The 72,089-nt window shown below is 43.8% G+C and overlaps 1 protein-coding gene across 6 annotated transcripts; it reads left to right on the forward strand.

The window, feature by feature from the left end:
• The first annotated feature begins 10,297 nt into the window (after positions 1–10,297).
• On the forward strand, positions 10,298–52,409 carry LOC147462193 (uncharacterized). 6 transcript variants are annotated; one of them, XM_086509601.1, is made up of 9 exons: positions 10,298–10,536; positions 49,114–49,533; positions 49,618–49,841; positions 49,988–50,080; positions 50,193–50,288; positions 50,365–50,430; positions 50,585–50,650; positions 51,546–51,608; positions 51,712–52,409. In XM_086509601.1, exons 2-9 carry the CDS (start codon positions 49,116–49,118, stop codon positions 51,907–51,909), a joined length of 1,224 nt encoding a protein of 407 aa, XP_086365727.1. In that variant the 5' UTR covers positions 10,298–10,536; positions 49,114–49,115; the 3' UTR covers positions 51,910–52,409. The 6 variants fall into 6 exon arrangements, with proteins under 6 accessions (XP_086365727.1, XP_086365728.1, XP_086365723.1 ...); XM_086509602.1 differs by having other exon boundaries at positions 10,299–10,536; positions 49,159–49,533; XM_086509597.1 differs by having other exon boundaries at positions 10,485–10,623.
• The last annotated feature ends 19,680 nt before the right edge of the window (positions 52,410–72,089 follow it).

Genomic DNA, 72,089 nt, shown 5'->3' on the forward strand with positions numbered 1-72,089 from the left:
ACACACACACACACACACACACACACATCGTGGCCCCCGAGGATGCCCACACTACAACTATACATGTTTTGATCCATAAGAGAAATTTCTTGAAGAACATAAAAATTTCAAACGTTTCCTTAAGCGGATATGCCTATGCTTGGAGGCATTGTCAATAAGAGTAAATAACAAATGATTACCAAAAGATGCCGTATGCATTGGACCGCAAATGTCACTATCGACAAGCTACAATATGTGAGTAGCTTGTACAAAAAATCCTTTGAAAAGTTATAACATTGCATTCTTCTAAAAATACATCCTTCACAAGCAAGTTCCAATGGTACCTCAAGAGGGGGCAACAAAGCAACCATATCAGATTTCTACCAACACGGCAAACTAGCAAAATTTAGACGGTCAAAATGTGCATCCCAAAGTTTTGCATCTAAAATAGCCTTTGAATTAAAAATCTCATTTGCTAACTCTTCCACATATTTTTTGTAAGCATGGACCTTATGCAACCTATGAAATAAAGTGCCACATGCCACAATAGCATCACTAAAATTGAGATCATGCACATCACATCTATCATCCACAAATTTCATCATAAGACCAAGTTTTACAAGTGCAGATACAAACAAAAGGTTTTTCTTGAGCCCACTTAAGTACAAAGCATCCAAAAAAGTGAGAAAGAGTTTCCACAAGATGTAATAAGCACAATCTTCCCAATTTCATGAAGTAAATAAGAGGCATTACTGGAACATATGACACTATTCCCGTAAGGAACAAGCAAAGTAATGTGCAAATGTGCTAGCTTGCAACCTATCAAAGTACCACACGTGATCCAAAAATTTGGCATTACATACATCATGAATAGCTGGCTTGTTTTAACACTGCACACTAAAACCCACTCTAGATCCTACACAACGTTTGCCGAATCTACATTGGAATTAGTATCTACAATGGTCTCACTTGCTTCTTTCTTGCTATTCACAGAAGCATTAGTTATGGGGCAAGGCTTGCTACTTGCAAAAGAATTATACCTGGCAAAGGCGACATTCTTATTTTGTTGTGCAAACACAAATGCCTAATCTAAGCACACTTCTAAGTGGTAATTAACTGCTCATTGGGATCTTTAATCCTCGTAAGAAATATATCCATGTCATCCTCCTAGTGCATTATCTTGGACTCTAGCTCCTTACGCACGTACACAACATTTGCCAAATTTATACCGAGATTCACAGAGGGTAGCATATCCCATGCATGTTATGCTATTCATGTTGAGAAAATGTGTGGAGTAATGGAACATGTAACAAAAGTTGCAATCAATTCATGACCTTTCTCATCATCCCAACATGCCTCTGTAGAATGGACAAAACAACTCTAATAGAAAAACTACTAGAACTTGCACCATCATCCACAAAACCTATATCCATAGTGGTTGACCTCTTACATCACAACCCTGCACAATGTTCCAAATGCCCTTTGCAACAAGGACATAGTTGTCCTCATCTAGTTTATTCTCACCAGATAGCATGCAAAAGACACCATTGTTGTTATCCATGGTCGATGATTGAACTTGATGCAAGAACTACCTATCTCAAAGAAAAAAATGCACAAAAATCAATATGTGCTATATAGCACAACCCACAAGAGACTACAGTGTCTGAGTTGCATAAATATTTTCAAAAACCTACACAAAAGGATAGATTTTTCTACACAATACTGTCAATAATGAAAAAACAAAGTCAGTGAGCCCAAATCATAATTTTGACAGGCCTAAAATCAAGGATCTCACATGAAGGTTATTTTGCCCTATGACTACTCAGTAAAAATCACCTTAATGAGACCATGTGGGTCAAAGGGTTGTTGGCAGGCTTGCCCTGGATGTCAAAGCTCACTCTGATACCAATTATGTTAGGAAATAGGACGTAGCTAAATAGATAATTGAGTGACTTACTTAATGGAGAGAGAGAAGTTTTCACATACGAGAGATTATAGAGTAGAGAGAGAGAGAGAGAGAGAGAGAGAGAGAGAGAGAGAGAGAGAGAGAGAGAGAGAGAGAGAGAGAGCACGCGATATACGTGGTTCACCCAATGTGGGCTATGTCTACGAGAAAGCAGCCACTCAATGGCTTTAGTACTTCAAAACAAGAAGTAGGTTACAAAGGGATTATACCCTTAATAGAGCTCTCACCTTGTTGCATCAACTTCACACTATGAAATGTGTGTAGAAATGACCTCCTTTTATAGGCCAAAAGGGCTGCCCTCTCTCATGAGAGGTAGCCATGTGTAGCTTCCCTTGTGTAGATAAGTCCAAATCAGACCCTTCAATCTACCCATGTGTGGCTGCCCTTGAGAAGACAAGTCCGCTTTTGAATTTGGCCACCGGCCATTGACTTCCGACCATCGGCCACCGGCCATTGACTACCGTCCATCGACCAACCGGCCAAACGATCGGTCGTTTTTTGACCACTTTCTGGCCGCCATCCGGCCATAATATTCCGACAAAAAGGAATATTCCGATGAGTGATTTTCTTAACGCACAATGGCTTCTCCTCATACTGGAGGCCTTACAAATGTGCGTTTTTAACACAAAAAATTACAAGCGGTAAATCAAGCTCCATAGTTAACAAATTGTTGGAAATACAGTTGCCGATGTGCACAGAAAGATGGAGAAGATGAAGAATAAGCTCAAGCGCCCACAACACTATGAGTATTATTGTGTGACAATATGAATACTTTCTCTAGAATGATGTCTTTATTGATCGATGTCCCTCTTGATTGATGTTTTCATACCACTGATGCATATCACAATTTTGACTGACAGCACTTTTGTTACTTTGAGATAAAGGCATGTACATATGGTATTGTGATGCCATTTGATGGCATATTTGATGCATTTAAGCATCATTGTGCTTTCTTAAAAACCTCTCATCTGTTTTTTAAGGCCAATTCTCATTTAGGTGGGAGTTCTCATAATTGTACTTGAGTTGTTCCTTCATTGTCATCTATTCGAGCGCATTGTGTTGATGTTGGGGTAAAATCCGGGTGCCTTACCCCAGACCGAACACAACGTCCAACTGCCCACTTACTTTTCCCCTTATTCTTTGTACATGTACAATAATAAGGAGCTCTCTTAGTCTTCGATTTGAGAGGTAGATTCACCCCACTCCCATGTCGCCTCTTCTCTTCCTCTTCCCGAACACAATCTTTGCACACACTCACTGTCCATCAACTTGTATCAGAGCGCAGGTGCAATGATGGCTCCCCGACCCCATTCCCCCTCCCCTCGTGCATGAGACAATTGTGGCAAGATAGCTTGGAAGAGCTTGGTAAAGTAGATTTGAGAGCTGCTTAAGCGATCTTGGAAGGTCAAGGCTTTTAAAGCAACTACTTTTTATCTCAACCTTTGGATTTCACCATGCACATTCCATAAGCAAGGTCACCTTAGAGATTTGGAGTGCAACACTGGAGTGTAACCAAGCAAGGACCTGAAAAGTTTTTCACAATAGAGCACCTATAAAAATAGCACATGGGCAGCAGTGAACGAGTGAGATTTGGGTGGTTTTTTAAGAAAATTAAGGCTCGATACACACCTTCGCCTTCCCTACTCATCATTTTTGGGGGTGAGAAACCATGTGTTATAGATTGAGGTGTTGTTATTTTAATAAAGTGAGATCTCTTTCAACTCGTTTGATTACCTTATTGGTTCAACGTTTCTGCCCCACTCAGCTGTCAGCAATTCAACACCCACCCATCCTTGGGCAGGGGGTTGTGATTGTCTAAAACATTGTTTGTGGTCACTTTTTTGCAACCAATAATTTTTTTCTTGCTTTTCACATTTGCATGCCCAAGGGTGGGCATGCGATGTGTAAGAAACCTAACACAACTACAAAAGAGTAGCGTTTTTAATTCTTTGAAAATCAACACAAAAGGGAGCATCAAACTTGAGCGCAAGTTCATTGTGTGCTTGAGGGAAGCAAGTAGAGGTCATGAGCACCTTTGGGAGCATTGGCATCTCTCTCTTTCTCTCTCTCTCTCTCTCTCTCTCTCTCTCTCTCTCTCTCTCTCTCTCTCTCACACACACACACACACACACACAGCAATCAAGAAGCCTGGAGTCATTCAAAGTGTGTCTATATCACACACAAGATCCACAAAGGGGCTTGGCATAGAAAAGGGTGTGTAGCCTTGAGAGAGTGTGTATCACACACACACACACACACACTCATACAAAGGGGCTTGGCATAGAAGAGGGTGTGTAGCCTTGAGAGTGTGTCTATCACACACACACACACACACACACCATTCAAGAGGGAGATAAAAAAGCAGGGATTGTGCTTTTGACGCACACCACACACAACACTTGGATTTAAGTGGGAGATCATTGGGTAAAGGCGGTGTGCCTTACCTAGGGTCGGACGCAGTGTCTAGCCATCCACTTAGTTTCCTTTTATTCTTTGTATGTATACGAGAATAAAGAGCTCTCTCACTCTTCTACTTGAGAGGTATCTCCATCCCGCTTGTATTTCGTCTCTCCTCTTCCCCTCCCCACATTCACACACACACGCAGCCCTGCTCTCTTGTTTTTTTTATCTCTTGTATTTGTATGACTCTTGTGATCACTACCTTTGTACATTTGTCTAGCCATTTATTAGCGTTTCTAGTCGGTTTAGTATAGGCAATTGGATGAATTTGGTCTTTATATATTTTCAAGCTTTTTGTGGGCCATAGTGAGGTTTTTCAAAGTCAAGCACAACTAGATATCCCCTTGTGTAGCCTTGCCATATGTTATGTATAGTGTGGGAATACATGTGTTCCATTAATTCTAACATTTCTACACTACACACCGCATTAGGAGAAATCTTATGACTACTTCTATTGATTCCCAAAATGGAGTTGCTAAGAGGATGAAGTATACAATTCAAGGGAAAAAAATTCATTATGCTTCAAACGGATTTTGAGCTGAAGCAATGAAAACCATGACTCATGTGGTTAACAAATTTCGTATGAAGGCACTTGATGGTGTTGTTCTAAAAGAAGCTTGGAGTGCACATAAACCTCCGTATGATCATGTGAGAATCCTTGGTTGTGAATCCTTTGTGTATGTGCCAAATAAGATGAGAATGAAGCTTGGACCAAGTTTATAAAAGCATGTTATTGTTAGCTATGCAAAAGAGGTGAGATTGGATATTGGATATTGTTTATGGCATCTTGTGTCTCATAAGATAGGCCATAGTAGTGCTATCATATTCGATGAGAAGAAAATGCATAAAATGCCTCCCAAAGAGGGTGAGATATGAGGAAGGTTACTTTTAGGATGTTATGCCACTTGTTCATGAGTAAAGAAAACAAGCTATCCATGCGCCACAATGTGAAAAAAGTGCACAGAGTGATGCTCTTATTAGCTCCAACCAAGCACAAAGTAGTGAAAGTTCATTGAGTAGTTTGGAAATACCAATGAGGTATCCGATTCCTCATGTGGTGCATTGAGAAGGTCAATGTTAGTTTCTAGGACACCTGAACAATTTGTGCGAAGCCAAGCGTATACATTATGTCAGGAGATTGTGGAATGAAAAGCTTAAGCAGAAGAGTGTTGTGAATTTAAAGATATATTCTATTTAGAAGAATCAAACTTGGGACTTAGTACCCTTGACAAAAGAGAAGGATGCTTTGTTATGTGAATGGGTCTACAAGTTAAAGATCACACCCATTTCAAGTACAAGGCTAGATTGGTTACTAAAGGTTTGAAGCTAAAGCAAATAATAGATTTTGGCAAGGTATTTAACATTTTTCAAAATGACTACTCTTAGTTCTTGCTTTGCTATTGCCATAGCTTTGGTAAAACAATCCATCACTGCATCCCCTTGCTCCATGAAGGTGATAAGAAACTATATATGTGACATGAATAATAAAAAAATCTACAAAATTTGTCAATAGAATAATGCTATAACATGCACACAATACTTACTTTGCAAAATGGACCATTGGAGAGTGCCACAGGACCTACTGCAAGAGCTACAAGATTTACCATAAATTCTCTATGAAAGATAATAATGCAAAAAAATAGTGTGAACTTTATACTTAGGTCTTGGGTTCCATAGCACACTTGACCAAAAATAATAAGAGAGGTACAATCTAGAGGTTGTCGAACACCCCAATGTATGATCATGGCTCAATGTTTACAATAAAACTTGGGAGTAATAATCATTCACAATTCAATCAAGTCTCATATTACAATGGAAAATGATATTAACTTTGAGCTCAATCTTTAATTCTATTGTGAGCACTAGAGACTGCTCACACCCAATTTAATAAGAACTCCAATCTGACTCAAAAATAACTATATTTTTATCCACATTTATCGCTTAAATCAATCTATAAAAATCTCAATTATTTGATAATCTTGCTTACTTGTGTTATCATGGTCAACCAATACAAAGTAATATAGATTGGACAATGGAGATATTATACACACAGACCATCTGTCATTTACTTCTTCTCTCTCTCTCTCATGCCTAATATATAAAACAAAATCATGTGCAAATCAAGTGTAAACATTGATAAAGGAGTGTTGCCAGCTTAAACACTCTAGTCAAGGTAAGGTAATTGCTAGCAAACATTTTTATGCAAGCAACCCAATTAAAATTTACTTAATTTTTTTTTATCAACATTGTGAATTCTCCCTCTCCCTCTCTCTCTAGATTTCTCTTTCAAACAACTAACAGTACGGTTGAACCAAAAAGTGAATGCTTGTTAAAGAGACAAAACTCTTGCAATAATCCACCTTCAGTACTTGAGGCATAATAAAAAAAGATCACAACAATAGGTGATACATTGCATCAAAGTATCCAAGGAAAGCAGCTTGGTTAATCCTATGTAATTGGTCAAATGTAGCTTGATTAATCTAAGGAAATTGTTTAAGTTTCCAAAGCACAAGTAGACAAAATTTGGAATATGTAGACAACTCTATGTGTCATTCCTTGAATGGGATTGATGTCAAAAAGCATTATAAACCTTTGATTTATGTCAATCTTGGAATATACTTTTACTATTTGAGATATAACATATTCAAGCCTTGATTGTGATTGTTGGGATGCATCCATTGGAGTTATGCTTTGAAAAACTAACTCGTGATTCTTCTTCTTGATGACAAAATCTTCAGCTTGTGATGCTTGAGTAACTTACTTGACCTTGACAACTAGGGTTAAAATAAGAAATACATCTTTTCAACTTTGTTGGTCTCTATCTCTCTTTTACTTTTGTCTCATGAATAAAAGTTAGAAGGTTGAAATGTGAATATTCCCTTTAGCTTTGTGTCAAGAAGGATGGAGATTTAGAAGGTTATAAATATTTTGGCATAGTGTTCCTTCACTTTTGCCTAGAATAAACCACCTAGATGCCAATGGCCACACATCTAAAGGAAAGAAGGATGTGCATGACATCCAAGGCAAGGTCAAGAAGAATGATAATTAGGAGGTTGATGTTGTCACATACCTTACAAAATCAATCTCATTGACAATGAACATGAGTCCTGTCACAATGAGCATGCTAAAATCTCATTGACAGTGAACATGAGTCCCAATAAAATGAGTATGTTACAAAATAGTGTAAAATGTTGCTTTGCTTGTTTACTCAAAATTCAAAACTCGTTCTAAATTAAGATGCAAATTCCTCTTTGAAAGCTTTTCTTTTGCCGCCCTTTCGAAGTCATTATCACCATGTTTTCATGCTATTTGATTTTTACTGTTTACTTTAGGATGTGAGCATCTTTGTGCGAGTCTCTAAAAATGTGTGATTTGCTAGTATAGACAATGTAGAGGGGGACTTATAAAAATGGATATCAAGTGCATTCAAGGAATAGTAGAAAAACATTTATTATAGAGTTTGCAGTAGAGAAATAATATTTCACAAAAGAACTTTATATTGTCCAAAATATATCGAGAAAGCTACCTTTTGTAGCTTTGATATTGAAAATTCTCTTCAATTTTTCTAATCTTAAAATTGATCTCAATGAGCTCACAAGTCACACTCATGCTTGCTATCACGTCCCTTAGTAACACGATAAAAGTTTTTTTTGTATATATAGTGGTTTGTTGATATACTAGGCTTTGGAATACAACCACTTTTGTTTCTAACTTTAGAAGGCTAATCATGATGAGTCAGCAATTGCTCGTGCTCTCCTCATGCTTGTTGAAAAAGCAAAGGTGTTTTAATTTCAAGTGAGAATAAAGTGAAAGCCCTGCATGCATGCTCTAATCTCTTAAAGATAGAACTAATGACAATATTATGGTTTTTTTATGGTTTGCTAATTGAAACATGATGCTATTCAATTTTCACAATTTGGTTTCTCCACCAATAACACACACTTTCTTGAAACGCATTGAAATTTTAGAGCTTTAGCTAAGCCAAAAGGCTAAGCAACACTAAGCCTCTTGGGCGGGCCAAAAAAGTAGACTATTGTGATGTTTTAGCAAGACATGAACAATAAGACAATAACCTTCCCAATCTCACTAGAAAAGGTCTAGAAAACTTTTAAGAAGTTCCTATTTCAAACTCAAATGCGTGTTCGTCTGGTTCTTGATGATTCCAAAGAGAAAAATACACATTGACCTCTAGTGTGTGCGTGCACACACATGTATCTATATGTATGCCTTCATATATGCATGTATATGTGTGTGAGTGTGCATTTCTCTCTCTCTCTATATGTCTCTCTGCCCCTCTCTCTCTAGGATAGTTTCCTACGACGTTAAATTCCTCTTCTTCTTCTTCTTCTGCTCCTCTCTCTCTCTCTCTCTCTCTCTCTCTCTCTCTCTCTCTTTGTGTGTGTGTGTGTGTGCACATGTACATGTGCACGCATGCGTGCTAGATTTAATAACCCATTCCTCTCTAGACTACAAGATGTTGAATTTAATTTGACCTGTCGGAAATATCACATTTGGTATCTTAGGACTGTTTCTACGATGTAAAAAGCATCTCTCTCTCTCTCTCTCTCTCTCTCTCTCTATGTAGCCCAAGATTAGAAAAGATTAATAAGAGGGTTCCAAACATTTACCACATCTTTTCCCAAAGGAACTTTATCTCTTCTTTGCACATACTAGCCTTTATAAGTTTTTAAATCTTCTAATGTCGCAAGAGGGTTTCCAAAAGCCAATTGGTCGATAGCAACATTCTTCTCTTTTCAAGCTTCCTCATTCCACCTTTTTTGTACCTACCTATACGTTACATATAAAGGACTTTGCAAAGAATCTATTCACATTCCAAGCAAATGGCATCATTCGAGCTTGTCCCCCCTTCCTCATGTAAGTGCTCTTTCCTCAAGGTGGATTCATGTAGATACGAGCTTTCATGTTAGTGCTCCTCTCCTCAAGATGGATCCATATAGATAGAACTTGGTAGCTAGAGTAATGTCTCTTTCTTTGTGATCTTATTTCGATACATTAGTCAACATTACATTTAAAACATACAATTCCTTCTAACATGCCAAAAATCATACTCCTATTGAGTAAAATTTCTTTTCAACAGTGGTATACTTGCTAAATTGAGTACACATTTGTAGATGGACACATAACATAGAGATTAATATTTTTACGATTATAAGTTAAACAGCTCTTGAAAGGAGAATGAAGCATAATATTTCATATCATTACGTAAATGCATGTACTTTGAGCCCTAGGAACTCCAAATTTGATGTAGTCATCCCTTGAATCAAGAAAACTACTCCTACATGGTGTCCAATGTAGGTTACTATGTTTTCTCTAAGTATAGTATCATGATTATTTTTTACTTCGCGCAACCCTAGTCAACTTAGTCCAAGCTCATTGAACCACAAGACCTACTAATAAATTGGCAAGCTAGAGTATTTGATATCGCAATGGGAACAAATGCTTGATCTTCCTAGTATGGTTCAATCATCATGAGCAAGGCTATTGCCTTTACATTTTCCTTTTGTGGGGGTGTTTCTACTTCTAAGTTAACTCTTTCATATCTATTGAAGCATATGGTGATTTTGGTCGTATGAAAAATGTGGCCTTACTTTATACATAAATAGAGGCATTAATTTGCAAGAAACTATTTCTATATAGATCCATTACAAAATAAGCTATCATACAAATAAAAAACTGGGATAATTTCACCCTTAAGTGAATGGGGAGAGAGAGAGAGAGAGAGAGAGAGCTCTTCAATGACAACACACATGACCCATGTAACTAAAACTAAGCACAAATTATGCCCTTACTATGGCTTGTAATGACCTTTGAAAAGTCATTGCAAAATTGGTCACAGTAGGCTAGGTTAGCTTAGCGTCTCAAAATGTCCACATAAAGCGGCCAGTTTGGGACGGCTTGATGTGGAGATTAAAGAGTGCCAAAAAGACCATAGACCGCTGGAAAGTAGTAGCTCTCAGCCTCTTGCTAATGTTTGTGCACCCAGAGGATCACCTGAATCATGCAATGGGCAATTTTCTACAGTTTCAAAACCTCTTTTGAATGCTAATGAGGCTTAAGCAGCCATGCTTAGCACCTTCTGTACATCAGCTGCGTCTTTGATCAACCTCAAGGTGAGACCTCATGCGCGCGAGCGCGAATGCCCACGCACTTACGCACACACGCACCCACCCACATGCCGTTTTCTCTGGTTATGCAAGGTAAAAGTTCTTTTCTCCCTTTATTCTTTTCGGTGAGAAGGCTTCAACTATCTTAGGTGCATGATTTCTGCTCTTTAATTCCATGGTCGCATGCTAGCATTTGTGCAATTGTTCTGTTCGTACTTATTCTCAATTGTCGCCGGTAGAATTGGGTGACTATGTACGACGAGCAGATTGTGCGGAAACATCTAGATCATCACGTGCAAAATGCCATTCGTTCTAGGGGATGATCATGCAAAATTCACATTTGTCAGCATGCAGTTGTGGTTATGCACACATAATCTTATATTTCTCTGAGCTTTTGGCAGTAAATGAGATTTTGTAGCTAGGTGGGGCATAATTCCAACCGTCATTACGATTGTTCTGACACAAATGACTTCTTTTTGCTGCTTACGAGCACAGACAACTGTGACAGAACAAAATTAGTTGAGAACTCCTTCAGTAAACAGACCGGAATTTCTGCGACTTGACCTTACATGGTTGATTGAATTTGATTGGAGGACATTTTGGATTTTTGATGTTTTTTAGAAAGTGAAAGTGCAGAGAATGAGTTTTTGTGTGAAGGGGATTTCTCGTAGTTGGCATCACGAAAATTGCCTTGTCTCCTGTAAAATTTCATGCATCTATGCATAGGGTCGCGCCCTATACTTGCTATGTTGGTCTGCAGCCTTCTACAGACACCCACAACAGCTGCATGGCATGCTTAGAGTTGCATTGCCAAGTTCATAAGTGACACACCGTCCCATGTGAAGCACATATGCTGCCCACTTGACATCTTATCTTCTTGGCTTAAGCATTCTAATTTATCCTAGTGATTCTAAGCTTTAGAAAATATTGTGTAAGGTTCAGAGAGGTGCTGCAGGGTCTAGATGAGTTTTGATTTGTGATCTGAAAACTCCTTCCCCTGCTAATTCTTGCGAACTTGTGTGCTTGCATGTGCTCAGCTGCTCCCAACTTGATCGCCCATATGTAAATTTTCGCTGGTGTTTTGTAGCTGCTGTCAATTTATTTCGTTACTGTTTCGTAAGCTCCTACCGTACTAATTCTCTGGGCTATACAGACACCAAAATGCCAGCAGCCCATCAGCGTTTTTGGTCAGTTTTCAGCCTTGTCGTCATTGCCAGCAGTTCCCCCATCGCAACAGATTTCAGCCTTCAGCCCATTAGCATCACGAGCGTTTCCAGTTTTCAGCCCATCGCTTTCCGGGGCGATAGCCGATTAGCCCACAGTATCGTCGTCGTCGTCGCAGTACCCCAGCATCTAGCACCCCTTGCGTTTCGGCTCGGCTCCTGCCTAGCTCAACGTAGGGATCATCAAGATCTTCGTGTCCTTAGCACCCAAGTACCTTCAATACCCAAAAGTACCATCAGTACCAAGTACCAAAGTACCCACAATATCAAGCACCAAGTACCCGTAGTACCCAGTCCTTAGCCTTGCAGTATCAAGCATTTACGCAGTACCCTTCAGTATCTCATCGATATCGAGCATCCGTAGCATCAAGTACCCATTAGCATCTCAGCATCTCAGTCATTGTATCAGCATTTGTGCTAGTAATAAAGCAAGTACTCTCGCAACAGAGCACGGGGGCCCTTGAGGGTGGTTGGGACCCAACATGCTCTCTCTCTCTCTCTCTCTCTCTCTCTCTCATCGAGTTCAGTTCAGTTCTTTTTTCAAGTGAAGTTAAAAATTATCTTCTTCTTCTTCTCTCACTCATGCCTCTCTCTTCCATTGAGTTCAGTTCAGTTTCTCTTTTCAAGTGAAGTTAAGTAACCTTGTATTTGTGCGGAGTACTAGATTCGAGCTAAATCCTTAAACACTTCCACTGCACCTGACAATATGATGGAGAAGAGATAGAGACATCCTTGCTCTCGTTCAACAGAGAAAGTTCTTTTTCTTGGCCCTTGCTCTTGGAAGGCCGTTTGTCCTGATCTGGAGATTCCTTGTGCGCGTCGGCACCTCTTTCCGCATCTTCCTACTGCGGGTTGCTACCACCGGCAGGATTTTTCTGACACCCATCGGGAGTTGTTCCTTGCGGCTTCTTGATTTCTTCCAAAACCTTTCGGACAAGCGGTAGTGATCTTTTTTCAAGCACAAGAACCGGAGTAACCCCTCCGTTCTAAAGTCTCGGACTCGATGGTCGATTCCTTCCCATACGGGAAATTCGTGAGAGACGAGCTCTCACTACTGTTTCCGTTTGTACCTAGAGCGTGAAGCTCTACAGACCGTTCTTGATTTCGTTTCCGGAATCTCTAAGCATAGGCCAAGGCCTCTTTGCTCCTTGTCCGTGATGGAGTTTCTGCAAAAGCACAAATACGAAACAACTCCTCGTATTGCGAATTCACAATCGGTACTTGTCACTTCAAGTGTGGCAGCAAAGCGAACTTCGCGTATTGGTTTCGCTCGATCACTTTTGCAGATTCTCGGTGGAGGTGCTCCTTGCTGCTAGCACTGGTGAAAACTGGGTGGTTGAGAGAGAGCGTTGGCTACTTTAATAGGCATCCGCACCCAACATGAATAGCCGGTGCGGTGCCGGCCAGAATAGCTGCAAGAGGTAGTGCTAGAGGAGTGTTGGAGCTGGCGATGCTTAAGAGAGAGATTCAATGCTGATTTTCAGCCAAGAAAGCCAACGCTGATCGTTTATTTTTGTAGCCTTGCTTTAATTTAAGTATGTATTAAGTGGGCAGCCGGTCCGATTTTTAAAATATGTGAACCTGTTTAAAAACTCAATAAATCTCAGTGAGCTGAAAATTGATGCTACGCAGTCACATTCCAGGCGTCCCCAGATGCAATTCTCAGGCACAGATGCAATGCAAACAGAGATTTCTTGTGGGAAAGCATCTGCTTTTCCCGAAAAACACTTAAAAATATTCCGCTTTTTAGAAAAAGCTTCTCAAAACCCATCTTTATTCTTTGCGTCTTTACGCGTAGCCCTTTATCAAGTTTGGATTTCCTGCCAGACCTACGGAATATTCCCTTTTCGATGCTCCGTCACCCATCACGTGACGCATCAGGAATATCCGATTCCCGGTCTCTCCTACCGAACTAAACGATACAACCTTGTCGCGATGCTTAATGTCACCCATCATGACACATCAGTTGTCTGTTCCTGATGAATTTCAATATTTCTAGTAGATCTACACTTCCTAACCTTACGATTGAAGTACCAGGCGAGTTGTCTCCTTCAAGTCTTGAAGATCACATGATTGATTTTCGAGTAGTACACCACCGAACAGCCACTTTAAAGAGTTAGCGAAGGCAAAAATAAAGAAACAATGAACCAGAAGATTTCCATATTACAAGGATCGATGATATACTCGACAAACTTCAGGATTCTACTTGCCGAATTGATCTGAAGAGTGATTATCATCAGATCCGAATTGCTCCTGGAGACGTCTACAAGATAGCTTTCAGGACGACATTTTGGATTTTAAGAGAGTACCGACATCATTTGTGGGTACTTTCTCTTACAACATTGTTGTTCTCCCCAAGAAGGAAGTAGAACTCAGACACCACCTGTCGTAGGTTTTCCAGGCACTATGGAAGCATAAATTGCTTATAAATGTGAGAAAAAAAACCGAGTTTTTTTGCCTGAGATACATTTCTTGGGACACATCGTCTCAACAGAAGGGGTAAAGATGAACCTGGCCAAAATTGAGACTATTGGCCTGATTTGAAGAATGTTCATAAGGTACGGTGCTTATCTAGGCTTGTGCTCATAATTATCGGTGGTTCATTCAAAATTTGCAGAGATAGTTTTTACTTTGCATATGCTGATTCAGAAAGGAGTTCCTTTTACTTGGAATCGACAAAGAGTTGCAGCCTTTGAGACTCTCAAAGAAAAGTTGACTACTGGACTCGTGTTGGTCTTACCAGATTTTCACATTCGAAGTTTCTATGTGATGCTTATGGTCATAGTCTTGATGCAAGAAGGCCATGTAATTGCTTATGAGAGCAGGGTCTTTTTACGTCCTGAAATGGTTGCTCAGATTTATGAAAATGTCACGGGACACATCCAACCCTATGTGCACGTGGACAAGCTACAGCATGACCAGGGTTGGGTTCAGTTTAGTCAGTCTAGAATAGGAAGTGAGCTGGCACTTTTGTGAGTCTGTTCGCAGACCGTGCATGACCAGTCACTTAGATTAGATGCATATCCTCCGATTGCACATAGCATGATCACCAGATTTCCATCAGAACCCGTCAGGAGCATTTTTACAGTGCATAGACCTATTTTCCCTATTTTTGATATTTTTCACTTATTTATTAAGTTACTTTTGTTGGGAACTAGGTAGGGAAATTTTGCTAAGATAATATATAAGCAAACCAAAGTTAGCACTTTCTGGCAGAAGAGGCAGCAGGACCGGTTTGTTCATCAGGCAACTTCTCAGCAAGACTCCCCCCCGCGACAACTCTAGCGTTTTCACTCACCATAAGGCCTAGCGTTTTTGCATTAGATCAGCCAGTGTTTTTGCACTTGCAGATTCTCGGCAACAGTACAACCTCATATCAGCCCTAGCGTTAGCAGATTCCCCCGCAGATAGCAGATCAGCCCTAGCATGTTTTTGGTGCAGCAGCACATTCAGCGTTTTGCAATTCCATTGCGATAGATTCAGCCTTAGACTCACGTTTTCAGTTTTCAGCAGTCAGACATCGCAGAAGAAGTCCCAAACCTCGCAGATCTCACCTTCCTGTAGCAGATCCTCGCCGCATGGTCAGATCCAGCATAGTTTGCAGATTCAGCCCGGAAAACGCAGATTTCAGCATCCGCGTTTTCAGCGTGTCGTCGTCGCATCGTCGCCATCGACATCGTCATCGACATAGAGTCAGAATTCAGCAGATAAAGATTTGCAGATTTCAGCCATTAGCACTTTCAGATTTCAGCCCGTCTCGTCGTTGTCCTCATCGTCGTCGACATCGTCGGCAAGTCCAAGCATTGTAGAGATTTGTGCAATCATAAGTAGACCGCTCTCGCCATAGAGAATGGGGCCTTCGGAGGAGGGTTTGACAACATTTTGGTGTCGTATTCTCTTCTCTTCTCTCTCTCTCTCTCTCTCAGTCTTAGCACCTTCATGCACAGTGTCCATTCACTTTGTTTGTAATCACTTGCACTCTCTCATTAAAGCACAGAAGGCTCTCCCTTCCCTAAGAAAAAAGGAACCTTGAGCATATGCTGATTCAGAAAGGAGTTCCTTTTACTTGGAACTGACAAAGAATTGCAGCCTTTGAGACTCTCAAAGAAAAGTTGACTATTGGACTCGTGTTGGCCTTACCAGACTTTCACATTCGATGTTTCTATGTGATGCTTATGGTCATTGTCTTGATGCAAGAAGGCCATGTAATTGCTTATGAGAGTAGGGTCTTTTTACGTCCTGAAATGGTTGCATAGATTTATGAAAAAGAGCTATTGGTAGTGATCATTGTTCTTACTTAGTGGTGACACTATTTTACTCAGAGCTGATTATACAGTCCCTACGGATCGTCAGAGTTTATGCTACTTCTTGTCACAGAAGTAGTTTTCGGAAAAGCAGATGCGATGGGCTACCCTGTCACAGTTTCACTGCTGGGATCGGAGAGCACACACACAGAGAGCCAACACGAAGAAGGAGATAGACACAGTGTGTGGCGGGGCGGTACTCACGCTACAATGTGTAGTTGTGTGTATAGTTATTATGAATGAGTAAATGAATGGCTGTACATGGGCGGCTGAACAACGGGCAGCCGGGCACACGGGCCTTTAACCCAACAATCTCCCACTTAAAGACAGTGTGCCTTTAAAGTGGCCAAAGTACAGCAAAAGAAGTCAAGCCATACCCATCAGCGATCTACAGTGTGCAAACCGCTGTGAGGGTAACGACTTCGTGAGTAGATCAGCAGGGTTATCGTCAGTGTGTACCTTGACAAGCTCTATGCGCTTGTCCTCTAGCACCTCTCGTATGAAGTGATACCTCACCTCGATGTGCTTTGTCTTCGCATGGAAGACAGGATTCCGTGCCAATGCTATGGCACTCTGGCTATCACAATGTAGAATCGGAGCATCACCAGCCATACCAAGATCTCCCACTAGTCGTGAGAGCCATACGGCCTCCTTGGCAGCCTCAGTGGCAGCCATATATTCAGCCTCTGTAGTGCTCAAAGCAACGCATGGTTGTAAACGTGATGCCCACGAAACCGGTCCACCTGCAACTGTGAACACATAGCCGCTAGTAGACTTCCTCGAGTCCACTGACCCTGCATAGTCTGAATCTGTATATCCGCAAACAGACATATCCTTCTCACCATAACATAGGGACAACTCTGAAGTCCCTCTCAAGTATCTGAGAATACCTCTCACTGCATCCCAATGACGCTTGCCCGGGTTAGACATGTACCTGCTAACCACACCAACTGCATGAGCAAGATCTGGACGCGTAGCCACCATGGCATACATCAAGGAACCAACAGCTGACGCATAGGGAATCTGAGACATCTCTGTAGTCTCCAAATCTGTCTGAGGGCAGTCATCATGGCTGAGTTTTACATATGGAGGCAACGGGGTACTAATGGCCTTCCCCCCTTCCATATGAAAACGCTCAAGCACCCTGTCAATGTACTCTTTCTGACTAAGAAAGAGCATCTTGCGAGAACGATCACGAGTGATCCGCATACCCAAAATATGACTGGCATCCCCAAGATCCTTCATGGAAAAGGTCTCATGTAGCCTATGTTTCAAGGCATCCACATCAGAAATACACTTCCCTGCGATCAGCATGTCATCCACATACAAAACCAAAACAATAAGACTACCATCTGCAGCCTTGCGAGTATAGAGGCATGGGTCCTCATAACTGCGTACATAGCCCAATGAACTCATGAATGCATCAAACTTACGATACCATTCACGAGATGATTGCTTCAGCCCATACAAGGTCTTAAGAAGCCGGCATACCATCTTCTTTGAGCCATGAATAACAAACCCACTTGGTTGCTCCATGTACAAATCCTCGTGCAAGTCCGGATGTAAGAAAGCTGTCTTCACATCCATTTGCTTCAACTCCATGTCTTCTGTAGCTACCAAAGCAAACAACATACGCAAAGTAGACATCTTCACCACTGGGGAGAAGATCTCGTCAAAATCAATGCCCTTCTGTTGCTTGAATCCTTTAGCCACAAGCCTTGCTTTGTACCTAGGCTTTGCATCCATTGAACACAATTTTATCTTGTAAACCCACTTGCATGGTAGTGCCTTCTTACCCTTTGGCAAAGGAGTAAGCTCCCACGTTTCATTTTGGATCAACGAATCCATCTCTGACTGCATAGCCTGCTCCCACTTGAGCTTGTCAACACTAGACATGGCCTCATCATAACATGATGGCTCCCCGCAATCAGTCAACAATACATAATCCATAGAAGGCACAAAACGCTGAGGCTGTCTTGCACGCCGCTCTGAACGCCTCAAAGATTGTGCAGGAGGTGCATCTGGCTGTCCCACATCTACATGATCTCCCAACAAGGGCTGATCTCCCACTTGAGGGTCAATGGGCTGCCCACGAGCAGCCATGGGACCATCATACCGATGACCATCCTCCTCAAATATCACACGCCGAACCTCAACCGTTCACGGTGATGCTCTATACATAGAGTCCTCATGAAAAACAACATCATGGCTGTGCACAATCTTCCTGTCAATAGGATCCCACAATCGATAACCCATCTCACCAGAGCTACCATAACCCAAGAAGATACATCTCTTGCTCTTTGGATCCAATTTGCTGCGTTTTGCCTTAGGTACATGTACATAAGCTTCACAGCCAAAAACACGAAGGTGACCATACGAAGGTGGCAAACCTGTCCATACCTCTTCAGGCACTCTGAAGCCCAAAGGAACACTAGGTGAACGATTTATCAAATGCACAGAAGTGGCAACAGCTTCAGCCCAAAATCCATTTGACAAACCAGCCATAGAAAGCATACTACGGACTTTTTCCTGTATAGTCCTGTTCATGCGCTCTGCCACACCATTTTGAGGAGGTGTATAGGGAGCACTAAGCTCGTGCCGTATACCCTTCTCAACACATAATGTTGTGAAAGCATGAGACATAAATTCACCCCCATTGTCCGTACGTAAGTACTTCAACTTACAACCTGATTGGTTCTCAACAAGAGCCAACCATTGCTTAAATATATCAAACACCATATCCTTCTTACGAATGGGGTATGCCCATACCTTCCTGCTAGCATCATCAATGAACGTAACAAAGTACATAGCACCTCCAAGAGAAGCATTGGGCATCGGCCCACATACATCACTATGCACCAAAGCTAGCTTTTCCAAAGATCTGTGTGGAACACTTTTCTTATGAGAAGACCGAGCATGTCGACCATAAAGGCAATGCTCACAAAACTCAAAACCACCAAAATCTGAAACGGGAATGTAATCCGCACGTGCCAACAACTTCAAACCTTTTAGTGACATATGCCCCAAACGCTGATGCCATAAAGAAGCAGGAGGTTGCTCAGTGATCCCCACAATGTGATCAGCCACACTAGCTACACAAAGGGAATACAACGTATTCCTCTAGCACCTTTAACCAAAACAAGGCTGCCCTTAGTGATCTTCCAACCTCCATCACCAAAAGATACATTGAAACCAAGTGAATCCAACTGACCCACACTAATCAAGCTTTTTGCAAGAGCCGGCACATGACGCACACGCTGCAAGACAAACGTAGTAGAGTTTGGCATAGCCAAATGAATATCCCCAATGCCATGAATCTGCATAGAACGCCCATCGGCAATCCTGACAGTACCTGTGCTCGAAGCATCATAGTCATGAAACCACGACCTATGAGGCGTAACGTGAAAAGAAGCACCACTGTCAATGACCCAATCCATAGGCATACTACGCTCATGAGTGAGAAGAAAAGCGTCATCAAAATAGGATGCAAGCAACGCATCACCAAGCTCTTCACTAGTAGCACTAGTCAGAGCACATACATGGTCATCTTGAGAGCTACACTCTCCCTGTGTTGCATTTAACTCCTCAATCTTGACATTGGACTTAGGCTTGTCCTTAGCATCATGGTCTTTCTTCTTACCATCTCCATTTTCCCTTTTCCACTTGTAGCAATCCTTTTTGAAATGGCCTTTTCTACCACAATGAAAACATTTCACATCCTTTTTACTTGTGCCTGCACGGGACTTGCTTCTAGATTTACCCCTGTTGGACTTATACTTGTCCATAGTCCTGCCTCTGACAACCATTGCACTAGAAGACTTACTACCTGCATTATTCTTTCGATTAATCTCTTCCGTGAGAAGACTAGACTCCACATTAGTACTTGTCAACTCATCCGCAGGAACCGAGTTACTTATGGCTGTCCTAAATGTGTCCCATGACTCAGGCAACGTGACAAGGAAAAACATGGCTTTTACATTGTCCTCAAACGTAATTTTCTGCGTAGCAAGTTGGCTGAAAATTGTATTGAACTCATTCAAATGCGCATTCATGGAAGCACCTTCCTCCATTCGCAAATCAATAAGATTTTTAATCCAATACACCATAGAAGCAGCCGAATGCTTATCATACATATCGCAAATCCGCTGCCATAGCTCATAAGCTCCACCCTGTGCATCTTTCACATTGTAATAAACAGACTTTGAAAGGGAAAGCCTAATGGTAGACCTGCACATTTCATCCAACTCCTCCCAATCATCCCTCTCCATGTTCTCTGGCTTAACTCCCTGCAACTTTAGAGGTCGAATCTGTTTCTTCTGCACCAAGACATCCCAAATCTGATCTTTCCAATATGAGAAGTTAGCACCATCCAACTTCTCAATATTGAAAACTGTGTCCTCTTTAGTGCCCATTACAACAAGAATGCAACAATGAGAAACCTGTAACCAACCAACAAACTGCCACAACAAAGTAGTGTTGCAAATCTGACAACACCTGCTGCTCAATCAAAGAGCAAGCGCATAGAGTATAAATCAGCTCATAATATGGTCAAAAAACGTACGTAGAAATCCACAAACAAATGCATAAACCCGTGACACCTGTAACTCAACCGGCCTAGGCAAACCGTGCCACAAAATGCATCAACAATGAGCTGTCATAGAGGCATAAACATACTCCATGTCTGAATAACCACAATAGAGACATAAGCTGACCAAGCTTACACAAATCCGTGAGCATAAATGGATCCAAGTGAGCATATAACCAATGCACAAGCTCAACGAAGTCCAATCTCTACTGTCAACCAAGTACCTGTCCGTACTCAAACCGCAACACTGCAAGCAAGAGCAAACCCGCTCTATGTATAAGTGAAACAAATCTCCACAATATCATGCATAAAGAGTGTCTGTCAAACTGCCATATCCACATCCATCAACATACATAGATGATGTAAACCTGTAGCTCAAGAACACGCATAAACAGACTGCCCAGAAGAGTAGAAGCTCCCACTCAAACCACAACCATATACATGGCTGTCCCACAGTCAAAATACATGTTTTGTAACCACAGAAGAAACCTGTATCCAAAGCTCCCTGTAACCTGTAACCTGTACCCGTACCTGTACCTGTAGTCGAAGAAGACAATGTCGCCAAACTCCACTCTATCTGTGTGTATGAGGCCACTCCAAGAAGAGGCTACACACTCTCAAATGAGCTGTGGGCTCACGTAAGTGAAAGATATCACAACAATGGCACCTGTAATGGCTATGGAAGCTCTGGTAGCAGAAAACTACCAAAGAGAGCTGAAAAACGCAGCTCTTAGTCTGTAGCTCGGATGGGATTTCTGATGGCACGAATGGCTCCGAAAGGGGGGTTAAACGCCAGGACGCCCGGCGAAAATACTCGCGGAGCGCTGAACCTTCCAATGCCAAGCTCAGAAAAACCTTCTGCTCTTTAGAAATGCGCGCGTGCGCGAAACTGAAAAACGGCAATGAAACAGCAGCAATTTTCAACACACTCAACAATGATGATGAAGCTCTCAATGCTCTCACTTCCAAGCTCTGATACCACTTGTTGGGATCGGAGAGCACACACACAGAGAGCCAACACGAAGAAGGAGATAGACACAGTGTGTGGCGGGGCGGTACTCACGCTACAATGTGTAGTTGTGTGTATAGTTATTATGAATGAGTAAATGAATGGCTGTACATGGGCGGCTGAACAACGGGCAGCCGGGCACACGGGCCTTTAACCCAACATTCACTTCCGGATTGTCCATGTTCAAGGACATAAGATTTACTGGCAGATACATTGTCTCGGAAGCCCTTGGTTCTGGCTATTTCCGCGATTCATCACAGAAGCTTCGAGGATATGGTTCATCAATACGCCATGATCCTGACTTTGTTGATATTTTTACTAGGATACAAGATGGGGAGAGAGTTTCAGGCTATTCCCTACGGGATGGCTCTTTGATGCGGAAAACGATGTTGTGTTTTACACAGCCCTTGAGGGAAAAGGTTTTGACAGTGCCATTGTCCACCTTTTACAGGCCACCGCAACATAGATACCACCTTGAAGGGTGTGGAGCAAAGGTCAAGTCTGACAGGCATAAGGCACACGGACTCTTACAGCCTTTACCCATCCCCACCCGCCCTTGAGAAAGCATTGCTATGGATTTCATCTTCATCTCCCCAAGACTCAAAGAAGGCATGATGGCATGTGGACAATCATCAACAGATTCAATAAGCAGACTATCTTTGTCATAAAGTGATGATGTGGGAGTGAAACCCTAACCCTAAAAGGCTGCAAAAACCCTAACCCTAAAAGGCTGAAAACCCTAACCCTAATGGTGACATGGCAGATGCTGACGTGGCTGGCCGTACAGCAGTCCGGGAATTCGCGGAGAACATGCCACGTGGCAACAGTACGGACGCCCGCAAAAAGCGGTGCATATTGCGGAAAATCAAGCTGCAGCATATCAGCTTTTGGACAGATTTTTGGCATTGCTTTTTCTACGCAATGGCTGAGAAAGAGAGACAGAACCCTTTTTTCTTTATTTAGGAAAGGGCTGAGAGAGAGGGGAAAAGCCCTTCTGCTTTATTTTTCAAAGCTTTTAAAATTTCAGCTTTTGAAGCTTTTGTGGGCTCTGCTTTTGGCATCCCTTGTAACCTTTAAATACGCGGGTTGGCCTCTCACAACTCAGAGCATCTGGACGCAGAGTCTGAGTGTGAGCGCTTGCCCGCACTCTTGTACTTTGAACTCATATTAATACAAAAGAAATACCAAAAGGGGTGCCAGTCTTTGGGGCCAATATCTCTAGGCATGGAACTCCGTCGGGCCAGTGTCGAATCAATTGTAAAGTGTGAATTGTTTTGAAGTGGTTATTTGGTGTTGTCACGGTAGATTCTTGACTTGGAGTGTCCAAGTATGTTATAGTGGTATCAGAGCACGGCCAATTTCTCTTCTACGGGAAATCCGATCCCAATTTTTTTCCGCGGCGCCTATGGCTTCAGGCAAAGATCAGTCGACTCCCTTTGCATCCGGAGATGCGGGAAGGGATCACAACGAAGATTCCGGCACAGAGTATGGCCCGCCTCGGCCTACTCAGGTGGAGCGTTTAGAGATGGAGCTCAATTTTGCGAAGGACCCAAAATCTGCAAAATATATGAGCGAGACTTCTTTCCAAGAAGTGCATGCGCAGTGGCAGAAAATCACAACACCACCTTCAAAACCTGTTCTCAAGAAACCTTCTACTCACAAGAGGTATTTAGAGAAGGAATTAGAAGAGGTGGTTGATGTATGGATTGCTAAGCTTTTTGATGCGCAAAAAACAAATCTAAAAAGCACGGCAAAAAGCAGAAGAAGGGCACTGACTTCCCGGGTTATTTGGGTCGTCAGTCGACATTTCAAAAGGCAAAGAAACAGAAGAAGCGTGCTCGATTTGAAGGAGTACCCAGTTCTTCTTCTTCTTCTTCTTCTTATGATAGTTATTCTAGCTCATCTGACTCGAGCGAAGAAGACCGAAAAGGCAAAAAGCGAAGCAAAAAGCAACGCTTTGGAAGGGCAAGAAAAAGGCAAAGAAGTCTAAGTCTCGCCCCGTGAGTGACAGTTCTACAGAGGACTCGTCTATAGACAGTTCAGACTCTAATGACAACAACTTTTATGCAAAGAAGAAGAATTTTTATAAAGCCAACCAATATGACTTTCTGGAAGACAAATGCAAGAAAGTCCGAGAGTTTAATGAAGGTGGATAGTCAATTAAATTTGACACGTTTTCGGGATATAGAGATGCTTCGAAGGCTTTGTCTTTTGTACAGTAGTTTGACATCGCTTTTGCGGGAGGACGTTACTCAGAGTACTCTAAGATTCGGAGAGCTGCCTCTTACTTTAAGGGGAATGCTCAAACTTGGTGGTCCACACTTCTATTAAGCAAGACTGCGCCAGTTAAATGGCTAAAATTCAAGAGGTTTTTTATTTCTTCATGGTTGACTCGAGAGTATGAACGTGATATACGAATCGCTTGGAACCATCTTCGGATGACCAAGAAAGATACAGTGGACGCTTATTGTGAGAGATTTTGGAGCTCTTTTCTACTCGCCTCTTCATTTAAGATCTCGTTCAAGGAACAGATTGAGCGGTTTACCTTGGGTCTTCCTACAGAGATCCGAGATCACTGCTTGGAACAAAAGTCAGCTTCTGTTCAGGAGTTGATGAGTTATGCGAAACGGGTTTTGCCATCCACTCTGGCAGTCTGACTTACCCCACCGATGAGATCATGATACAAAGAGCTGAACAGACTTCGACAAATGAAAGTAGAAAGAGAAAGAGCAACTCAGAAAAGAAAGATGCACGACCCAAGCTTACTCCTCAGGAGAGAGCTCTCTTCATCAAGGAGGGGAAGTGCTTTGGATGCGGGGAACCTGGACATATCTCCGCGAAGTGTCCTAAAAAGGCATAGAAAGAACATAAATAACAGGACGACGAAAGGCCTGAGAGTTCGAGAGCAGCTGAGGAACGTGGAAGAAAAGGCAAGATGAAAATAGGACTGGTTCCAGATTGCGTGGGTACCAATCCCAACACATTGGACAAGAGTACAAAACTTTGCCGAGCTTGGGGCAAAGTGAAAGACCAAGAGGCCCTTTGATGGAGGAGCCAAGGCCAACTTCATTTCACCGGAATCGGCGGCGCGGCTCGAGATCACTCCCGATCAGATGGGACCACTTGCAGAGGCAGTTCTAGCGGCACTCGGCAGGGACGTAGCCATTACACCTATCATTGGCAAACTTCGGTTGCATTGTCAGGGGTATTTGGGGCATGAGGACTTTTACATAATGCCTTTGGAAGGTTGTGATGTTCTCTTGGGAATTCCCTGGTACCACAAGAACAACGCCGTGGTCGACTATCGGGTGAGGAAAGCGACATTGACTACAGAGAAGAGCAGAACCATTGTACTCGATATTAAACTGAAGGGCGAGTCTATCCCTATTGTATCGGCTTCGGCCATTTCTAAATTAATGAAATCCAGTTTGTTTGTCTACTCGATCTTTATGAAAGAGTTGAGTGATGAGGATAGGACAAATATGTCTAAACTTGATAAAGAACGCCAAGATTTTCTCCCCTCTCATGCCGATTGCTTCTCAGAGGGCCTGCCAGGCGAGTTACCACCTGCTCGTCCTGAAGATCATACCATTGATCTGATACCTTGAAGCACACCACCGAACCGGCCACCTTACCGTGTGAGCCGAGCACAGAACGAAGAGATTATGAACCAAGTGAAAGACCTCTTGGAAAAGGGTCTTGTCCAGCCTAGTACTTCACCGTATTGCTCTCAAGTGTTGTTGGTTTTGAAGAAAGACGGATCTTGGAGAATGTGCATCGATTATAGAGCTCTCAACAAAATCACCGTCAAGAACAGATTTTTGATTCCTAGGATCGATGATATACTCGACAGATTATAGGGATCCTCGTGTTTTAGCAGGATTGATTTGAAGAGTGGATATCATCAGATCAGAATCGCGCCGGGAGATGTTTACAAGACAGTCTTTCGGATACCAATGCTCCTGCAACATTTAACCGGATGATGGACAGGATTTTTCGAGAGTACAGGCTATTGGTTGGCACTTTCTTTGACGATATCATTATTTTCTCCAAGAATGAGGCAGAACATAGAGATTATTTGCTTCAAGTCTTTCAAGCATTACGAGATCACAAGTTAGTGATTAATGCAAAGAAAAGTGAATTTTTCCTACCAGTACACTTTTTGGGACACATTGTCTGAGTAGCAGGAGTGCAAATGGATCCGGCCAAGATAGAGACTATCCGTGATTGGCCCGATTTGAAGAATGTCCATGAAGTTAGAAGCTTCTTGGGATTGTGTTCGTACTACAAGCGGTTCATTTGAAAGTTTGCAGAGGTTGCTTCCCCTTTGCATATCTTGACACAGAAAGGAGTCCCTTTCTCGTGGGGACCCATAGAGGAGACTGCCTTTCAGACTTTGAAAGAGAAATTGACTATGGGACCAGTTTTGACTTTGCCGGACTTGCAGAAGTCATTTGAAGTATATTGTGATGCTTGTGGTCGTAGTCTAGGTGCGGTCTTAATGCAAGAAGGCCATGCCATTGCTTACGAGAGCCGATTGTTCTCAAGGCCGGAAATGACAGTACAGATTTATGAGAAAGAGCTTTTGGTGGTTATCCATGCTCTTACTTAGTGGCGGCATTACCTACTCGGAGCGGATTTTATTGTCTTTACAGACCATCAAAGTTTAGCTACTTCTTGTCACAGAAGCAACTTTCGGAAAAGCAGATACGGTGGGCAAACATCTTGTCACAGTTTCACTTCCAGATTGTCAATGTTCAGGGACAGAAGAATGTGGTGGCAGATGCTTTGTCTCGGAAGCCGTTGGTTTTGGCTATTTCTGCAATACATCATAGGAGCTTCGAGGATATGGTCGACCAGTATGCCACAGATCCAGATTTTGCAGACGTTTTCACACGGATACGGGATGGGGAGACAATAGCGGGATATTCCATTCGGGATGGCTACTTGATGAGGAAAGCCATGTTGTGTGTTGCACAGCCATTGAGGGAAAAGGTTAGCCTGAATGCCACTGTCCACCTTTTACGGGTCACCGCGGCATAGCTACCACCATGAAAGGGGTAGAGAGATACTTCCTTTGGCCGAGACTCAAGAAGGATGTGGAAGAGTTTGTGCGCAGTTGCTTGGTATGCCAGAAGGTCAAGTTTGATAGGCATAAAGCACAGGGATTGTTACAGCCTTTGCCCATACCCACCCACCCATGGGAAAGTATTGCAATGGATTTCATTTTTGATCTCCCGAGAACACAGAGTGGTCACGATGGTATCTGGACTGTTATTGACAGATTTAGCAAGCAGGCTCATTTCATTCCAGTGAAGCAAACAGTCAAGCCGGATCACGTAGCGAGATTGTTTCTGGCCCAGATTTTCAGATTACATGGCATGCCTGAGACGATTGTCTCCGACAAGGACCCCATATTTACGAGTTTGTTTTGGAAGGCAATTTGGGAGAACATTGGCACGTGGTTGTAGTTCTCGTCATCTTTCCACTGTAGACTGACGGGCAATCTGAGATTGCCAATTTAGTGGTTTTAGATTTATTGTAGTCTTATATCTCGGATCACAAGACTCAATGGGAAAAGTATCTACCTTTGGTGGAATTTGCCTACAACAACATGATACACTCTTCGACGGGGAAGGCGCCATTTGAGATTGTTGAAGGTGCTGGGAAGGTTCCACCCTTCCTAAGCACGAAATATAAGATTTTTGAAGTTGATGAGTATACGCACGACTTAGACACTGCTTTTGCCAAAGTCCGCAAGGCTTTGCAGAAATCTCAAGAACGACAGAAAAAGGCAGCGGATCGCCATCGTCGCGATTTGAAATTGAAGGAGGATGATTCGGTGCTCTTACGTTTTGAGAAGGCACGCCTGAGAAAGAAGAAGGGAAAGGAGAGGCTTTTTCCAAAGCTTAGTATGCAATACTACGGACCTTTCCAAATCTCCGAAAAGATCAATGATGTCTCCTTCCGACTGAAAGTGCCTGACACTTGGAGGATTCACAATGCATTTCATGTGAGTCTCTTGAAACCTTTTAAAGGTAATGTGCCTGACGATGGGGAGTCCGATGAGCAGCCCGAAGTGGAGGAAAACGAGGAGATCCTTGTTCTTGAACAGATTTTGGCACATAAGGACACAAAGAATAAGGGTAAAGTAAGAAGGCGGTTCTTGGTTAAATTCAAGAACTATCCTGCATTGGATGCGAAGTGGATGGAGGAGGAGGACCTAGCAGATACTCCTCAGATTGTGAAACTTTACCTCGAAGCTTTTGATTTAGCATAGTCTACTCCAAATGGAGCCCAGAATTCAGCTTGGCCGCAGATCTGGTGCAATGGGATGCACAAGAGGGGAGTTACTCCGCTCCTTTGTCAATAGATCCCTTGATTTTAGAATACCAGAGTCGCTGATGTCTCTTTGAGCTTCAGGGATACTGAGAGTTGACAATATTCTGCTGTATGACTTCATGAAATGGAATCCCTGAATTTGAAATTGATTTGTTCTTGACTTGTTTTAAAGTGCAGGAATTGATAGACGAAATGACTGCAGCATTTTGGTCTAATTGATCTCGAATAGACATGGTTGCAATAGGGGTTAGTCAATCGGGCATCGATGAGGTCCCGACTGGATCTAGATGCGATTGCTAGCTACATTGCCGATAAATCATGGTCTAAGATCCGAATGAATGTTGAATGTCATGTGATGTCTACTGATGTCCTGTGATGTCGTGTGATGTGACTGTCGATTGGTACATGTGCTAGATGTGTGTTCCTAGTACGTAGGTACTAACAGTTAGTGCCTGCTAAGACGGTTTATGGCCTCTGTCTGTTTTGCAGGCGTAATTAGGGCGATTACAATGCTTTCAAGAGGGGGGTATGTCACAAAGCGATGACGTGGTAGTGAAACCCTAACCCTAAAAGGTTGCAAAAACCCTAACCCTAATGTTGACATGGAAGATGTTACGTCCGAAAGGCTATCTTGTAGACGTCTCCCGGCGCGATTCGGATATGATGATATCCACTTTTCAAGTGGATCCTGCTAAAGCACAAGGATCCCCGAAGTCGGTCAAGTATATCATCGATTCTAGGAATCGAAAATCTGTTCTTGATGGTGATTTTTTGGAGAGCTCTATAATCGATGCACATTCTCCAAGATCTGTCTTTCTTCAATACCAATAACATTGGAGAGCAATACGGTGAAGTACTAGGCTGGACAAGACCCTTTTCCAAGAGGTCTTTCACTTGGTTCATAATCTCTTCGTTCTGGGCTCGGCTCACACGGTAAGATGGCCGGTTCGGTGGTGTGCTTCCGAGTATTAGATCAATGGTATGATCTTTAGGACGAGTGGGTGGTAACTCGCCTGGCAGGCCCTCTGAGAAGCAATCAGCATGAGAGTGAAGAAAATCTTGGCGTTCTTTATCAAGTTCAGACATATTTGTCCTATCCTCATCACTCAACTCTTTCATAAAGATCGAGTAAACATACAGAGTGGATTTCATTAATTTAGAAATGGCCGAAGCCGGTACACTAGGGACAGACTCGCCCTTAAGTTTTATATCGAGTACAATGGTTCTGCCCTTCTCTGTAGTCAATGTCGCTTTCCTCGCCCAATAGTCGACCACGGCGTTGTTCTTGTCAAGAGCTTCTCTCTCTCTCCCTTATCAATTTGCGTAGCAAAAAGCAATGCCCAAAAACTGAAAGCTGCCGTAAATCAGTGCCATGTCATCAGCCAGAAAACCTTCCGCAAATCGCGGGATTCTGTACAGTTGCCACGTGGCACATCCTCCGCAGTTTCTGGGCAGCCTCGCCACGTCAGCATTTCTGTCCGGCAGCTAGCAGAGAGTGTATGTGTGTGTGTTGTGGCACGCCATGTCACCAGTTTGTGACATGCAACTGCACGAACATGATTTGGGTGCTCTTCTGATTTGAGAAGGCACACCTTCGAAAATGAAAGAAAGAACAAACAAAAGAATCAGAGAAGGATTTTGGAGCAGTGATAGCTCCCGAATGAACCTGCAGTAAAAGAGAGCGAGGAGATACTCGTTCCGGAACAGACATTGGCTTTCCACGACAGGAAAGAGAAAGGTAAAGTGAACGGTGGTTCTTAGTTAAGAACCATCGAGCATTAAATGCGAAATGGATGGAGGAGGAGGACCTAGCAGATACTCCTCAGATACTGGGACTTTACCTTGATATTTTCGGTCTAAGCTTTGTCTATTCCGAAAGATTCCAGAGATCAGCAAGGATGAAATGAATCTTGTGCAGTCGGGATTGCACAAGAGGGGAGTTACTCCACTCCTTTGTCATAGATTACCTAGATATGATTAAAGTCACTGATTTTCTTTGAATTTCAGGGATACATAACAGCTGGTTAGTATTATGTTGGATGCATCGGCAAAAGCAACTTCAAACTGCCCAGAGCCTTGGACACATCTCTCCGTCTAGTGTAACTGTCAAACTTGGTGTTCTTGTCACCGGATTTGAAAACTCGCATCTTGCGGTGATGCTTGTGGCTGCCCTTCTTGAACTTGGGCTTCTCTTTAGGGTTATGTAAAGAAGTAGTAGGTGCTTTCCTCGTAGAAGAGGGTTTAGACACTGTATGAGAAGTAGTAGTATAGTCAAGAGAATCTGACGGAGAAGAGATAGATATATTTTTACTGTCATTCAGAAGAGAGAGCGTGTGCTCTTTTTCTTGGCCTTTGCTCTTGGCAGCCCAGTTGTTCCGATCCGGAGATCCCTCGTGCACTTCGGCACCTCTTTCCTTGTTTTCCTCTGACCGTTTGTTTTTTTTTTTTCCCGAGAAAAAGATCCTTCTATTAGTTAATGAGAACTGCCCGTAGGGCTACATCCACCTCTCCAAGAGAGGGCTACAACAAGAATGATGGGGAGACTCTCCCAGTGAAAAAAAGCATCATATGTACAATGAGGCTAAATCAAGAAATGGGAGGAGGGAAGAGCCACACAGGTGGACAGTAGTGCCATCTGAGCACCCCCTGGGCTATGGTGAAGAAAGGCCCAGGGCACCAGAGTCCAAGGAAAGCCTCGCGGCGCTCTCGCATGCGGTCGGAGCTACCCTGTAGTCCCTCAAGCTGTCCTCTGAGAGTATGGATCAGCTCTAGCCAAAAGTCACGAACAGTCTCTGCTGGTGGTACAGGGCGAGCCTCAAAGATGCGAAAACAGCGGCCGCCAGATGAACCAAAGGGTCAGGCCACTGATGAGCTCCCAACACTCATCTCTCTCACTGCACCACTCCTGTGGAGTAAGCTCTGTAGCAGGCTGGAGTGTAGGTCGCCCCCCCTGCATCGCTATCATCCTGCTGGTGGAAGATAGCTCAAACTGGAGTGCCGGGCCCGTGAGGGTGGACCAAGCCGTTGCCCCCCAAGTGTACTGTCGAGCCGTGGAGAGGGCAGGCATCAGCCGAAGAACTCGTAGCCACACCTGCTGGGCCGAGGGACAGTCCCAAAGACAATGCCGCTGACTCTCCACCAACTGGTCACAAGCTGCACATGTGGCCGAGAGACCACTATGTACAAGCCAGCTCCCTACTGCTGTGGCTCTGTGTGCAACCAGCCACTGAAACAAAGTGACGCGCCTCGGCTGTCTGGAGTCCCACAGCCTCTGCCAAAAGGTTGCCAAGAAATCGACTGTGAGGCCCTCCTCCTGCCAATGACGTGCTGCAACGGGGCGGGCCTCTCTCTGTGCGGCAAGTATATGACGTCCAAGCCGAACAGTGTACTGAAAGAAAGGGACTCATGGGCGGTCTACAGAAGAGAAGGGGTCCCTCCATAGCCACTCACCAGGATCCCACTGTACTCTTGCCAGTGGACAACACTCCCAAGCCCATAGCCTCCAGTGTCTAGTCTCAAGAGCTGCTGGGTCAGGGTCTATGACGCAAGTCCTCCCACAGATGCCCACAACTCGAATCCTCTGGAAACAACACTCTGCTACCTGCGGGGCCTCTACTGCAACTCGCTGTAATCGTCCCCCACTGGAGCTCAAAGAACAGGGCTGGGACAATCTCTGAGCAGGCTCTGACTGAAATGAGAACCTCCAGTCAAGTGAAGGCTCCCATCCACCTGGGTGCTACTGGCTCGAGAGGCGTGAGCCACTCAGCTGGAACTGACTCTGAGATGTCCTGACACATGCTCTGCACCCCTCTCATGCCCTACAGCTGGAGACCCTGCACCTCCTCTGACAAGCCTGTGAACTCTAGCCAGTCACCTAGAGAGCGCGCTGGACCTGTTGCAATGGGACCCCAAGAAACATGAGGCCGACTCCCAACCAAGTGGCCTCTCTGAGTGCTAACCATGGGGTTCCAGATGAGGGGATGTCGTAGGCGCTCCTCCATGCACGTCGGTTGTCTCTGCTCTAGGCCACGCCATAGGAGCTCCCAAGATCGAAGCAAACTCACAGCGAAGCGGTCCTCCAGTCTCCTGCTCAAACCAACTCGGCGCATCTCTGTAAAGATCCATCTGGTCGAAGGTTGCCAACGGCCTCCTGACTGAGGCACCCTGGCACGAAGCCTCTGCAGCAAGAACTCCTTCCAGGGCTCCTCGCCTGGAAGAAGTCCTCTGACAACGAACTTCCCAAGAAGGGCTTTGCTCTGCTGTGCTGGATCAATGATCCCAAGCCCTCCCTGAGAACAAGGAAGTGTGATGACCGACCAAGCCACCTTGGCTCGGGCAATCTGAGTGTCACGACCTGACCAAAGGAAGTTCCTGATCAGCCTCTCTACCTGGCTGATACAAGAACTCGAGAAGATCCAGCACGAAGTGATGTACCACATAGTCGCCAACAGAACCTGATTGGCAACTACTACTCTGCCAGCCAGCGAAAGGCGTGCTGAGCTCCAATGTAACAGCTTTCTCTTGGTGGACAGGAGAAGCGGAGCAATCTGCTGCTCGGGGGACAAGTCCAGGCCAACCTGACAACCCAAGTATCGAACTGCAGTCCCTGGGGGAATCCATCTAAAACCCTCTCCTGGCATCCAATTTGGCACAGGAGCACTGCCAACCGAGAAAGCCACTGTCTTTCTCCAGTTGATCAGTGCGCCCGATGCACAGCAGAAGGTCTCTAAAGCCTGCTCACATCTGTGAAGATTGGCCTCCTGGCCCTCTAAGTACAAGGCTGAGTCGTCGGCAAACTCAGCGTCCAGAAGCTCATCTCCCTGTATAGGGAGTGCTAAGCCCCTCAGATCAACCTGCTGTGACACCAAAAATCTGCTCATCGCCTCCGCATAGAACAGAAAGAGGAAGGGGGCAAGAGGACAACCCTGTCTGACCGATCGTGTGAGCATGAAACACTCACCTCTACCTCCTGCCAAAAGCACCTGACTGTGAGCCTGTCTGTACAAAGCTGACACCCCTCTGATCCAAGCATCAGAGAAGCCCATCCTGCGTAAAGTGCCCTCTAGAAAGTCCCAGTCAACTCTGTCGTATGCCTTCTCAAAATCGAGAAGAAGAATCACAAGGTCCTCCCCACGGAGCCGTGCCAAGGCAGAAGCCTCCCAAAAAGTGAAGATGTTGTCAAGGATACTGCGTTCCTTGACAAAACCTGTCTGAGTCCCATGGATAAGGCTCTCCAAAAGTGGTTGAATCCTCAAACTCAGAGCCTTGGCAAGAATTTTGTAGGCTGAGTTGAGGATGGTGATGGGGCGCCACTGTCGAATCTCATCCAAGGAGCCACCCTCCTTAGGAATGAGGTAAATCAGGCCCTCACTCATGCTATCAGGCATCACTCCTGTGTGCAAAATGTACTGAAAGGCACTGCAAAGATCTGGGCCAAGCAGGTCCCAGTACTCCAAGAAAAAGCTAGGAGTCAACCCATCCTCACGTGGACAGCTACCACGAGGAAGGGCCCTAAGAGCCGTGTGCAGCTCCTCAAGCTGAAGTGGCAGCTCTAGCCTCTGGCGCATCTCCTCTGTCACAAGACAAGGCATCTGTGCCCAAACCTGCTCCCTGCATGCATCTTGCCGCTCTGACTGGGGCTCAGCCGACAGTAACTCACGATAAAAGTCAGTAGCAACTGCACGCATATCCTCGGGCTCACAAACGATTGACCCATCAGGTCTCCTCAACTGATTGACCTTGGCATGCGAGTGCCGAGGTCTCACTGTCTCAAAGAAAGCACCTGTCACTCTGTCACCCACCTGAGTCCACTGAGATGCCTGTCGGTGAAAGGCAAACTCATGACGCCTCTCCTCTGTGCAAGCAAACTCTTGTCGAGCCTGCTGTAACTGCTCCTCCAACCATGGACTGTCTGGATGTTGCTCCTGCATCCTCTGTAGTGAAGCAATGCCTCGTCTGAGACGCTGCTCCTCCTCTCTCGCTGCAGCCCGTCGAGCCAAAGACTCCTGGAGAAAAAAATGGCTAAGCTGAGCTAGGCCTGAGGCCACTATGTCTGCAAGAAGAGCCTGGCTGTCCATGCCCTCTGTCCAGAGAGCCTCTACCCGCTCTCTGAGTGCTGAGTCCAACAAGACCCGCTCTGGGATGCGAAGCATCGTGCTCCCACTCCTCTGCCTGTCTGCCACTGTGAGGATCACGGGTGCATGGTCCGAGAAGGATGTCCCTGCCAGGATGCCCACTGATCCCCCCAAGTCACTGAAGTGATCACTAGTGTAGAAGCGATCTATCCGCGATAGATTTACTCCTCCCACTCTGCGGTCCGATCTAGAGAAAGCAAGACTCTCTGGAGGCCTCACAAAGCCAGAGTGTTGCCATGTATCCGAGACCCTCAAAGTCAAACAAAACCTCTCCCAAGCTGCTAACTCCACTCCATGCACAGTAGCATGGCTGCCTCCAATCCTGTCAGAAGGGTCCTCCAACATGTTGAAGTCCCCTCCTACACACCAATGGTCAGCCTGTGGCAAAGACTCAACAATCTGCGACCAAAACTCTGCACGAGCACTCGCCGCATTGGGCGCATAGATGTTCAGGAAGCCCACAAGGCCACCTTGAACCTGCATAGTGATCCACTGAGCCCTGCCTGGCACAATAATCCCTCTGTCCACAATGGCCTGCTGCAATGAGTCCGCAATAGTCATACATACCCCACCCTGGATACCTCCAGGTCCAAAAGCAGCTGACCAAAAGGTGTCATATTGTCCACGCAAAATCTGACCACAACGCCGAATGTGGCTCTCAGACAAATGGTGCTCCTGAAGCATGAGGAGATCAATCTCTCCACCAACAAGGCAGCGCTGAAGCTCCTGACGCAATCGGCCCCGCTGTCGCTGAAACTGGGGCCCACCTAGTCCCTGCACGTTCCACGAGACGATCCTCATGGGGAACGAGAGAGAACAGATGCTGCCGCAGCAGCAAGTCGGGATATCTTCGAGGCTGGCTTGGATGGGGAGTAATCCGCATCTGAGCGTCCTCTAGATAGGCGAGACTGCAGTGATTGCCTAGCCCAAGCCCAGGTAGAGCGAGCCGTGTGTAAAGCAACCTCCTCTGTCGAAGAGTCCTCATGAATGTATACATAGCAAGGCAAACATTGCGTATCAGCAAAAAAGTACACCACAATGTGCCTACATCCTGCTGAGTCTGGGGGTGTCACCGTAAACTTGGCCAGTGGCCACAAAGTTTGCAGCAAATCTGTAACTCCAAGTTCACCCATGTGGTGAGAGAACTCGAGAACCTGTGTATGCAACCATCCCACCACTGAGTCGAGGGACCACTCTGTCTCGGTCCTACCACAGAGGGGGAAGGAGAAACCAACTGCTGAGTCCAAGGCCTCTGCCCCCGTAGCTGCGAGGAACAAAGCGTGGACCCTGAAGCAGGCTGCCTCGTGGTCTGTTGCGGAATCGCCGAGAAAGCGAGTGAACCCGTAGTCGAAGAAATCCCAGCGGCGTCGTAGGTCAATGCTCGTCAGACCACGGGGGATGGCTCTAAGGGAAGAAGTCTGAATCTACAGAGGGGGTCGCAAGAAGGGCAGACCCTCTCTCGCTAGGCGACTTGTGGTAAAGGCGCTGCCAAGAGATCTCCTAGCCGCCGGCGAGGGACCAGTCTCCCGAGTCGACTGTGGAACTAGAGTAGGAGGGGGGGGAGAAGGAGCAGGGGGGGGCGGAGGGGAAGAGAAGCGGGGTGGGGCGGTAGAAGTAGATGGGCGAGGAGGGGAGTGGACGGGAGCAGATGGCGGGGGGGAGGATGAGGAGGAGGAGGGGAACTTTGAAGGTGGGGCAGCTGGCGAGGTTGAAGTGGAGGTGGAGGCTGGCGTAGGGGGCTCCTCCTGCTCAAGAGGGCCAAAACGGTTCCCCGTGGGAACCCACTACAACTGAGTAGGCACCTGCGTGCCACTCTGAGGGCCAGGCTGTCGCTGTGGCCCCTAGCGACGACGGCCACGGGCCTGCTGCCACCCCTTCTCCGCTGGAGCCCCAGGCTCGGAGGGTGGCTCTGAATCTGTGTGCTGCGCCGCTGGCTGTGGCTGCGGCCCAGCCTTGGCAGGCTGGGGTTGAGGCTGAGGTGTAGGTCGAGGCCTCCTCCGTGGACAGGCCTTCGCTAAGTGGCCCATCTGTCTGCAAATGAAGCACTAGTTCGGGAGACCCGAGTACTCAACACTCTATCTAAACCAACCCCCACTCACCCGAGGCAGAAGGATGGCCTTCGGGAGCGTGTGGGTATCTCTGACCAAAACTCGAACTGAGGGAATGCCAGCCGCCTTGGCAGCTACTGATGCCGCCGTGCGAGGTGACTCCAGGACAGTCCCAATGGCGGAGCCAATCCTGGAGAGAAGTGGTAGGTACTCCCTCCATAAACCCGGAAAGTAGACTGAGATGGGGATGTCTGTCTCCTCTACTAGCACGTCCGAAGTCGGGTCAAAACCATGTCGCCACTGTCGAAAGTGGGCGCGTGATGCTCGGATGGCCAGTGGACTCATAGCAATGACCTTGGAAGCCATCTCGGAGGTCTCGAACTCGATCTGGTAGTACCCCCGTCCGAGAATCTGGACATCCAAGATCTTGCCCACCTCTGCGAGAAGGCGGGCTTGGAGAAGGTCTCGCAGCTCTCCTCTGCTAGGTCGGGTGCCGAGAACCTTGCAGATGACCGAAGTCGCCTGCAATCTCTCTACCTCTGCGACAAGGCTCGCTTGCTCTGTAGGCGATAGAGCAAGTCGAATGGTGGACTCAGCGGGGTCGGGCGAGGGGGCTTCTGGCGAGTCCCTCTGTGGTGAAGCTGGAGTCTCCATCTGTGTCTATTGCTGTGGCGTAAGAAGGTGGCGACGACGGGAGGGCGGTGCAATTCGGCGCGCCAACCACTGCTCCAAAGAAATGAAACAGGTGCCGAAGGTGTCGATCTGCAGAGAGTTTGTGCGGAGGAACCCCACGGGCGGGCTAGCGGGCCAAGGCCGAGGGGGGGGGGGGGGGGGGTGTGCAACGGGCAGGTATGGATAAGGGTAGCGCGAGGGGGGGCAGCGGGGGATTGAGGCGGTAGCTGGGTTGGGGGCGAGCGGGCGGGCAGGGATAAGGGCAGCGCGAGGGGGGGCAGCAGGGGACTGAGGGCAGGCGGGGGGGGGGGGGGCGGGAGGCAGCCAGCTGAGGAGGGTAGCGTGCGCGGGGGGGGGGGGGGGGGGGGGCTGGGGGGAGGGTGGGAGCGATGGGGTTAGCACAGCAGCAGCGAGCGCACAAACTCCTCTGACCGGTTGTTACCTTTTTATTTCCGAGAAAAAGATCCTTCCATTAGTTAGTGAAGCTGCCCGTAGAGCTACAAACCACCTCTACAAGAGAGGGTGACATCAAAGACATGGGGAGACTCTCCAAGTGAGAAAACAAAAATATGTACAATGAGGCTAAATCACAAAATGGGAGGAGGGAAGAGCCACACATGTGGCCGGTAGTGCCATCTAGGCACATCCTAGTCCAAGGTAAAGAAGGGCCCTGGGCGCCAGAGACGCAGGAAAGCCTCTCTGCGCTCCCACATGCGGTCGGAGCTGCCCTTAAGTCTCTCGAATTGACCCCTGAGAGTATGGATCAACTCCAGCCAAAAGTCACGAACTGTCTCTGCCGGTGGGACAAGGCGAGCCTCGAAGATGCGGAAGCAATAGGTCTGCCAAATGAACCAAAGTGTCAGGCCACATACGAGCTCCCAACACCCCTCTCTCATTGCACCTCTCATGGTGGTTAAACTCTATAGCCGGCTGAAGTGTAGGTCGACCCCCCTGGATCACTATCATCCTGCTGGTGGAATATAGCTCAAACTGGAGCGCAGGGCCCGTGAGGGTGGACCAAGCAGCAACACCCCAAATGTACTCACGCGGTGGAAAGAGCCGGCATCAGCAGAAGAACCCGAAGCCAAACCTAGTGTGCCATGGGGCAGTCCCACAGACAGTGACGCTGACTCTCCAAAGGATGGTCACAAGCTGCACAGGCTATCGAAAGGCCACTATGTACCAGCCACCTCCCCACTGCTGTAGCTCTGTGTGCAACTGCACTGGAACAAAGTGACTCACCTCGGCTTTCTGGAGTCCCACAACCGCACCCAAAAGCCTGACAAGAACTTAGCTGTGAGACCCTCCTCCTGCCAATGAAGTGCTACAACAAGACGAGCCTCTCTCCGTGCTACGAGTATGTGACGCCCCAGTCGAACAGTGTACTGAAAGAAAGCGATCCCAGGGTGGTCGGCTAAAGAGAAGGTGTCACAAACGGGAGCGCATAACAATATAAAATACATTCGGATAAATAGGATTTATCACTCATTACTGAAGCCAGAGGATATAGAAAGAAATAGATAGAGAGAGAGATAGAGAGTGAGAAGATCTACACAGTATTGGGGACCAGAAGATGGGCTGGTCCCCCCCCGTAATAGTATCTTTATTACTGAGGAGAAGTCTATACAAGCACTTGAATCAAACGTATTACCACGTTCGTTCTAGAATAAGACTTGATGGTTCGTGGAAGCCTCAGCTTCCGATTCCTAGGGCGAAACCCTATTCCAAGGAACTTCCGTTCCAAATCCTCAAGAACTAAGGTTCTCGCCTCTGGATCTCACCTTCCAGACTCAGGGCATGGCATCCCTGCAACTCTCTTTTCCCACTCTATTTCCAGAGTCCTCTTCCCGCAGAACAACTCTGCTTTCCCAGGTGCGAAGTCCTTACTTGGGAATCTCAACTTCCGGATCACAACTCGAGAGACTACCTCTCTCCGATCCGTGGATCTACTTGGGTACGAAACCCTTGGGCTGATCTGGCTCTAGTTCCTCAGAGCGCTTTTCTCCTACAGAGGCTCATGCCTTCCTCTGCTCCCACTCCCTCACTAAGAGGAAGTACACCTGCAAACAAATACTTGGAGATCATAACATGAAAATCGTTACCTTCAAAGTCTCGACGCTCGAAACGCAACTCGGTTCTCGAAAAGCAATTCCCCGGAAGAGATTTCTACGTAGAAAATCCTCTCTTCCAATCCTACCCACAAAAGAGGCGTGTTCTCGTGTTCCTTCTCGTAAATCAGCCCCGTCTATGACGTTTATGAGCTGAAAACAGAGAAAAACAGCAGCTTGTCGCGATGAAAACACGCTCCGTAGGGTTGGGATGTGTCACGTGACACATAGACTTCCTCGCGGGAAAGCATCTGCTTCCTGAAAGGCAATCCCGCTTTCTCAAAAAGTATTTGTTTTTCCTCAAAGTTTCCTCTGAACCCATCTTCATTCAAGTGCTTGCTTTTCCTTATGCACAATTCCAACACAGTTCGGAATTTCCTCTCAACTATGGATATCCCCTTTTCGATGCACCCATCACCCACCTTGTGACGCATCAGGAATACCCATCACCTAGTCCTTTCCTACCGAACTTACGGTACAATCTCCTTCGCGATGCTCTATGTCACCCATCCTATGACGCATGAGAGATGTCCGTTCCCGGATGGTCGGATACTTCTTCCAATGTGACGCATCAGAAGTATCCATTCCTGGTGGCCTTACAGATATTCCCGTTTTGAGTGCTCCAGTCATTACTTTGAATGACGCACTAGGAATACTCTGTACTCGGATGTCTCCAGTGAGAAAAACTCTCTCACTTAAAATTCCAATAATTCATTTAGAATTATTTTTCTTGGTGTTCCAAGTGAGAAAACCCTCTCACTTATAAATCCAATAATTCATTTAGAATTATTTTCCTGTTAGATAAAGCCAATTTAGCAATAGAAGGGTCTCTCCAAAACCACTCTCTAGGGTCCCATTGCACTCGTGCTAGAGGGCAGCTCTCCCAATCCCAAAGCCTCCAGTGGATTGTCTCAACTTTCAAGAATTGCTGGGTCAGGATCTATGACACAAGTCCTCCCACAGATGCCCACTACTCGTATGCTCTGAAAAAAACACTCTGCAACTTGTGGACCCTCTACTGAGACTCTGTGTAGTCGACCCTCGCCCTGGATCTCAAAGAACATGGAGGGTACGGACTCTGAGCAAGTGCGAATTGCAATGAGGACCTCCAGTCGCATGAAGGACCCCATCCATCTGGGAGTTGTTGTCTCTAGAGGAGTGAGCCACTCAGCTGGTAAGGCCTCTGTGACGTCCTGGCACATGCTCTGCATGTCACAAAACGGGAGCGTACACGAGCACTTAGAAAATCTGAAAATTATAATACTTTGCAAACATGAGAGAAGGGAGAAGATCGACACAGTATTGGGGACCAAAAGATGGGCTGGTCCCCCCCCGTTAAGAGTATTCTTTTATTCAGGGAGAATTCTTATACAAGCACGAGAACCCGAGGAAACCCCTCCGTTCTGTAACCTTAGACCCGAAGGTCGTGCTTTCCCGTAAAGGGCTTGGGCACAAGGCCGTTCCTTCCCGTAAGGGACTTAGGCGCGAAGCCGTACTTTCCCGTAAGGGACTTAGGCGTGAAGCCGTACTTTCCGTGAAGGGCCTTCCCGTAAGACGGGAGATTCCTACAAAACAAACCACACAAAGCAACAATTCTCAATGCGTATCAACACCTTATACATGTCGCTCCTTGCTCAGAGAATCGACCTCCGTACTTAGTCGTCACGCGAACACTTGCAACTTCCGTCGCCAGTCTCTACTCCAGAATCCCAGCGCTACCACTTTCTGCTGCTCTCGGCTTGTTGAAAACTGGAACGCTGGCTTACCCTTTTATAGGGTTTGGCACCCGGCGGGAACCGTCCCGAATGGAATAGGGAAACTCATTCTCTCCACGATGTAGCTTTCCCCAAATGGTGGAGAAATCTGGATCATTCGGATACAAATCTGGTAGTGCTTCTAATTCGGATACAAATCAAGCCACACATATGGCTTGATGGTGGTAGAGATAACCGTCCCGAATGGAATAGGGAAACTCATTCTCTCCACGATGTAGCTTTCCCCAAATGGTGGAGAAATCTGGATCATTCGGATACAAATCTGGTAGTGCTTCTAATTCTTGGTGATACACCGAAGTGATAGCGTTCACCCTTGGCCGCCTAGACAATGCGTCCGCGACCACATTCTTACTCCCAGCCGTGTGAAGGATCTGGAAGTGAAACATAGACAAAAAGTTTGCCCATCTCATCTGCTTTTCAGATAGTTTCTTTTGCGTAAGAAAATACCGCAAACTCTGGTGATCAGTCTTGATCAGAAAATCCGCTCCTAGAAGATAGTGCTTCCAGTTGGATAAGGCGTGAATCGCAGTCGTGAGTTCCTTTTCGTAGATTGATGCATGCAACTCTGCATCCTTAAGCCGTCTGCTTTCGTAGGCCACTGCATGGCCTTCCTGGTTTAACACTGCTCCGATGCAATCGCCTGAAGCGTCGTAGTGAACCTCAAATGGTTTCCTTAAGTCAGGCACTATCAAAATAGGTCCATGGCTTAGCAAGTACTTGAGCCGATCAAAAGCTCCTTGTTGTCTCGATCCCCATCTGAAAGGAATCTTCTTCTTTGTCAAATCATGAAGTGGTCTTGCTACATGAGCAAATCCTCGGACAAACCTTCGATAATACGAACATAATCCCAGGAAACTACGTACATCATGTACCGTAGTGGGAATAGGCCAATCTTCTACCACTCGGATCTTGGCAGGATCCATACTCACTTGATTGTGAGAGACTATATGGCCGAGATAGTGTATCTCTGAGAGAAAGAACTCGCTCTTCTTTGCATTCACATGCAACTCATGCTTTCGCAATTCTTGAAACACTAAGTCCAAGTGCTTCTGATGTTCCTCTTTTGACTTAGAGAAGATGAGCATGTCGTCAAAGAATACTCCCGTAAAAGCTCGATACGGGCTGAAAATGCGGTCCATCATGCGATTGAACGTCGCAGGAGCATTAGTCAAGCCGAAAGGCATTACCAAAAATTCATATAGTCCAAAGGTTGTGCGGAAAGCAGTCTTATGGACATCCTCAGGGGCGATCCGTATCTGGTGATACCCACTCTTTAAGTCTATGCGACTAAAGACACTTGCACCCTGCAACTTATCAAGTATATCATCAATCCGAGGGATCGGAAAGCGATTCTTGACTGTGATCTTGTTTAAAGACCTAAAGTCTATGCACATTCGAAACGTGCCATCTTTCTTCTGCACCAGTAGAACTGGAGAACAGTAGGGTGAAGCACTTGGCCGTACTAACCCTTTCTCTAGAAGCTCGTTGACTTGCTTCAAAATTTCCTCTTGCTGAGCAAGACTTACCCGATAAGGGGGTTGATTGGGAGGCGAGCTACCCGGTATGAGATCTATGCGGTGATCTTCCGGGCGTACCGGAGGGAGTTCATCAGGAAGTGTTTCCGTGAAACTATCTTTGTACTTTTCAATAAATTGAAGACGCTTAATTTCCAGACTAGAGAGAGAGTCCCTACTAGTTTTATCCTTCTCACGTGCAAGAATCAAGTAAGCAGAAACACACTTCTTCATTTCTTTCTTAATGGAGATATGGCTTACAATTGGGAACTGCTAATCTCCTGCATCAGCATGAATCTTTATTTTCTTACCCCCATGATCAAAAGTGAGGGTCTTTTCCACATAATCGGGAATAGGTGTCATGTGGAAGTGCCATGGCATACCCAAGATGATATCACATCCCTCGATGGGTGCCATCAAAAATGATTCGCGGTCCTTGTACTCGCCAATCCGAAGATTGAGCTGTCCTTGCACGGGAGGTGCATTGGTTGTCAACCCCTCGAATGCCGATCCGGATGTAATCGGTGTGCCAAGCTGAGCCGGTGTGAGGCACAATCGTTCCGCAGTATCCAGGGAGATGAAGTTATCCGTGGATCCTGGATCATAAAGAATCAGTACTCGCTGGTTGTTCAAAGACCCCCAGCCCTTCAGAAGTTGACGCTTCCCTTTCTCCGTTTCTGTGTTTCCTTGAACATCTGGAATTGAGTTCGAGCTTGGTGGTGCGGGTTCCTTCCTTGCTTTCTCTTGCCTCGTAGAGGCTTGCTCTTGCCGTTGCTGCTTTAGCGGGAATCCGGTTTCATATGTCCTTTCTCGCCAGAGTGGAAGCATCTTCCTTCCTCTCTGAAAGTTTGAGAAAGATACTTAGTTCGCTTGCCATTGCCCTCTGGCTTCTTAGGGTGATCATCCTCCCTAGATGGAGGACGTTTTCTTCCTTGGCTCCCATGTCATCGTAGACCCCTCTTTGTCTTGCACGATAAGTGCTTTGCTCCATTTTTCTGGGCGTCCCAGTTGAGTGCAAATCCTCAGCAATGATTGTTGACTCCATCATCCTTTGAAGAGTATCATGCGGATACACCTTCATACTCTTTCGAAGCTGCGGTTGGAGACCCGCTTCGAACTTTCTTTTCTTTTCCTCGTCAGCAATCCTCATGAAGGGAGTGACCTTCAGAAGAACCGACCAATACTTGTCTACATAAGTCGTTACTCTTTCATGTTCCTTTTGGGCAAGCCAGTCCCATTCCTTCCGTATGTCCTCCTCGAAGTCAGGTGGAAGAAATTGTTCATAAAATTCAGATTTGAAGCTCTCTCAAGTTCTGGCCTGAGAACCTTCCAGAATCTTGGCTAACCACCAATTACTTGCCGTTTCCTTGAGGTGCATCTCCACATGGCGTAATTTGGATCTTTCTGTGAAGTTCCCATTGGTAAAGGCGACTTCAAACTGTCTGATGAAGGACAGTTCTTTGCAGATGTCTCTCCGTCCGTTGTAAGTTTCGAACTTGATGTCCTTGTCGCCCGATTTGAAGACTCTCATGCGATGTTGAGACTTGTGACCATGCTTCTTGAATCGAGGCTTATCTTTAGGTTGATGTAGGGTAGTGGCAGTAGTAGCGGCTTCCTTCTTCTGACGAGATGATCGAGAAGTAGAAGTATAATCAGGAGAGTAAGATGAAGATGAGATAGAGATGTCCTTGCTCTCGTCTAGCAAAGAGAGCGCTTTTTCCTGGCCTTTCCTTGAAGTAGGCCGTTCATTCCGATCCGAAGATCCTTTGTGCACCTCGGCACGTTCTTCTTCTCTTGCCTCCTGTGGTCTCACGCCAACAGTGTTGTCTGGATGCTTGGTTGCATCAGTTCCATTCGTTTTCTTCATTCCACCCAAAAGCTTTTGGACGTCTGGCAACAATAAGATTTGTTGCAAATCCGCAAGCTGAGCTTGCACTTGTTGAAGCTCCTCTTCAACGCTTCTCCCTTGGCCCGACATGGTTCTTCCCGTTCTTCCCGGAATCGTCCTTCTTTGCAGAGAAAGAGAGGAGTCCGAGCTCTGATACCACTGTCACAAAACGGGAGCGTACACGAGCACTTCGAAAATCTGAAAATTATAATACTTTGCAAACATGAGAGAAGGGAGAAGATCGACATAGTATTGGGGACCAGAAGATGGGCTAGTCCCCCCCCCCGTTAAGAGTATTCTTTTATTCAGGGAGAATTCTTATACAAGCACGAGAACCCGAGGAAACCCCTCCGTTCTGTAACCTTAGACCCGAAGGTCGTGCTTTCCCGTAAAGGGCTTGGGCACAAGGCCGTTCCTTCCCGTAAGGGACTTAGGCGCGAAGCCGTACTTCCGTGAAGGGCCTTCCCGTAAGACGGGAGATTGCTGCAAAACAAACCACACAAAGCAACAATTCTCAATGCGTATCAACACCTAATACCTGTCGCTCCTTGCTCGGAGAATCAACCTCTGTACTTAGTCGTCACGCGAACACTTGCAACTTCCGTCGCCAGTCTCTACTCCAGAGTCCCAGCGCTACCGCTGCTCCCTGCTTGTTGAAAACTGGAACGCTGGCTTACCCTTTTATAGGGTCTGGCACCCGGTGGGAATAGAGGCCCAAAAAGCAGAGCCTTGCACCCGTCACCCATCATGTGACGCATCAGGGGCACTCGTAACCCGGCCCTTTCCACCGAACTTACGGAAACTCCTTCGCGATGTTTACCGTCACCCATCAAATGACACATCAGAGTTTGTTCGTTCTTGATGGCAGTTCCTATAGCTACAATCTTTTTACAGTTCTTAGTGCACATAATAAGATATCCTAAAAAAAGAGATTAATCATTAAAAATAAGAAAAATAGTCCAATTAGCAACAGTGCACCCCTCTCATGCCTTGGAGCTGGATGCTCTATACCTCCTCTGGCAAACCTGAAAACTGAAGCCAGTCGCCTAGAGTGCGTGCTAGACCCACTCCATGGGACCACATAGTAGCCAACAACACCTGGTTGGCCACTACAACTCTGCCTGCCAAAGAGAGCGGTGCTGAACTCAAAGTGTAGCAACTTCCTCTTGATGGACTGGAGGAGAGTAGTCTGCTGCTCATAAGATAAGTCCAGGCCAACCTGACAGCCCAAGTAGCGAACTGCAGTCCCTGGGAGAATCCATCTGAAACCCTCACCTGGCAACCACTCAAGTGTAGGAGCATTGTCAACACAGAAAGCAATTGTCTTCCGGTTGTTACCTTTGACAATGTTTTTCTGACATCCATCGGCATCCTTCTCTTGGGGCTTCTTGAGACCGTCCAAGCATAGTTACCCGGAATGCGGAACGGGAACGGCGACGGGATCCCCGCGGAACGGGGGAACGGCTAGGGGTTCGGAACGGGAACAGCGCGGAACGGGAGGTATAAAAAACACCCAAATAGTGCATTTTTTAGCTTCTTGTGTTTAAATACAAGGAGTATTAGAGTGCTTTGACTCTAATACTCACAAAAAACTCGTTTTGAAGACCATTCAATCTTGCTATGAAAAGGACTCTAATACTCACAAAAAACTCGTTTTGAAGACCATTCAATCTTGCTATGAAAAGGACTCTAATACTCACAAAAAACTCGTTTTGAAGACCATTCAATCTTGCTATGACTAGATGATGTGAGAGAGAGAGAGAGAGAGAGAGAGAGAGAGGGAGAGACTCGAGAGAGTGAGAGGGAGAGGGAGAGATTTGAGAGAGTGGGAGGGAGAGGAAGAGAGCTTGAAGGCTTAAAGCCTTGAGCCTTGAGAGAGTGAGTCTTGAGAGGGAGAGAGGGAGAGAGCTTGAGCCTTGAGGATTAGCTTGTGGAGAGAAAGGGGGAAGGGGGCGCATTTTATGAGTCCTTGAGGCCTTGCACACTTCAAAAAGAAGCCCAAACATTTACTTCAATTTTTTCAATTTTTGCCAAATTTGTTTGTAGCCGTTGGCCGTTCCAGGGGCATTCCGGAACGTTTTGGGGGCGTTCGGAACGTTCCGGAACGGCCGTTCCGGTTTGCACTGGCCACCCGGAACGTCAAACGTTTCGGGACGTTTCGGAACGTTCGGGAAGGGAACTGCCCCCCCAGAACGCCGGAACGGGGGCTAGGGGGCGTTCCCCGGTAACTATGCGTCCAAGGCCTTCTGGACATCTAGCAGAGTAAGGAGGTGTTGCAACTCTGCAAGTTGAGCTCGTACTTGTTGAAGTTCTTCTTCAATGGTTCTCCCTTGACTCATCATGGATCTTCTCATATCTTCTTAGAATCGTCCTCCTTTGCGAGAAAGAGAGGAGACCTTTCTCTGATACCACTATCACAAACTAGAGCGCACACAGACAATTAATAGGCTGAAAATAAACAGAATCTGACACAGAGAGAGAAGATCGACACAGTATTGGGAACCAGAAGATGGCGGGTCCCCCTCCTTATAGAGAATCTTTAGCAATGGGGAGAATCATTTACAAGCACAGGAACCGGAAGGAACCCCTTTGCTCTAGATCTCAGACTCGATGGTAGTTTCCTTCTCGCTCGGGAACTCAAGAGACTAGCTCTCTGCTCAGTAACCTTCCGGCTTGCTCTCAGAGATCTCAGACTCGATGGTAGTTTCCTTCTCGCTCAGGAACTCAAGAGACTAGCTCTCTGCTCAGTAACCTTCCGGCTTGCTCTCAGAGAACAGGAGCTCTGCAAACCGTCTTGGATTTTGTTCGAATTTCCTCGAGCATAGGCCGAAGCCTCCTTGCTCCATTCTCAGAGTAAGAGTATTTGCAAAACATGAACACAATAGCAAACACTAGTAGAACTCATATACAAGTCGTCAGATGTTGCTCCAGCACAAAAAGCAACCTCCGATCGCAACCATGAACTTGTGGTGCTGTCGTGGTAGAATTTCCTAGTGCCTTCGCCAGTAGGGGCACCCTGAATCTGGGTCTTCAGATGCCCCAAGTGGGGGCACTAGCTCTGCTTCTATAGGCCCTGCAGGCCCGTCAAGAATAGGGAGCGGGGGGGCTGAAAATCAAGAGGGTTGCTGGCTGCCTGCTGAGAATAGCCAGAAGGGGGCGATTCAGCTAATTTTAGCTAGGTGGATGGGGTGCCTAGACTCTAGAGAGCATTTGGAGTGCACGCCAAGAAAGGGAAGAGAGAGGTCGATCTTGCTGCCAGAATTAGCAGAAGAGTGAGTGCCCAGATTTTGCAGCTATATCCAGGGCTAGAAAAATACATTTTTCCTAACCAATCAAAATAAGGGGAAACTTGAAATTCTCCCGGTTTTTAGGTCAAAATTTGAAGCTTTTGCCGGTAATTACGCTAAAACTTGTGTAAATTTGCCGGTTTTCGTAAAGGCAAGCTCAAAATCTAACTGGGATTTTGTAATTTCAGCCGGTTAAAATACACTAGACCTCGGTTTTTTTCTAACACTGGCTATATCTGCAGGTTGGAGTGGGCGGCCAGGCAATTTTTTAAAATGATTTGAACGTGTTCAAAACTTATGAGCTGAAAAAAATGATTGCACAAACACAGCCCAGGCGTCCTTGGATGCAATCTCTTGCACAGATGCAATGCAGACATAAGACTCCATTCCGGGAAAGCATCTGCTTTCCTGTAAAGCATTCAAAAAGCAACCTGCTTTTCATAAAGCATATGCATTTCTTCAAGCTGTGAGAATCCATCTTCATTCATGTGCTTGCATCTTACGCATAACTTTTACTCCGTTCGAATTTCCTCCTCCTCCTTGGACCATGGAATATTGCCTAACCGATGCTCCCACCACTCATCTCGTGACGCATCGGGAATATCCATTACCCGGCCTCTCTCACCGAACTTATGGAACAACTCCTTTGTGATGCTTATGGCTTTCTCAATCTTGTAGATCTATAGCTCCTAACTTAAGAGTTTTCATGTCCACAAATTTAAATAGTTCTAATTTCATCAAATAGAAATGACTCTGAAAAAAAGACAATAGTCCTAATTTCATTAAAAAGAATTAACTCTGAAAAAAAGAAAATAGTCAATTTAGCAACAATAAGAGGAATCAAGTACATCCATATTATAGTCTGCAGTGGGTATCGATGGCATGGAGGCAGAAAACAATACTTAACTGGAATGAAAATGCATTTGGAAGCCTTTAGGACTCTTAAAAGCTATGATTACAAAAGGATTCATTACATGAGATGGAAACAGTTATAATTAGGTAGGGGTGAGCTCACTCCTTGGAGAGAGCGTGATACGGAATTCTCTAATGATTGCTTTTCCGCCTCCTTTTACGACACACTTGCCCTTCTTCCTTCTTTGACTTTAGCCAACTCTGCTGGTCTGTTTGTGAGCTGTAGTGGTGTCAACTCATCGACTATCCTTGTGTTCCTTGGAGGGAATTTTTCTGCATCGTTACTGTTATTATTTCGAATCTATCCGTGTAGACAACCTCTGCATGTGTGCCTTGTACAGTCTCTAACTCTAGGTATTTTCGATTTCAGAACTCCATGACCCATTGTTGTGGGCCCAATGCCCTTGAATCTCATAGTAAGGAGTGCACTTGCAGATGCAATACCCCTCTCTTTCCCTTTTGTTTGCAGAGCCAACAGATGGGTTACTCCAATTCAATTCATACTTTTGCAGCCTATTTTGAAATGAGCTTAACTTTTATGGATTTTTGCAATGAGCAGTGTCAATGCTCATCGCTTTACTTTCCAAGGTAACTAGGTTTGGCCATTAAAAGAGTCTAGAGCAGCATTGTCGTATGTCACTTCTATGCCATTTTTGTTTCACTTGGACTTCCATTGCAACTTGCAAAAGTTCTTTAGCAACGTCATCTTAGTGCAATCTCGTTGGTAATAATTGATAGAGCATGTGGAAGGGTCCTTAATCTGAGGTTCTGACTGATGGCAGCTATGGATGAATTGACTGACGGTTCAATGGCTGCATCTTGGCCAGATGTTGGGAAGCTTCACTGTAATCGAAACCAGCTTCCCATGTCAACAAGTGCTATGCACACGCTTGCTCACCAAGGTCTCTTTGAGCATCAAAGTGTTCTCTTCAAATCTGGCATTCCTGGTTGTTCTGGTTCCTCTGTCGAGAAACAAGGGTTGACTACAGAAGAATTTACTTCATCAAGTCTTCTGGGGGCTAACTATAGCACTGTGCAGCATTATCAGTCTGAGAGTTCACCATTGGCAGCCCATTTGAAACGTGACCTACGAATAGAGAGTGTAGACTCCTGTATGAGACAAACACAAACTAATGGCCTCATTCAACCACTCCACGAATTTCCAGAAGTCCCTCGTGATATGCTGCAGAAACTTCTACCAGGTAAGGTGTCCTCTAAATGTTACTGAATCAAGGTCACTCTTGTTAGCCCCTTTTTTCCATTCTTCCTACTTATTTTCGGGGCAGGGTCTGTGAAGCTTCCAAAACTCGAGAGATCCCCATCATTTGGCAGCAGTGGTAGTGAGAAGCCCCCTTGTCAGGATATTTCTTGTAGGTATCTATCAGCTGTGCCGCTGCCAAATGGAGGTGGAATCTTTTCATCATCATTTTCTTCAGGAGTTTTCAATGCAAACCCTACCCATCTGTCAGTGGGGGGACACTATTTTGCAAAAGGACCTTGGATTGATGAAGTAAGTGTGCAAAGGTATCAAAGCAAGACAAGGAAGAGGGACAAGATCGTTGTGCATTGAACATTGTTAGTGACGCTTGTGCGATGCTGGCTTTAGTTTAACTCATGGATATGGTGTCACATTTTCAGCTTCATTGGTATGTGTAGGCCCATAACGATCCTTTAGAGAGAAGGTTTCATTTGTCAGAGCAAGCTCATGGACGGCAGATCAGATCCATCTCTCAGCACTCACCCATACAGGTTCTTATGTCCCTTTGGTTGCGTATTTGTTGAGTGCCGTGTTATGAGGTTCTTATCAATAAGCTATCTGTCGTATCGTTATCTGCTATTTACTATTGTATGTGGTCAGCAGTCTCATGGTGTGGCAGCCTCGGTTCCTGGAGCAGCTAGGCCTCGCACAAGAGCTCGCCGTGGCCAAGCCACAGATCCACATAGCATTGCGGAAAGGGTATGCATAGCTATTATTTGCTTGTAAATAGTATGCGAGCTACTGCACCGAGTGTTGAACTGTCCATGTATGGTAGAAACGACGGGAGAGAATTACAAATGCAATGAAGGAGTTACACGAGCTTGTTCCAACTTTAAACAAGGTGAACAAAAACTATGAGTGCCTATGCAGTAGATAGTTTGAATGTAAAAAGTTTAATGCAGCGCAGAGCTGCTCAGGATGGAGTGTGATAAATATTTTTAATACTTGCCAAGGTGGTTGTACACATGAATGTTGCTTTTGTGTAAAACATGCAGGCAGATAGGATTGCTTTCGTGGAGGATGTTATTGAGTATGTCAAGTTTTTACAATTGCAGACAAAGGTTCTCTCTCTCTCTCTCTCTCTCTCTCTCTCTCTCTCTCTCTCTCTCTCTCTCTCTCTCATTATTACATAAGAGTCAGAACGTCTGTTACAAAATGCGGACGCAACCAATAATAAAGATGCAACAAAAGGTGAAAGCCCCCCTCAAAATAGCCTTGTAATACAAGGCAATAATGAAGATACAACCATACATGCAAGAACCCCTCAAGATAAACGTGCAATACAAAGCTGAGGGGCAAAACCTGAGGCTCAGTACAAGAGTAATACTTAATACAAGTGGAGAGAAGAAGATTTACAATTTCACCACAGAAATCTGCCCAGGACATTGTTAGCCAGCAAGCAGTGCAGCACCGTGAGAAAACATCCACATGTGAAACTCTCCAGACTAACCAGTGGGGAACCACCTGGACAGCACAGAGACCGTATTGAGGATCTTGAGTATGCTTGCAAGCAAACACCAGCTCTAAGGGCCTCCAACCATCAGTGACTTTCAAAGAAACCAGTAAACGCTATTGTCCCAAACAAAGAGATGTCCCTTCCAGACCAAAACTGGTGACGGCAAGAGAGCATTGATCAGGAGACTGGTTTGGCGGTGCGATGGGAGGTCAGCACGACAGATAAGCATGGAGGACAGATTTGACACACTCAAGCTCTCTCTCCCTCTCCAAGAAAATGTGCTAATTTTTCTGTGAGCCAAGTGTGGTAGATGGTTAGCCCATTCTCTTTGGAGGATGATGTCTTGAGTTGTAGGCTCATTGGATAGATCAGTATGGTCTCTTGGATTGTTTCTACAATGTTAAGATGTTTGTCAAAGCTTGTTTTTCATGTTTCATGAAATGATGGCTTGGTTGGTTGACAAAAATGGTTATGGAGTGGATGCTTTGTGTGCGTTCCAGGTATTCATTATGAGCAGGCTGGGCAATCCAGGTGCTTCTCTTGTTGCAGAGACAGCTGCACAGGTCATACAGACATCTATTACTTGTTAAATTTGGTAGGAGAAAAAGCAAAATATTCTTTTAGCTCCGAATCCAGTCAAGCTGAATGCTCTTCTGTAATTCACAGGGGCAAGATGGACCTGAAGCTGCAGCACGTGATTTGCAAGACTATAGTCTTGACACTGTAGAAGAAGAAATTGCTCAGCTGCTGGAGGAGGACATGGGTGGAGCATTGCGATCGCTACAAAGCAAAGGACTGTGCATGATGCCCATCTCGTTGGCAGCAGTAATGCCGCCAATTCATGATTCTAAGCAACCAACTTGACTTGCAAATTCAAGCACCTGATTTTTCTTTTACAACCAGTACACCCACATATACAAAAGCCCATTGAATAAGGGCTGAAATGTCTTTAAGAAAAGGTCATTCATAGCATGAATGTGAGTATGGTAATGCCCGACAAAATCAGAGGAGAATGGCAAAGGTTCTGTCAGTCTAATGGGTTTCAGCGGCAGAGCTGCAGTTTTCCCTTAAAAGAAAATAAACCCAGCATAGAGAAATTAACAATACCAAGATTTTCTATAATAGAACATCTAGAGATGGAGATGCCAGAGTGACATCGCTCTGCCGCAAAGAGCTCAAAAAAGCTAGTGAACTTAATGGAAGGTCTTGAACATAAGCGACGGTTAGCAAAGTGGGCTTCTTAATGTATGAAATAGCAAGATGTGTGTGAAGTTAGAAATTTAGAGTTATTTGATTGTACACAGAGGCAAGAGTTTAAGAGGGTAACTTTTGACAATATTAATTGAACTTATCAATATTAGCTACAGATTGCATAAAGTCACAAGATCAGAGAGACATGAAAAATTTGTATGATAGCAGAGGTGTAAGTAGTTGTTCCTTAAACCTCTCTTTGAAGTGTTATTGGCAAGAAAGCAATCGACTCTTCCCTTTCTTAAAGGACAATGTGGAGTAAATTTGAGTTAGAACTTGCATCAAATGCCATAGTATATTTCCACTATTTCTTGTTTGGTTTATCAAAGAATGTTTTAGACATACTGTCATGAGTGTCAAAGCAAGACTTCATGCTTTAGCTTTATATTGTCAAGGCAAACAATATGCCTAACATAAGGTAAGATCTATTTGGCATTTTGCCTCTTTGGAGTGATTAGCAAAATGTTTTCTTTTTCATTGAATGGTGTGTTGCAGACCATCTACAAATGAATGTTATTGACCTGATTTATATGCATGAGACAAAATTGTGGTGCTTAAGCATTAAATTATTCACCATCAGAGTTTTATGAGTGTGTAATTTAGACCCATCTGCATGCCAATCATATTGAGTAAAGTAAAATTTGATGGGAAAATGTTTAGGTAAGGTTACTTGATGGTGGGATCGTACAGGACAAAGGTAACTAACCCATGCCTTTTGAGGAGATTGAGGGTGAAAGGTAAGCCCAAGTTTTGTGCCTCAGAATTCAAAAGACGCCTTGGTCAACAACAATTTTTTTAACAATGGTAGTCTACTCTTTAAAACTTGGAAGTAAAGGAAGTCCACTCTCATTTTGTCAACTAGAGGCATTAGAAGAACCCAAGAGAGTCAAAATAAAACCTTGCTAAACTACCCAGGGATAGCACTAGATGTGTCATAGGAAGGGTACTCTCCAAGTCTAGCCATCTCCCTCATGTACATCCCTTGATCCTCATCAGCAAACAAGGGTCAAGTGTCAAACAATTGTAAAGATACAATTTGTGGCAACTCAAGGGTATCTATGTGATCCTAGAAGGGCTAGCGTAATACTCTCTGGACTATCCTCCGTCATGTGTCTATATAATGTACCAAAACCATCGAGAAGGTGATCTAATGATGTCAATTGTGCTCGGGCTCTACATATCTACAAATTAAGTGTCTAATGGTATGTGGGTTGAAGCTGGGTTTTCTGTTAGGTGTCTACATGAATGTATACGTGTGATTTGTCTAGCTAACCGCGAACCAACCATAGCTTGTTAAATAGGGTATGAGGATCCATGATCGCCAAAGTTTGTTAGTCTAGGTTGAATGTGGCATCAAGGAGATCTATATGTAAGGGTACTAGAGCTAGGGTGGGTAATCTGGCAATCAAAGGGCTAGCCAAGCACTAATCTGGTGTGTGAATTGGCTTTAAAAGTCGTTCATAGACCCAAGTCACGGTCAAATATTAGTCAACGTACCAAATCAAGGTCTAATCATGCACAAGCGCAAACACCACGCCAAGTCAAAATCTCGCACATGAATAAGTTCTAAATAGTGTAATTTGGCCAATATCAAGGCCACAAACGAATATCTATAGCAAATCGTAGTCAAATGTGATCAAGCGTGTAATCTATTGTCAAATCAAGCCAAAATAGATTAATGCATGTGAATTGGCTCTAAAGCTCATCAACTAGCAGAATGTAAACCAAAACCAAAATCCGTGAAAAAGCAAGATCTATGCGTGCGATATGGCTCAAATATGGTCAAGTCGAACATAATCCGACCTAATCCGCTCTTAAGGAGTATCTAACTAAATGTGCCTAATCGTGTGTAAGTGCGAGTGAACAGAATGTATACGAGGTGTGCGATGTGTGTGGGAAGCAAGGAGAAGAATCGGGAGAGAGAAATGCAAAATATTTTTGTTTTATTAGTTTTTTTGAAAAAGAATAAATGCAAAGAAAAGCAAACAAATAAATGCAAAAGTTTTAAAAATACATAAGTTTACAAATAAAATCCAAAAAGAAATAAACAAAAAAATTAACTGAAAAATGAGAAAAATGAGATGTGTATGGAAGTGGGGGTATATTTTGTATAATTTTTTAAATATGTCCACAATCCAAAAAAGTTCAAAAAATGGAAAATTAAATACCTCTCAAACTTCAAAAAATCCCAAAAGATAAAACAAATTGTAGCTTTTCATAAGAAAATTGATTGTCTATCAATACAAGATGCTGAAACTAGAATTTGAGTTGGATATGTAAGCTTTGGAGATGATTTCTTCATTATTTTTAGGCAAGGTAGTTTGTGACAAATTACATGCTAAGCACTCAAAAAACTGTTAGGAAATAAGACGTAGCTAAATAGATAATTGAGTAGATTACTTAATGGAGAGAGACAAATTTATATACACGAGATTATAGTGTAGAGAGAGAGAGAGAGAGTACACACGATATACGTGGTTCACCCAATATGGGCTACGTCCACGGGAAAGCAGCCACTCAATGGCTTTGGTACTTCAAAACAAGAAGTAGTTTACAAAGGGATTATACCCTTAATGGAGCTCCCGCCTTGCTTCACTCTCACCACCTCACACTCACCTGGTTGCATCAACTTCACACTATGAAATGTGTGTAGAAATGGCCTCCTTTTATAGGCCAAAAGGGCTGCCCTCTCTTATGAGAGACAGCCATGTGTAGCCGCCCTTGTGCGAATAAGTCCAAATCGGACCCTCCAATCCGCCCATGTGTGGCCGCCCTTGAGAAGACAAGTCCGCTTTTGAATTCGGCCACCGGCCATTGAATTCGGCCACCGGCCACCGGCCATTGACTTCCGACCACCGGCCACCGGCCATTGACTACCGGCCACCGGCCAACCGACCGGTTGTTTTCCGACCACTTTCCGACCGCCGTCCGGCCATAATATTCCGGCGAAAAAAAAGTCTCGGGGGCCTCCGCCCCCGAGGCCTTTAAAGTTGCCCCTGATTCTTGTCCGTGAAAATTTTGGTTTCCGGTGAGTGATTTTCCTTCACACACGATGGCTTCTCCTCATAATGGGGGCCTTACAAATGTGCGCTTTTACCACAGAAAATTACAAGGGTAAATCAGGCTCCATACTTAACAAAAACGGGTCTCAATTGTCAAAAAATAATAAAGATTTGAAAATATTGAACAATCCAACCAAAATAAATACAAGGGTTTCTTAGGAATTTTTGAAAATTTGAGGGGTATTTTAGGAACTTCCACAAATTAGAGGGGTATTTTGGTAATTTTCTCTTTAAAATATTTACATGGGATTCCAAAAAATCCAAAATTGACCAAAAAATTAGTAAAAAACACTGATTTGCAATGCATGCTTTGTATCGATTGATTGTATCATTTTTTTAATTTTTTTAATTTTTAAATAGAAATTATTAATTTTAGATAATATTTTAGTAAAATTATATTCAAAAAATTACCCAAAAAATAGCAAAACTATGTTACAAATAAGTACAAAAATAGAAAAAAAAACTACCCTTTTTTGAAAAATTATGCAACCAATTTGGCTAAAAACGCAGCACTTAGCAATGCAAATAAACATGTCAACCAATCATTCATCAAAGTGTTAATTAAATCAAATAATTTTGGATCGTTTTTATCGTTTTTCATCCAAAGCTGAACCAAAAATTAGATTAATTAGTGATTTAATTTAAATGCATATCAATAAAAATACTACCAAATTTGCGTTTCAATCATTCCACTTCGCACATCAATTCACACTTACAAATCATTCTTCAAATGTGTAAACATGCACATTAAGCACAATTACATAATAAGTATACACACAAACAATTCTAATGCAATTTTGACAACATTTTGATGCAAATTAAATGCTCAAAACCATGAATCATGAGCAAATCAACAAACACAAGCATCCAATTGCTTTACATCAATCCATTGAGACCAAAATTGTGATACATTTATATCCAAATGTGTGTGTATGGCCTACACAAAGGCATACACTAATGCACCTATTCAATCAAAATCTGCACATAAATCAATAAATGAATGGATTAATGCACTTACATTTGCACCAAAAATTGCGTTGATTTTTCACTCCAATTGACGACTCCATTGGTGCGTGTTGTGTGTGTGCGCACGCACATGCGCGCTCCAAAATTGCACTTCCATGATCGCTTTGACCTACAACACACCATTACCAAATTTGTTATGTAGCGTCCATTTCAACAAAATCAAACTCATAAGATTAACAACCATACATATAATCAAAGATTTATCTATGTGTAGTATTAAAAGCACATGAAATTAGTAAGTAATTCAAGAGATGATAATTAGTGAAAATTCTCTTAATTACACAACTCAAAATCACTCAAATGTACATCAAATTTATTTTCAAAAGAGTAATGTTCAAACCTTTAATTAGGTATACACATATACAATTTTAAAAGAGTAATGTTCAAACCTCTAATTAGGTGTACACATATGTATAGCATACAAATTGTAATCAATTAGTCATAAATTAGCAATTAGTTAAAGAAAAATAGGAGATTTTACACCTAAATCTACCCTTTAACACTCATTCTTACTCACAAAATTTCCTCTAGCTTAAGCTATCATCCCCATAATAGTGCCAAGTGTTGGCTCCACTTGTAGCATACTCCAATGAATCAACAATAATGTCGATCCAAAGATGGTAACAACCAAGTTAGGGCATGGAAGTATCACACATGGATGAGTGTGTGGGAGCTATGAGCTAGGAAAGAGCGGAGAAATCATTGGAGGTCATTTAAACAAGAGATAATTGATGAAGGGGATTAATGATCACACACACGTTAATCCTTATGATAATCACACAATGCTAATTGTTACATTAACTACTAATCCTTGTGGTCACATCTTAATCACAATCTCACCCAAGCTTATGGAGTTCTAATTGAAGTGAAATATGCATGAATCCTACTCTACTCTCATCATGCACACAATATCATGATCAAACACACAATAGGCATTAAGAGATTAGAGAGCAATTAGTTCTTACCTATACACATTAAGACACTAATACACACACTTAATGAAAAGAAAGAGAGAAGCAAGAGGACTTCATAGCATGCATTAATCAATTTGTGAAGCAACTTCATAGCATGCATTAATTGATTTGTGAAGCAAGTACATGAGGCTCTAAGCTATTATTTATGGCATCTCAAGTGAATAGCCCAATGTGATTTCAATATTTATTTTGGCTTTAGGTATTTATTTTACTTATTTGTCAAATCTTGGGTAGGGCAATCTGCTAAGGTTAGTATATAAACACACCAAGTCACCATTGTAAAGAAATATCAATTCATTTCCTAGGTTGGTTGGTTCAATCTCTCTCTCTCTCTCTCTCTCTCTCTCTCTCTCTCTCTCTCTCTCTCTCTCTCTCTCCCCCCCCCCCCCACGTGCATTCTCCCCATTTCTCCATGCTTCCACATCGTCAACTATGACATGGTATCAGAGCTTTGTGCTCAATGATTGCAAGGAGGACAATTAGAGCACGGTGGAGAAGACAAACCAAAGAGGATCCATTGATTTGTTTGCTAGCCATCGGAATTTTTGGAGACAAGCTCAAGTGTCGCCGTTTTGAAATGTTGGGAGTAGAAGAAAGGCAAGTGAAGTCTACCATCGGCAGCTGTGGAGCGACTATGTTTTAAAACGTTGCTTATTGTAGCATTTTGAAAGGTGCCTTGATGGTAGCCAAGGTTTTTCCATCTATGTTTTGAGATGTTGTCCACCGATATGTAGGACTTTGAGCCCAAACACCCAAGTCGAAGCCTTCAACAGCCATGGCGTCTTGCAAAGCCAAGGGTGGTTGCCATTATTTTCTAGTTACTATGGACTTGCATTTTGATATGTTGTATGTGACTCACCTCTTTGTTCCTCCTTCTAGTGCAACATTTTGAAATGCTACACAAGGAGGGATCTGTAGCTATAGACAAGGGAGTTCATCACTTGAGAGATTCGAACTCTCGAGGGAAAACTTGAAGGGTGGTTGCCATTATTTTCTACTTGACATAGACTTGCATTTTGATATGTTGTACATTATTGCCTATTTGTGCTACCTTCTAGTGTGCAGTATTTTGAAATGCTACACAAGGAGGGATCTACAGCTCGGCAAGGGAGGTTATCCCTTGAGAGATTCAAACTCTTAAGGAAAAACCAAAAGCACTTTGGAGGCACATGCTTTAACCCATTGGCAAAGGAAAACAATGATTAACTCCAACTAAAGGCTATGGAAAGTGGAGTGGCCACAACACCCATTTAGCAACCTATGCTCATTAGAAGTTCTTGAGGAAGCGCATCATTTTTTTTGGCTCGGGATTGTGAAGCCAAAGGCAAATTCACAAGCTCTCTAGAGGATAGAGGCAAAGGCAAGCTTGAAAATGATTGCAATACCAAGGCTCAGTTAGTTGCCTTGGTACCAACAAGGTTCAAGAGTTGTTGCTATAAATGTGAGAAGACTACTTGTTTGGCTTAGGAATGCAAAGTCAAAGGAAAAAGCAAGAACTCACAAGAGGACAAAGGCAATGGCAAGCAAGAAAAATATAACGGTGATAAAGATTTGATAGAGGAGATCAGCAAGGCACATGTGGCGATGGCCATAGTGGCCACAATGTGAGATTTCTAGTCAATTGGCGATTACGACAACTAGCTTCAGCCCAAGGAGAGTGTTGGGATTCAAGCCAACTGGCCGGACATCCCACTTACTACTAACCCATCTACTAACTTAACCATGTATACACTTATTCTTTCATATACAATAGAATAAGGAGCTGCAACGGGAAACGTTGCTGTGAAGAAGGTCTCTCTCTCTCTCTCTCTCTCTCTCTCTCTCTCTCTCTCTCTCTCTCTCTCTCTCTCTCTCTCTCTCTCTCTCTCTCTCTCTCTCTCTCTCTCTCTCTCTCTCGCTCTCGCACTTGCACTTGCACACGCTTCCCGTGGCATCTTCAACTAGTATCAGAGTAGGGTTTGTGCTTTCCGTCTTCGCGTCCGCGCGCACGCACTTTCAAAAGTGCAAACAGGTTTTCGATTTTGGTACATTCAACGTTTCGAGAGCATTTCCAAATAGGCGTCCTGAGGTTTTACCCCCCTTTCAAAGCTGTTCGTACAGTCGAAAGCTTCATCTGAGCTACGCTTCAAGAGTTGTATTTTTGAACTCCACTTTTGCTATAGCTACAGGTACAAGTACAGGACACAGGTGCAGGTTGTTCAGAGACTATTTTTGGATGGTATATAGCCGTTTTATGGCTATTATGTGCTATTCAGATGGTGTTTATGGGATGATTAGGAGCACTTTTCGGCATCGACATTGTCTCGGGTTTTTCAGGAATCCATCTCCTCACAAGTTCTTGCATACATACAGGACATCCAGGTTTCTTACAGGTTGTAGTGTTTAGCATCAGCACAGATTTTAGTGAGAGTACTTGATGCGCATATGCATTGTTTTGGCACTTTTGATAGTGCTTGAGCTCTTTTGAGAGCAGTTTTACTCCTCGTAGGGATTTGTTTACTGCTTGCACATTTCGTTTGGTGCCTGTTTGAGCGTGTATACTGCACCTTGCAGTATTGTTGATACTGAATGTGCATTGAGTTGCGGAAACTGCCATATGTACCTTTTGTGGAGCCGATTTGGCTTGTTTCTAGCAGTCCCGACCATTTCTGAGACTCGGTTCAGAGGCCCTTTCTGAGACTGGGCTGGTTTCTTGTCTACATAACCTTTTGTGAGGGTCGATAGCGTGAGGTTTTCTTGAGCTGGGGGATTCTTGAATGTTGAGATCCTTTCGGTGATACAGGTTGCTAGAGTACCCCTTTTTTCGTGGCCTCGCCATAGGACATGTATAGAGAGGGCTAGGTGCATTTGACACCGTGTTGGCAGTCTTGGATCAGTTTTTGACTTTTTATGCACAGTTAGTGGTTGATGCGCATGTCTTATGCTCTGAGAGCATTACTTTTGATGCGTTACTGATCTTTTGTGACAATTTTGGATCGAGATTCTGTTAGTTTTTTGGGGGAAACTTTGCCGAATTTTTCCCAGAATTACCAATGTTTATCGCCATATTATCTTTAGCTTGCAGCCATGTCATCTAGCGATGAAAAGGATATTTACAATATCCGGAAATTTGATGGGACGAATTTTGCTATCTAGAAAGAGCAGATTCAAGGTGTTCTTATACAAAAAGGCCAGCTGGATCCTATCATGGAGCGCCCAGAGGGCGAGTATACAAATGTTGAGTGGGAGAAACTTGATGCTAAGGCCAAATCTACCCTCCGTTTGCATTTGGCCGAATCTGTGTACTTTACTATAGTTGGAGAAAGGACTACTAGAGATGTATGGGATATGTTGTGTTCCAGTTATGAGAACAAAAGTGCCACTAATAAGTTTTTCTTGATGAAGAAGCTGTTTGACCTTCGTATGAAGGAAGAGGGCACTATTTCTACTCACATTAGTGAGTTCAATATCAGTTTCACTCAGTTGACCACTCAGGGTTTCGTCTTCGATGAGGAAATCAAATGTATATTCTTGTTATGCAGTTTACCCTCGTCTTGGGATACGTTATGTACTTTGATTAGCAAGTCAGCACCTGGTACTAGTGTACAATGACATCCTTGGGAGTCTGTTTACCGAGGAGATTCACAGGAAATCTCTCGAAGGCAAGAAGGATCGTGATGCGTATGTTGCTAGTGATAGACAGAGGGGTCGCACTCAAAGTCGTGCCAAAAACAAGGAACGTGGGGTCACGCAGTAAGTCTCGAGGTTCTATGCGTAATGTTGAGTGCTATCACTGCCATAAAAAAGGGCATGTGAAGAAGAATTGCAGGAAATGGCAGCAAAGCAAGAAGGATAAACAATCTGGTGAAACTTCTAAGTCTGATGATTCAAACAAGGGCAAAGCAAAGTTAGAGGAGATCAATGTGCTAGAGTCCTCAAATTCTCCTATTGTAGAGACTCTTCCGACGGTTGTTATGCCACTTACCTCTGACATATTGGTCTTCACAGCAGATCTACCTGTCGAAGCTCTTGTTATAGAAGATGCGCAGTATGCACAGAATTGGATAGTAGATTCTTGTGTGAGTTTCCATGTGACACCACATAGAGAGTGGTTCTCTACTTATTCTCACTCTTGTGGCAAAGTGAGACTTGGTGATGCTTATGAACTAGACATTGAGGGTGTCAGAAACGTCAAATTGCATCTAAGGAATGGCATGCACGTTACTTTATGTAATGTCAGACATGTGCCCAAGTTGACTAAAAGCTTGATTTCTGTTGGTCAGCTTGATGATTTGGGCTACAACACCACATTTGGCAATGGTTCGTCGATAGTACGCAAAGGTAATCTTGTTGTACTCAGAGGTCAGAAGCATGGTACCTTGTATTCCATGCATGTGTCAGATGTTGGTCATGATTACATATCTATAGTTGAGCTGCCGTCTACTGAGTTTTGGCATTGCTGGCTAGGTCATATTAGCCAAAAAGGAAAGAGAACTCTGACTCGTTTTGGCTACTTACCAGTCTTGTCTCATGTTGACTTTCTTGTTTGTGAGCATTGTATCTATGGCAAACAGACTAGGTCCGTGCACTTACCATTGGGTCAAAAGCGAGTTGAACCTCTAGATTTAGTGCATAGTGATGTTTGTGGTCCTATGTCAACCAAATCTCTAGGGGGAGCCAACTATTTTGTGACATTCATAGATGACTCTACTCGAAAGGTGTGGGCATATCCTTTGAAACATAAGGATCAAGTCCTTCCTGTGTTCCAAGTTTTTTTAGCACTCGTGTGAGAATCAATCTGGCAAGAAACTCAAGAGGTTGCGGACTGACAATGGTGGAGAGTATGTCTCCAAGGAGTTTGACAATTTCTGTGCTAAAAGGGGGATTAAAAGGCAGTTTACTGCACCATACACACTAGCTAAGAATGGAGTTGCTGAGCGCATGAATCGTACAATTCAGGAAAGAGTCACGGCCATGCTTTCCATGGCAAATCTCACACAAGGCTTTTGGGTAGAAGCCGTCTTGACCGCAGTGCACATAATAAATGGTTCGCCTAGTACGCCATTGAATCATGAGATTCCAGAAGAGTTATTGTTTAAACGTAAGCCCCACTATGACCATCTACCTGTTTTTGGTGTGAAGCTTATGCTCACGTGCCTAAACAACTTTGCCAAAAGTTAGAGCCAAAGTCACACAAATGTATTTTCATTGGATATGGTGCAGATGGAGGGATGGGATATCGTCTCTGGAACCCGGAATCTCATTGAGTCATCCGTAGTTCAGATGTGATCTTCAATGAGCCGAAGATGCATAAACAACCTATCAAGGAAATAGAAATTCGGAGAGTCACTTTTGAGGATGTTGCCTCAGAGTTAGTGAAATCAACTTAGCGGGCTAGTGATGTACCTTCCAGTAGTAATGCTCCAAAGGGAGCGGATAGAAATGGTCAAGGAGTGAGACGGTCTACTAGAGTCTCTTGTCCACCTGCACTTTTTGAGCCAGGTCTTGATTACATCATGTTGACCAATTGCGGTAAGCCAAGATGCTACCAAGAAGCCATGATGGCAGATGATGTGGTGAAGTGGGAGCAGGCTATGCAATGTGAGTATAACTCAATTCTGGCTAATGACACTTGGGACTGGTTAGAACTACCAAATGATGCGAAAGCTTTACTTTGCAAATGGGTTTACATGAAGAAATTTACCTCAGGTGATTCAAATCCAAAGTACAAGGCTAGACTTGTAGCCAAAGGGTTCAAACAACAAAAGGGAGTTTCTTTTGATGAAATCTTCTCGCCTGTGGTCAAGATGACAACGCTTAGAAGCGTACTTGGTCTTATAGCAATTGAGGACATGGAACTTGTCCAAATGGATGTGAAGACAACAGTTCTTCACAGGGATCTCGATGAGGATGTTTACATGCAGCAGCCTGAAGGGTTTGTTCAAGAGAATGCAGCTCGTGAGGAGCTAGTATGTAAGATCAAAAAGGCACTTTATGGCTTAAAGCAGGGTTCAAGTCAGTGATATCATAAATTTGATGCATGTATGAGGTCTCAAGGATATAAAAGGAGCGAAGAGGATCACTGCTTATACACAAGAAAGCTAGATGATGGCTCGATGATCATTCTAGTTTTGTATGTTGATGACATGCTTATAGCTGGGAAATCCATTGCGGAAATTGCCAACTTGAAGAAAACACTTAGCAATAATTTTGCAATGAAAGATTTGGGGGATGCTACACACTTTCTTGGCATGCAAATCAAAAGAGATCGCAAACATCGTATTCTTCAGTTATCTCAGGAAACATACATTGAGAAAGTTTTGCAGCGTCTCAATATGCAAGGGGGGAAAGCATTGAGTACCCCAATGCAGGCATTCTTGAAATTCAGCAAGGAAGATGCACCCAAATCTGATGTTGAGCGAGACGAAATGGGTAAGGTACCATATTCTTTGGTAGTGGGCAGTCTCATGTATGCTATGGTGGCCACAAGACCAGACATTGCTTTTGCAGTGGGAGTGGTAAGCCGATATATGGAAAATCTTGGCAGCAAGCATTGGGAAGCAGTGAAGCACATTCTTAGGTACCTCAAAGGTACGGTCGGCAGGTGTTTACGCTTCGGGAATAGCGATGCATCCATCGTGGGTTATGCGGATGCAGACAATGCAGGTTGTGTCAACAATAGAAGATCGATATCTAGCCATGTCTTCATATTTGCTGGAGCAGTAGTATCTTGGAGGTCATGTCTTCAAGATTGTACGTCGTTTTCCACTACGGAAGCAGAGTACGCTGCATTGTCACATGCAAGTAAAGACGTTGTATGGTTATCTCACTTGGTCAAAAATATTGGCATTGATGAGACTCCAGTGATATATTGTGATAGTCAGAGTGCTCTTGCATTGGCAAGGAATCCCGTGTTTCACTCCAAATTGAAACACATTGAAATCAGGTATCATCTCGTGAGATATTTCTTGGCCAAAAAGCTCATTGATTTGGTCAAGATACACACTGACGACAACCCAGCAGATGCTTTGATGAAAGGCTTAGATTTGGAGCGGTTTACACATTGAAGTGAGTTGATGGGTATAGGTTGAAGCCACTAGATTGCTTCATGGTTGTACATACCAGGTCACTTGGGTTGCGTTGTCCTTCAAGTGGGAGTTTGTTGGGATTCAGGCCAACTGGCCGGACATTCCACTTACTAATAACCCATCTACTAACTTAACCATGTATACACTTATTCTTTGATATACAATAGAATAAGGATCTGCAACAGGATAACGTTGTTGTGCGCTCCACCCAAAGCAGGTCTCTCTCTGCTCTCACACTTGCACTTGCACACGCTTCCCACGGCACCTTCAGAGAGGCTTGTGAATGACAGGGAGGGGCAAAATGAAGCTCTATACAAATGATTTGGAACCATGTGTTGGAGTTCAAGTTATTGGTGTTTGAACTCATGGGTCGGAGTTCAATGCACGTGAATCTGGCAAGGATGAGTGCACCAACGTGTTTGAACCCATGGGTTGGAGTTTAATGCACATGCATCTAGCAAGGATGAGTGCAACAATCCATTATTTTTGGTTGATTTATGGTAGACAGGATGTGTTTCAAAGTTCATTGTCTAGGAAATTTTGTGTGTGATGTGTTCACGGTTCACGAATGGAGATTCTTGGATGTACTATGGTCTACAATTCAAGTTTAATGATGCAACGGTGCTCAAAATGGCATTCCTCTAAGGTTTCATCAACTTAGTCTCACTATTTATTTTCCACTATGAGCTACACCAGAGAGGGTGTTAAAGCTATGAAATCTCAAGTGAATATCCCAATGTGATCCTCATATTTATTTTGGCTTTAGGTTTTATTTTACTTATCTGTCAAATATTGGGTAGGAAAATTTGCTAAGGTGAATATATAAACACACCAAGTCCCTATTGTAAAGAAATATCGTCCAAGGTTGGTTGGTTCATATGAGAAATTTGTTAAACAAAAGCATGTGGTGTAAAAGATGGACTTGATGGGTGCTTCAAGGAAAAAATATAGCACATGTGACATCAATGGATGTCGCAATAGATTCCACGTTTCCAAAAAGGGTTTTTGATGTAGAAGATTTTCCACTCATACCTCATTGTGCTTGGTGTATGAGTGTTTTTTGGAACTCCTCCTTCACTTCACCAGACTTAAGATACATAGACTTCGACTTTGATGCTCACATATACCCGCATGAGTGACAAAATGTTATTATGCTCAACTCTTCCAGCTTGAGTGATACCTAGGATAGTTAAGACTCTTAGACTGTAGAGAATATTACTTGAAGCTTTGGGACTAACGCCTCACTCATTTAGTGGCTTAGCTGCCGGACTTTGACTTTTATGCCATGTATTTTTAATGGCGACTTGGACGTACTTGTTCAAAGCCAGAAACCCAATTCCATAGGTTCTTGAGATTTAGGCCACTTGCATTGTTTTGGTCTTTGGATGCCACCATTTTGTCCAGTAGGTTGGCATATTTTGGCTCCTCTTGCTTTTGTTTGTCGTATTTTGAGGCTACTTTGTAAATCAAAGTTAACGGATTTTGTAGAGAGTGATGGAGCCTTGTCTTTATCTCCCACGAGAAGTGGTTGTTGTTGTGTGTGGGTGCCTTGTGTTTGAATTTCTAATAGCTCTTTTGGAAACCGACTTGTTTGTGGTCTTCATGTGATCGTCATTTGCATTCACCCCTTTTGCTCGATGACTTGATGCACACTAAGCTTTGGTATCCATATCTAACTATTCCCGTTGAAAAATCTTTGCTTCTATTGTAGAAGACAAGGTATCCATCGGGAGGTCGTGACATGCTTGGTTGTGATTGCTTGCCTTTTGATGGAGCCTTGTGTTGCATGATTGATCTTGGCTATTACAGGTTGAGCTATTGCTTTTGGTAACCATATTTGAGTGTCACCTTCATAAAATCCTTGTTCTTCAAGTTACTTGATTGGAATCATGTGTTGCTTTTGTTGGGTATCTTGGTTGTTTGACTTTGGTACCCATATTTTTTGCATTGCTTGCTTCTTTGAAGATCTTTTTGTTTGTCTTTTGTGGTTGTTCGTTCTCCTAGTTGAGGTGTTTTTCTTCCATTGATGGCTCAACTTCCTCTTTTTAGAACTCCTTTCTTGAGGTGAGTAGGTCCAGGTTATTACCTTGGGCTTTTTGGCCCAAAAATTAGTGTTTCCTTGAAAGTAGCCTTGAGCAGTGATTGACTCATTTGATACTACTCACCCTATCACCTTGGGTTGTAAAGGTTGAACTTGTGGTTGTTGTATCCAAATTGGATCTTTGACTTTGATGTGCTCTTTGGATACTAACACTTGGTTGATTCTTTTTGGTCTCTTGTGGAGACTTTGTTGTTATGGAAACTTTGGTTGATAAACTTTCTGCTTAGGTATCCATTGCATTGTTGATGGTTTGGATTTTGATATTGAGGTTGCGTAGGAAGTTTGATGGAGATTTGTTGAAGGTGAAGTTGACTTGCAAGGTTGATCTGCTTCAGTGTCTGATTTAGCTTTACCCTTTTTCACTATGGTGGTTATTTCTTCTCTGCATGGACTTGAGCTATTTCTAGGACCTTTGTTGTTGTCGAAAGATGATGTTTACCTAGATTTTTGTCAGGACCAAATTCTCTTTGATGTGATGGGATTCTATTATGTAGAAACTATCCTTGAACTCCCCAGTACTCAACTTGAGTAGAGCTTCTGTCACTCCGAAGCTACTAGGAATTTGTGTTTTATCACCTATGTGCATTATCTCTTCTAGCTTTGTGATTGGTGGCTTTCCCATCATTATCAAGTGCCATAAGTTATTATATTACTTGTTGCATAAGGATCTATCATAGCTAAACATGTGATCTTGAGTCATGTTTCCCCACATACACCATATTTTATCATTGTTGGAGACAATCGATCTTTTGATTTATTTTAGTTCCTCTCTTGATCTTGAGTTTGTTGAACATTTGATGTCAAAATTGGAAGAACTACTTCTTCATTTGCTTTTAGTTGTGATTTTTCTGGAGTCGGCTTCTTTGAAACATTTGTTGTCAAGTCTTTGGTTATGTCAATGACGACATACTCTTGTGGGTGTTTTCCTTTTGTGCTTTTGCACCATGACATTGTTGGTCTCACCTATTCTTCTTTCATACAAGTTTTGTTAGCATTCTTCAACACCTTTATCATCAAATAGGGAGTTATGTCATAGCCCTCCTCATCACAAAATGTTGTAGGCGTTATGTTGTTTATGCACACATCTAAAGTAGTCAGTATCTGATCCCAGCCAAAAGGTTCAAATAATTCTTCAAAAAATGGTTCCCAAATGGAGTCCTTATCCTCTATTGATCTCTCTAGGATGATATCTTCTTTTCTCAGGCTCCCAGATTTGAACACTGTCCACTTCCAAATATGCACTTTGTCATGCAATCGTGTAGGTATTTCATTTTCATGGACCCTAGTTGAGTCAAAGTCTTCCACAGGAGTTTGATTAGCATATCTATAACTATGGTACTTGGTGCTGACCCTTATTGTTACACTCTTATGTGTTAGATAGAGATGGTCATAGCCCCAATCTTGCACCATTTTGAGTTGACGCATGAATGGTCACCCCAAAATAACGTCAAAGTTGTTGCTTTTACCAAAGGCAAAAGTATACTCATATTAAATCCCACAAGAGGATACAATTATTTGCTCAAGCATACCCAAAGGTCTTTCTACAAATCCGCCTGCAAGGTGCAGTTTCATTTGTGTATTTTTGAGAGATGGTCTCTCCCATTTCTCACAATGGCAATGGCCACCTGAGCCCCATTAACAATTATAGAAATCATTTTTATGCCTTTGTGCTTTAGTGGCAAGGTGGTGTTTCCCTCTTCACCTTCACATTAATCACCCACCTTGTTCACATATATTGGTTTTGCCTTTGGATTATCGTCTGTTGTTTTACCCATGTTGTCATCTATAGGGATGTCTTGATGAGGACTTTTCAATCCCATCTCTCAGATATTTTCTCACTTCTCCCATAGATGTGGCCTTATTTTCATCAACTCTGAGAGAGTAATCTTACATTGTATAGGAGAAGACATCAATTTGTGCAAGGTTTTGGTATCCATCATTTTTGGTGTGTCTTTCCATTGAGATGGTTCCATTCTAGCCTCAGATTTTGCTTCATGTTCTCCAATGAAAGATGGTAGAGTCTGTAGAGAGTGTGGTTTTCTCTCTTCTGATGCTAAAGACCCAGCATCTCCGTATAGAGATCGTATATCTCCATGATAGAACTCATGATCCATATATTGTTTGAAGTGAAACAATGCCTTCTTCACTTGTTTAGTGTCTCTTTGCTTAAAAGCATAGATATGTGACACCATGTTGTGCTTGATCCCCCTTTTAGAGAATTCCCATGAAAATTCATGCAAGAGTTGTTCTACGTATGAAAAATCATCTCTTTTCAATGGTCGGAACCACGTCAAGTCTATTCCTTCCAATGTCAATCCAGTTCTCTTGTACTGCGTGTGAAAATTTGTAATTTTTTCAGCTCCCAAAACTTGTTTGAAGAGTGAGACATGAGCATCTGGCTCTTGTTAGCGGGTTGCCATGACGGACAGTTGTAGCATAGCTATCTGGCACTAACATAATGTCAATACTCAAGTGACTCGAATCGGGCACGGAGACTGTTTGAGGTTATCAATCTCAAGAAGTGAACCTATCAAGCAAACGCAACATTGAACAAGCAAACCACCACTCAATGATCGAAAAATCTATCTATGTCCTTTCTCATAGTTCTTGGTTTTCACACCATTTCGGCACTCAACAAAGTCGAAATGCAATGAAACTTAAGGAGGAGATCTAAGACACCTAGGGACACTATCCTACATAGTCTGGTTGCAATCCGATAAAGTACCAAAATCATGATCCATCATGATCAAGGTCCTGAAAACTGCAACATAACTATCCAAAAAGGTCACCCTATGGTCTAGGGACACTCTCCTGTGGTCGAAACAACAAAAAATGGTGATTTGAGCACTTAAATCTGAAGATTAGGCTCACTAATGCGTAGTTGAGAACCTCAACAAAATTGACAATGCTTACACTTGAATGAAAGAGAAAAGAGAGAGGAACACAATGCAAGTTTCGAAATTGAAAACATATTACCCAACAATTAGTTGTGATGATTACAAGTTGGAGCTTCGTAGCCACTTCAGCATACGTACAACAGAGCTATTTTCTCCTCAAAAGACATTAAGGTTATTGAATTTTATACCTAGGGTTTTCTAAATGGCTAGTGGTTGTATCACATGGGCCTTTACATATATATTGATAGAATTACAACTCAGGGAATTGACTTGCTACTCTGGGATTAAGATTTACACATAGTGTCACTACACTAGCTCAAAAAATAATAGAATACAATGTGGTGTCTGGCCAGGTGGGTGCCCATTCAGTGAATCCGCCAACATTTCCTCCTTCCTAGCTCGTGTTGTCCCTTGACACAACACGACCATGTGAAATCTTGTTGTTAGGGTTGTCTACAGTTGTGTCCTCAAGCTAGTCTTTATCTTTGAAAGTGCTTTGTCATTGATGACGCTCCCTCCATCCATGAGTGATTCATATCTGTAGTGTTCTAGTTGATGTGTGTGGTAAATGTCAATTGTCAAGACAACTTTGCATCTTGTTGCTCATGCTCCTCTTTGTTGCCAATTTTGGCCATACAGATTTCTTTCGATGTGGGAATTCAACTTCTTTGGACCTTGTTTGGATCATTGATGAACCTTCTCTTGGTATCCCACAATACTTCACTAAGTTTTGTATTGTTGAGCTCCTTATGTTCATTGTTCAGAGTCTCTTGCTGATTCGTCATTGTTTAGTCTGTATTTCTTGTATGCCCTTCTTTGGTTGGCCATGTTTGATGGAGCCTTGAAGTTGCCCTTAAAGGTAAGAGATGCTCGTGAGAAGCATGATTGAAACCTGCAGCTACTCCTTTGATTCTCTGACTTTTGCTTTGGAATGTAGAAGGAATATATACAAGAGGATGATGATAAGTGTTTCTAGATTAGGGTCTAAAACCTAGATGATCAAAGGAAAAAAACCTAGTGGGAAAAAAGTGTCTTTGGTATACGCTCTTATTGGAGTTGAGCATTTGGACTTGAAGTATTTGTCATACATGATGAGTGCTTGGGAGAAACAAAGAAAGAGTGCCTAATGCAAGTGCCAATTATGGGACACTCTATATGCATATGAGAAATTTATCAAACAAAAGCATGCAGTTGTGAAAGATAAAGTTGATGGGTGCTTCGAGGAATAAATGTAGCACATGTGACATCTCATGATGTTGCAATATCTTCCATGTTTCCAAGAAGGGTTTTTGATGTAGAAACTTCTCCACTCATAAGTCACTGTGCTCGGTGCATGAGTATCTTTTGGATTTCCTCCTTTACTTCACTAGACTTTGACTTTGATGCTCACCTGTACCAACATGAGTGACAAAACATAATTATACTCAACCCTTCCAACTTGAACAGTGCCTAGAATAGTTGAGACTCTTAGATCACAGAGAAAATTACTTGAGGCTTTGGGACTAACTCCTCACTCATTTAGTGACATAGCTTCCCGACTGCGACTTTTATGCCATGTGTTTTAATGGCGACTTGGACGTACATGTTCAAGGCCAGAAACCCAATTCCATAAGTTCTTGATATTTAGGCCTCTTTCATTGTGATGGTATTTGGATGCTACCATTTTGTCAAGTAGGTTGGCATACTTTGGCTCTTCTTGACTCGTTTGTTGTATATCGATGCTTCTTTTTTGTGAAACAAGTTCTAAGGTTGTAGTAGGGATTGATGGAACCTTTTCTTTATCTCCCTTGAGAAGCGGTTGTAGTTGTGTGTGGATTCTTTGTGATTGAGTTCCCACTATCAATTTCGGAACCCACCCTGTCTTTGGTCCGTGTGTGAATGTCCTTTGCATTTTATCCTTTTGTTTGACTTGATGGACACTAGGCTTTGGTATCTAGACATAGGTATCTCTGTTGTAGAAGCCTTGCTTTTGTAGTTAAAGACGAGGTATCCATATAGAGGTTAAAGATGAGGTATCCATCTAGAGGTTGTATCACCCTTGCTTGCGATTATCTTTTGCCAGCTTTTTGTTTTCATTACCTGCCTTTGGGTGGAGTCGTGTGTTCCTTTCTTTATCTTTGTTGTTCTAAATTCAGCCACTATTTTTGGTAACCAAATTTTAGTGTTACCTTCATAAAATCCTTGTGCTTCGAGTAGCTTGATTGGAATCATTCGTTGCTACACCTGTCTTTGTTGGGTAGATTTGTTGATGTCTGACTTTGGCACCCATACTTATTGCAATGCTTGTCGCTTTGATCTTTTATTTTGCCTCTTGTGGTTGTTCTTTCTCCTGCTTGAGGTGTTTGTCTTCCATTGTTGATAGCTCTACATTTCCTTTATAAAACTTTTTGCTTGAGGTGAGTAGGTCCAAGCTAATACTTTAGGCCTTTTGTTTCAAACATTGGTTTTTCCCTGGAAGTAGCCTTAAGCAATGATTGACTCATTTGATGCTACCCACCCTATCACCTTCGGTTGTTGAGGTTGACAGTGTGCTTGGTGTATCCAAACTGGGTCGTTGACTTTGATGTGCTCTTTGGATACCAACACTTGGCTAACTCTTTTTGACTTCTTTTGAAGGATTTGTCCTGATGAAAACTTGGGAGATAAAATTTTTGCTTCGATTTCCA

Source organism: Adiantum capillus-veneris, chromosome 3, assembly GCF_014529385.1.
Source record: "Adiantum capillus-veneris isolate H3 chromosome 3, ASM1452938v2, whole genome shotgun sequence".
NCBI lineage: Eukaryota > Viridiplantae > Streptophyta > Polypodiopsida > Polypodiales > Pteridaceae > Adiantum > Adiantum capillus-veneris.

Coding starts and splice junctions, on each gene's coding strand:
- LOC147462193 (XM_086509597.1), top strand. CDS start 10,563: ATGCCCACGCACTTACGCACACACGCACCCACCCACATGCCGTTTTCT. Junction 50,289..50,364: donor CACATAGCATTGCGGAAAGG/GTATGCATAGCT, acceptor CATGTATGGTAG/AAACGACGGGAGAGAATTAC. Junction 50,431..50,584: donor TTGTTCCAACTTTAAACAAG/GTGAACAAAAAC, acceptor TAAAACATGCAG/GCAGATAGGATTGCTTTCGT.